Genomic DNA, 71,734 nt, shown 5'->3' with positions numbered 1-71,734 from the left:
CAGAGTGACAAGTGAGTGGCAGGCCAATCTGGCCCCAGATAAATTATAATCAAGGATAGTAGCTGTGCTGGAGTCCCAATGCCATGGAGAAATTACGCATTACGGAAGGGAGAGGGGTGCTGATCTGGTCCAGAGTAAGTTTGCCGCATGTTAAAAATCTTTCTATCCCTTTGGCTTTCTGACTTTGTGGGTGCCCTGAAGAAAAGACCACTGTAAACAGACAGAAAAAAGTGGGGGAGGGAGGCAAACGCTGATTTTGCAATTGCTTGTTCTGTTTGAAATTTGCTCAAAAGGTCTTTAAAACCATAACACTTAGAAGAGGGGGAAAACGTTTTGCAGATCAAATACATGAGACATCAGGAACTCTATTTTGAAAACATCTACCCTGTTTCCCCGAAAATAAGACAGTGTCTTATTTTAAGGTGTGCTCCCAAAGATGCGCTAGGTCTTATTTTCAGGGGACGTCTTATCTTTCCTGCAAGTAGGTCTTATTTTCGGAGGATGTCTTATTTTCGGGAAAATGGGGTAGGAGACACTACTGATTAATTTTTGCTGAAACTTGAAAAGGAAAGAGGGTACTAAATGAGTGTATGGAATTTTCTGATCCTATAAGCACCTTTAAAGTTCAGTTATACCAGGAACAGACAGAAATTAGATTGTGTAACTGTTCCCACAAATTGCTCCAAGGTTACCTCTCGTCCCGCAGTCCCGCAGACAGGGGCGGAGGCTGCATAATCACCAAACCCCAGCTCAGAGAGGGGACAGACAGAATATTAATGTCCTTGAGGACTTCCATCCACGTGGGAAGGGAGCAGAGGCTTGATTGCAGGATGGGTTAAGAGTGTGCAGCACAGAAACATATCATCAGGGTTGTTGATCTGAGATCTGTCTCCACTTATTCCAGAAAATTGCGGGAGAATGATTGCAGGGTGCCCAGGAAGCACCGTCAGCTGTGAGCCTGGTGATTGGCATGGCTGGTTTAAGTGTATTCAACCAAAACCAATTTAGGGTGGCAAGCATGCCCTTTCTTCTCTGGGTGCCAGGGTTGACATATGCTGTTTAGGGCCCTGACCCATGTACCATGCCAATTGAGACTGTTTCTGTTCAAGAGAAAAAGAATCCAGCTCACATTGGCTTGAGGAAAGAGTTTGTATGATCCACGTGCTGGAAGTGCAGGTGTAGGGCTGCACCCAAGCCTTCTGGTGGTTTGCGTCAAATCTGTCCCAAATGTTGGCCCTGCTCCCTTCTGCGGTTTTATTGTCGGTGACTTACAATATGGAGGCTATACCAACAGTCCTGCCTCTGAGTTCTTACAGAATCAAGTCTGACAGACAAACAGGAATTTTTTCCCCAACCGATACTGGCTCACACCCTCTGGAGACCAGTATCTCCAACTTGGTACACTGAAAATGTCAGTATGATCCAGAGACAGTCCCATTGTCTGGGGTGGACTCCCGAGGTAACCCCTCAACCCATCGCTTATGATGGCTGAGATTTGGGGCGCTGGCTGGCCAAGCCAGTGTCACAGGCTTCACCTCTGTGGAGCCACATGTGAGCTCTCAGGTCTAGGGAGTGTGGGGAGAGAAAGGGTTTCACAAAGGAAATTCCAGGTGCTTGGCAGAAGCAGAAAAAAGCAGAATCTGGGGTGGGAGGAAATGACACCCACTAGAACCAGCCAAAGCTAGAGTGTGTAACAGTGAACTTTAATATTATATGAGGGAAGCACTTTCATGAAAATTAAGTGTGGGACCCTTACCAGTTCATATGATTGTAGATTCTGGGGATTGGCAGGAACTTCAGAGGCACAGGCTGTGGACCCTGACCTGTAAGTGCAGTGAAAGGGAGGTGGGGCCGCGTGGAAGAGCCTTAAACATCTGAGGGTGCAAAAATTGTGAGTTGAGGAGTTAAACAAAAAAATTTACAAAGCTTCTTGGGTTTAATTAACAAAGAAGCTCCTCTTCCTCTCCTAAGGCTTTCAAAAAAATATATTAGAACAGGTCAGTTCCAGCTCAAGTAATGGCACAGTGGCCTCTATCTAACCCTCCCAACAATAGCAAGCAGAAAATTGGTAACTATTTCTTTAAAAAAAAAAAAAAAAAACTGTTGGAAGGCATTTGAGATCAACAAAAAGCTGGGATTAACTGGAGGCGAAATGGCCATCACCAGGAAGGAAGCTGACCAGTTGGTGTGAAGAAAGGGACCCTTACGTCCCTGACGGGAGCGCGGCGGCCCTGCTGGGAGACAGCTGCTGGGAAGCAGCAGCCAGAAACCAAACTGTGACCACAGCAAACCCCCGGCCCATCCGCTGGGATGCTCAAGGCCGGTGTGCCTGGGAAACAACAGAACCATAACTGTTACTCTGGACCCAGCTGGCGGCCAATTAAGGGAGTACCTCCTAGAGTTGCTCTGAATGCAAAAATCAGCCCCTCTGCAGAAGAGATGGGGGCCCCCTCTGGGAACCCCTCCTACCTTCAACCTACTGATAAGGGATGATGAATCCTGTGGGATCTGTGAGAGCCGAGCTGGCTCCTGGGCCAACTCCACCTGCTTGTCCTCTCCTTTCTCTGGTAATAAAGCCTTTCTCATCTCTAGACCAGCCTCCTTTCCTCCTTACAGACCTCCTACCCTCCTGCAACTTTCCCCCTGGTGCCCTCAGTTGAGATTCACATTATCTTCTCATCTCAAAGGTCCTTCCCAGTCTGCAGAGCTCAGGGTGCCCAGATGGACAGCAGATGTCTCCCAGGTTGAAGAGTTGGGGGCCAGAGTTTGGAGCTGCCAGAACACAGCTGTAAATTGAGGAAGAATTCCCAGAATGAGGAAGCTACAAATAGCAGATGCCCCGTGTCAGGTGTTTGTGATGTCAGGTGTTTCCGGTGATGCTCCCAGGAGCCAAGGAGAGTGACCACTGTAAGGCCAAGTGCTGAGACAGAGCTCAGCAGCTCCCGGTGTGAGCAGACCGAGTTTGGCCTTCCAATCCCACCAAGTTAGAGTGTGTTGAACACCTTGAGTTATCCACGGAAACCCCACAGGGCTATTGTAGGGCTCAGGACTCTGCCCCAGGAATAAAGAGAAAACTGAACCAGACCCTCCCTACAAAACCTAGAATAAACTTCCAGAAGACAGAGACACTCCCCTGTAATTTAACCACCTACTGCAATAAATGGTCTTCAGGAGAAGAAAACAGAAGCTAGAGTCCCTACAATTTATTGTTCGGCACAATCAAAAATTGCCAGACATACATAGAAGCATGGGAATGTGGCCCGTAATGGAAAGAAAAAGGTAATTAACAGAGGCCTACGTGGGCCCATTTGAAACTAGCAGACAGAGATGTTTCAACAACTACTAAAATACATTAAAATTTATAGGAAAATACAGATATGAGGAGTGAAAAAAATGATACACAGTAGAAGCTCCACAGCTGACCACGGCCCCACACTGACCAGCTCCTTCAGTTGACCTGATTCTCACAGACTGGACGTGCCCCATGTGTGTGTATCAGCACAGCAGGCCCGGGTCCTTGCACTGACCACCTCCACATGCTGACCAGTTTGTTACAGCCCCTTGGGTTGGGTGGTCAGCTTACAGAGGTTCTACTGTATTTCAGAAGAGGTAGAGAAACACTAAAATTTGAAATATTAGAACTTAAAATACATAATACCTAAAATGGAAGACTAGGTTGGATGGTGCTATAGATTGAATGTTTATGCTCCTCCCACAAATTTATGTGTTGAGACCCGGTCCCCCGTGTATGGTATTTGGAGATGGGGACCACGGGAGGTAATTAGCCCAGGAGACCAGAGCCTCATGAATGAGATTGGTGCCCTTATAAAAGGGACTCCAGGGGGCTCACATCCCATATGAGAACACAGCAGGAACAGGGGCGGGCCATCACCAGACACCAAATTTGCCAGCACCTGGATCCTGAGGTTTCCAAACTCCACAACTGAGAAATAAATTCCTGGCTCAAGGTATTTTGTTACAGGAGCCCGAGACAACTAAGGCAGATGGGCCTAAGGGCCAACTGAACAGTGCGAAAGAAAAAACTTCAGTAGACTCAAAGATAAACCAATAGAAATTATCGACACTGAAGCCCAGAAAGGAAAAAAAAAGGATTCTAAGAAAATACCATCTCAGTGAGCTGTGGGACAATTTGTCTCAGACATGTGATTTCAAGTGTGTAACGCTAAGGAGAGAGGAAACGGGGAAAGGATAGGCACGTATTTGCGAGAGTAAAAGCTGAATTCTTAAAAAGTTTTGATGGAAAACCATTTCCAGAACCAATAAATTCAGGAAAATTTAAGAACAATTACAAAGAAAGCCACATTTGGGACATGCTAATCAAGCTACAGGCAGTCCCCCAGTTACAAACATCCGACTCATGTACGACTCGAACTTACGAACAGAAGCCATCACAGTGATAGGTAGAGCTGCCTGCTCCAACCTACACATAAATTCAACTTAAGAACAATCCTAGAGAACCTATCTCATCCAAGGACTGTCTGTATTAAAAATCTTCACACTAGCTGGGTGTGGGGAGCAGAGCCCACCACGGGTGTGAGGAAATCACGGAGGGTAGTGAATAGTGGCTGACTTCTCGGCAGGATGCTGGAGGACCTCCAAATCGATGTGTTTAAAGCAGTGAAAGGGGAACAAAGTGTCAGCATCACATTCTGCACCCAGTGAAAACATCCTTCAAAAATGAAGGTGAAATAAAGACATTTTGCCGCCAAATGGAAGCGGTGGGGACGGGGAGTCCTCAGTAGACAATAAATGCTAGGGAGAGGGGATACAGATGGAGATTCGGACGTACAGGAAGGAATTGAAATCACTAGAAATGACAATGTGGGTAAAAAAATCACATTTTCTTAATTTCTTGGGGAAGAGTCATATGGGCCATAGGATTTGACAAGCAGGACCCTCTTTCACTGAAAGAGATGACTGAGAACAGGGTTTTTCAACCTGCTTTATCGCCCGACACACTTGAACCTATCAACTTCCATGGCACCCTTAAATTATGGTGATCAAAAAAAAAAGAGAGTTTAAAAAAAGAATATGCTTACTGTGCTTTGAACTTTTTTCGAAAATAATTTAATTAACGATCTTTTACAATTTCCATGGCACACCTAAGATCACTGACTTGAAGTCTTAAACAAACACCAAACAAAAGTGTAGAAAGCCAGCTGGAACCCTGCTGGCCACTCCCAGCTGCTGGACGCTAGCCCGCGAGTCACCAGTCTAACATAAAGTCATTAGAACTCATTTCTAATTCTGATGCTTTCCTGTAGACAAATCCACTCAGCCATGGCAGAGACCAGCCACATCGGAGCCTCTCTCTTGCCATTTTCCGTGCCACATCAAGCATCAAGTCTTATCAGCACTGGTGAATTTTAATTAAACAAGAACATTCCTGTTTCCTCTTTTGTATTCAGACTCCCATCTCCGCGGCTGCTCAGCCCCCTCACTTTGGAACGCCGCAGCCTCCTAAGTGACGTTCTCGCTTCTGGTTTATTTCCCATGTGCTCTGTCCTCTCTGCTGCCGCCAAGTCGGCCTTCCAGAAATGTAAAGTGATTTCTGGGTCCTGTCTAAAGCCCTTCAGTGGATCTTACCACGTGACCTCTGAGCTGGTGGTAACCCGGCTTCTGCCTGGTGTCCACGTCCGGCTCCACCCACTGCCCCGAGCACCCAGGCCTGCTCTGGGTCCCTGGTGTTTTTGCACATTGTCACATGCGGTGTGACACTCGGTGGCTTGCCTCCCCAGGTCTACCTGAAGGCCAAGTGCCAGCTTCACCCCTGTCCTACAGTGTCTGCTGCTCCAGGGCTTAAACCATCATGGTTCACACAGGCTGTGCCACAGCCGCACGGCAGAGACAGGCAGACGTCTCCTGGTGAACAAGCATGTTTGTCCTGGGCTTTTGCCACTATTCCCGACGCTCCTCTCATACCCGCCCCCAATTGTGGCAGCCCCAGCATCCCTTCCTGACCATTCCCATTATTTAGAAAAATTTCAAAATTCACACATTCCCTCCCTCTGACTAGGGCTCACCTTGATGCACTCAGCCAGGGCTGGTCAGAATTGCTGCCCACAAGGGAGGCCTTGACAGGAGCCCCTAGTGAGAATCCTTAGCATCAGGGAGAACACAGCCTCCAACTAAGCCTGCTGACAAGCGGTGGTTCCTGAATCCAGATCCTGCTGGAGCACCATGGGGAGAGGTTCTCACATGTTCCTGGGAGCCCCCGGCGAGGTGTGCTGCCACCTCATCAGCTCAAACCCACTCAAATCCAAGATTCTCACTGTGCAAAGCACCAGGTGTGAGATTCCCTGTCTGAGCTTCCACCCTGAGAAGGTGGGATGTTGGTGGAGTCGTGTTGACAGGGGAACTTCAAGAGAAAACAAAGGGTTGTGAGGTTAATAATTGCTCATGAAAGGAGGTCCTTATTCAGGAAAACATTAAATGGAAAGTGAACAGTTTTCTTTACTCTTGAACTTCTTGGAGCCTTTGAAAGAACTCCTGTGAATGATTACTGCCAATCTCAAGCTGGCAGCAGCCCCTGACTCACACAGGCCCTCTCGGTTGGGGGGTAGGGGGGACCATGTCTTCAGATGGAATTTTAGCAAATGCATTTTAATCACAGGATCCCAGTGCACCAATTACAGAGGAGAGCCAGAGGGGTGACAGCTGGCTGTGGGGTGACTGCAGAGTGCAGAGACAGGGTCTCACTGAGGGGAGAATTTCATATGAGCTGAGCCAAGAAAGGAAGAGCACCCAGGCCTGTGTAACTCGCACAGAAGCTCGGAGGTAGAAACACAGTTGCCATGGCGGAGAACTTGGTCCCACTCTGCACAATCGGCGTGGAAAGTGCTCAGGGTGAAGGGAGGCAGATGGAGGGACAGGGGACAGACCAGAAAGGACCTTCTAAACCAGGCGAGGGGGTCCAGCCTAATTGCTGCTTTATTGCATTGGTTTTCTTAATGGCTAACAACATCCACTCATCTATTTTTCCCCCAATCTACTCAACCCACTTTTAGTGAGTATCTGGGAGGTGCCCAACTCCAGAGAAGGGAGGAGTCTGGGGAGAATTCAGGGAGACCAGGCACTGATCTGTGGTTGGAAACTAAGTCCCAAAGACCCGCACACTCCCTCGAAGCCTGGTCTGGTCCACGTGACCAGCACTGGGCCATCCTACTCCTCAGGGCCCTGCAGGGAATGGGAGTGACCAGGCATCTTCAAACACACTTGGGCCTGGGATGGACAGTCCAGGCTGTCGTCTCAGCTGGAGCAAAATTAATGACATGGATCATTATCCCTGATCAGATGACCTTTTGAAATAATTGAAAGGAGACTTGCCTGAGAAAGAAGAACCCTGGGAAGGCAGGAATGGAAACAAAGCGAGAAGACAAATAGGACTGGCAGCTACAGCTGTTAATGACCTCAGTCCAGCAGTGTGGAGAGGACCAGGAGTCACAGCAGAAAAGGCCCATGATTTAAGGAGACGTGGTGGGAGGGGCTGGGCTGATGGTACAGCTGCATGTCCGGCCAGGACAGGTGACCTGTCAGGGCGGACGCTGCCTCTGGAGCATGCGTGTGGGCAGAGCGCGATGGGTGGTGACAAGCTCCTTCCCTGCTGCCCTGGCAGTGTTGACAGGCCCCTGATTGGCTCCTGGTAAGTGTCAGGGGCATAGGGAGAGGACAGGCCCGTCAGGCGAGTCAGCCACATGGAGCCCACCCCTGGAGCACTAGGCAGCAGGCAGCCATTGGATTTACTCTGGCCAACCCCAGAGTGAGGGGTTGTACGTGTGAAAATGAGACCCTGGAACCCCACCTGCGCACAGCCCTCACTGAAGGAAGGATGGGATTATCATCTGAATCTGGTTTCAGGAGAGAGGCAATGGGTTTTGAGTGTTTTCTAACTTTTTGGCCCCATGGCCCACTTGAACCTATAGTTAAACTTCTGCAGCACACTTAATCAAAAAATTGATCAAACTGATCACAAAAAAGTACAAAAAAGAACGTAATGACTGTGCTTTGAACTTCTTTCGAAAATAATTGAATTAGAGATCTTTAAAAATGCCCGCAGCACACCTAAGATCCTCTGATGGCACACGGGTTCAGAATCACTGCCTTGGAGCCCCTTGGGATTGAAAACAATCTACTAGGCAGAAAGAAGTAAAGAGCAGGCAGGTAAGAACAAGGCAACTGGCTGGGCAGGTGGCTCACGCTTGTGATCCCAGCACTCTGGGAGGCTGAGGCGGGTGCATCAATTGAGCTCAGGAGTTTGAGACCAGCCTGAGCCAGAGCGAGACCCCGTCTCTGCTAAAAATAGAAAAATTAACAAGGTGTTGTGGTAGGTGCCTGTAGTCCCAGCTATTCAGGAAGATAAGGCAGGAAGATCCCTCGAGCCCAAGAGATTGAAGTTGCATGAGCTATGATGATGCCACAGCACTCTAGAGCGACAGAATGAGACTCGGTCTCAAAAATAAAGGGAAGGGAAAGAGAGGAGGGGGAGGGGAGGGGAGGGGAAAGGGAAGAAAAGAAAAGAAAAGAAAAGCTCACCGCCTGTGGCTCAGCGGCCAGGGCGCCAGCCACATACACCAGAGCTGGTGGGTTCGAATCCAGCCCAGGCCTGCCAAACAACAATGACAACTACAATGAAAAATAGTTGGATGTTGTAGCAGGTGCCTGTAGTTTGAGCTACTTGGGAGGCTGAGGCAAGAGAATCGCTTGGGCCCAAGAGTTGAAGGTTGCTGTGAGCTGTGATGCCGCAGCCCTCTACCCAGGGCGAGATAGTCAGACTATGTCTCAAAAAAAAAAAAAAAAAAAAGAAAGAAAAGAGAAAAAGAGGCAACTGGTGGTTCCCAGGGTGTGATCCGGAAACACTGGCCTTGAGACTTTGTCATCCAAACAGGTTGCCACGTTTACAGTGAAATAGTGCACACCACATCTCTCCAGGAGAAGAGTTCTTTCTGAGTGGGGGGCCGGGAGGACCAGAGATGGATTCCAGGACCCTGAGGGATGGGGGGGGTACATCAAGAGTGTTCAGACCCAGTAAGGTCCCAGGACGAGAACCTGAAATCTTGAACCTGAACCTCAGAGCTTTCTGCACCCTCCTGCACCCTCCACTCATCTAACTTCCTCCCATCCCTCCCACACCAGCAAATACGTTTTTCCTGTTAGAAGAAAAAAAAATAATTCTGAGGCTGCAGCTCACTGAGCCTTACCAGAAGCTCAGAACAGGAGCCTGCTGTCCTAGACCACTGGCACACTGCAGTCCCGAGGTTTCCTACAACACTAGCTCTGCTCTTGTGATGTCTGGGACTAGGGTCAGCGGAGCTAATTAGCAGAGAGGCTGTCCCAGCCACCTACATTTGACCTCTGATCCTGAACAGACATGAAAGAACAGAGGTCTCATCCTCCACAAAAGCACCTCCATGCTGCCCACCACCAAAGTGGTCTTTGGCCATCACACAGGAAGTCTCTCTGTGGATTTGGGAGCAACCACCTCTAACAGCATTTTCAGAACCTCGATGATCAGTAACTGGGGGTGGGGGAGGCGTCTGTATTTCTCTCACTGTGGCTTTGGAATTAGATCGCTTGGTTGAAAATTATAGTGCGGCTACAACTGGTTGCGTGACCCAGGGCAAGGTAATCCCCAAGCCTCAGTTTTCTGCTCTGCCAGTAGGGCTTGCCAGAGCTTACAGGGGTCAGCAAAGCTCCTATCTCTTCTCTCGCATGTTGCTTCTGCCTCTGATATTGTTGTTCCAGTGACCGACTGACAGCTGGCCATCACGTATAGATTCCAAATAGGACATCTGGAGGACAGTTTCTGGACCTCATCCGGCAAAGCTTTACGTGCTTCCTTTCAGGTCATCCCTTCTCACACACCAGGACTAACAGACCTTGCCCTGGGTGTTTCGTCCACTTTGGGTGATTTTCTTGTCTCCATTGCAAGACAGCTGGGATAGACCAGAGATTTCAACTCTCCTTGCACAGGTTAAAACTAAAACATTTGCTTTCCAAGCAAAGCCTTGACTGCACGGCGACTGCCTCCCGCTCAAAGTTGGCTCTCAGCCTGGCCTCTATGTTCTCACCGCAGGGGCCCTGAAATCCATAGCTATTATTCTCAGGAAATCTCTGGTTGTTCATTCTTCTCTCCACTCGAGTCCTGTGGTTATAAAAAAGGTTTGAGCAGTGGCAGCACAGCCAGTGATACACCAACTCCTGATGGCCACACAAAGTCACCTGCCAGGTTGGGCCAGAAGAACACAGCTTCCCTGTCTCAGCCCCCAAGGGGCTGAACAGCACCCAGACATCCTTCTCCAGCTGTCCCCTAGTTTCTCTCTTGGAAACCTCCTCTCCATAAGCCAGGCCTCAGCCAGTCAGTATGTCCCTATCTGGGGCCATAGAAATTCGTTCATTAATGGACATACGACCCAGCCAGCGCCATCATATTCAGTAAATACGACAAAATTCTAATAAAGGAGCAGCAGCTGCCCCACCCTCATGGGGGGCCTCTTAGGAACACAATCGCTAGGCTGGACCTGGCAGTCAGTAGTTAGGTAAGCCCAGTCTCCAGATTTTGTAAGAGAAGGTCACAGGCCTTCTGCCCCTGGCATTGTTAAGTACATCGCTCCAAACTGACTCAGTCTCCCTGGAGGTACAGCGGGCGCCATTATGAGGAGCAGCCACTTGTCTCTCAAGGGGCTAAGAGCAGGTTTCACTTTCTTTCTGCCTTCCTGTACAAGTACGTGTGTGAAACTCTGCCCAGACTGTGGAGCCCCTGCAGACACCTGCATGCATCTAATACGGAAACTCGAGAATAAGTTGTGTCTTCCCCTCATCTGTATTGGGATGAGGGGACAAAAGTCTTTTTGGAGGGGACAGGATTTTTATTTCCCCAACAGCCCTTCTGCTGGAAATGCTGGCACAAAGACCCTCGGTCTCCTCCAGATTCAAAGCTGCCCCTGGGGACAGAGGCTGCCCGAGAACAGTGCCCACACCCAGGGATTGGGGCCAAGACCCTGGGAAGACAAAACGGGGTCATGATGACGTCACCCAAGTCCCTGGGTCCAGCTACACCCAGTGGGATTTTCCGTTGTATAAGCTAAAATGGTCCCTTGTTGCTTAAGTAAATTTGGTACAGTTTTCTAGCTTTTGCGAGAGAAAGTAGCCTAACTGGTATAAGCCCCAAGCGTGAGCATTTTAAATGCTTTTTAGTTTTTTAACCTTGAAACATGGCTGCGGTATAATACACCTCCGAGTCCTGAATCAGGGGGCTAGCTAGGCTCAGCTGCCCTCATGTCAGGGCCCCCAACGTGACACTCTCCCTGGGCAGTTGTCCGGAAAAGAAGTAGTCACACCCAGCGCAGGAACCTCACTGTCTCCACATGACTCGCCCCATCACGCTGTCCCTGGGTCCCCAGAGGACAAGTGTGCACCTCTCGTCCTCAAGAGCCCTCTAAATCAGAGTCAGCTCTCGTGTCTAAGTCAATGGGCTCTTCTCTGGGATTAATTTCTCGCTATTTGTGCACCTGGCGCACAATCACTGCTCATTTAAACCAAGTCAGTGAGCGGGTGGTGCCTCCTTCAATGAGGTCTAATGAACAGAAACCCAGTTCACCTCATTATGGTGCCGATGGTCTTGGCATCCCGCAAGCGCGGCAGACCCACAGCCCAGGCTCTCGGCAGGCCATGGTCTGGAGCATCAGGTTCAAGGGTGGACTGGAAGACTGGGAAGAGTTGTGTTTTAGTTAGGAGGCAGGAGACCCTGGGTCCATTCCAGCCCGTGGCACAGGGAGGCTCTTGTGGTCCCGTAAGTGAACCAAAGACGTCTCCAAGGACTGTGCAGAAAACTGCAAACTCTGGGGCTCAGCTTCTCTGTGCATCTCCTCAGTAAAAAAGAAGAAACAGTAGTCAAAAAGATTTGAACGAAGAACACAAGACCAGAGTCAGGTGGTCTCTGTTTAAATGTCAGTCCTGCCTCTTTCTGTTTGACCTTGAGCAAGATACCTAAACTCTCTACATCCTGTTCCTCATCAGGAGAAATGACCACCTGCCACAGGTGTGTGGCTGTGTCAGACAAGCATCTGGCACCTCTTTTTGAAGAAATACCAGGAACTGTTATTACAACATTGTCATTACTGTGACTATTTCTGACGTTCCGTGACCTCTGGCCCAGGGATACCTACCTCACAGGGACGAGTTTAATGGCTCACCCATAAAAGAGGAAAATGTGCCGATGGACCCAAGTGACTTGCCTGCCAACACTCTCACGGATGTGTCTTTTTGTTTCTCTGAAGTTGCATTGCTGATCAGATCCTTTTGCAAGGAGTGCTAAAGTCCAGCCGTTCACAGAGCAAAGGCAGGCACCCCAACCCCACCCCACCCTACCCCTGGTGCCTCATTTATTCGTGCTGAAAGTTCTCACTCCAGGGTTCCTCACAGCGGGGTACAACATGCAGGTGCCTAGCGGGATCCCACCAGGAATAGTGGGAACTTGTGAGGGTGCCTGGGAGCTGAGGCTTCAGGGGAGCTCTGGCTCTTCCTGCCCACTTGTCTACAATCCTTGGGCTAATTCCAGACAGTGGAGTAGGGCCAAGAATGCCAGCATACAACCTTCCTAACATGGGCAGTCCCAGCAAGGACAGAAACCCAGAGCTTCATCTAGTCCAGAACAAGAGCTTGCAGACACCAGGCCCCAGGTAGGGCAGTATGACCCCTCACCCAGGGGTGACAACTTCTCTGACCCCTCACCCAGGGTGATAACTTCTCTGACCCCTCACCCAGGGTGACAACTTCTCTGACCCCTCACCCAGGGTGACAACTTCTCTGACCCCTCACCCAGGGGTGACAACTTCTCTGACCCCTCACCCAGGGGTGACAACTTCCCTGGCCCCTCACCCAGGGGTGACATCTTCTCTGGCCCCTACCTGGGTATGACGTCTTCTCTGGGACTGTTTTAAGGGGCAGGGGCAGTGGAAGCAGCACAGAATCCAGGCCCACTGTCAAAGTGACCATGAAAACTTGGACCAGTCACCACGCAGCCTCTCAGCCTCACCTTCCCATCTGTGAATTGAGCAAGCTGGGCCAGACCTGCGACCCGCACTCTGTGGTTCTCTGAGCCAGCGAGAGTGCGTTAGCACAGCTGCAGCACCTGTGTGCATGTGGGGTGGGAATCTCAGCTCAGATGACTCCAGAGGTGACCCCCAGAGAGGCCACCCAGCTTCCAGTTGGGCTGCTGGGTCCTCAGAGCACTCCAGCACCGCAACTCAGAAATGTCCACAAATGGACAAGTAAAAACTAGTTAGTATCTGAGTACGGCGACATTACCTGGTGGGGTCCTCCCCTTTGAAGTAGTCAGAAGTACTGCAGAAGCCTTTGGCAGCGTTATTGATAACACCAACAGCTCTGTTTTTAAAAGTGTTGACCACATGGAGACTTCTGCGACAGAAAGAGATTTTCAACACTCGTTGATAAGACTGTTGGGTGATGTCATAATTAATGTTGCTGGAGTGGTCATTAAAAAAATTATGCTAAGTAGTTTGAAAAAAAGAGTGCAACAGGACACGCTCATGACATGGACTGTGGGTAATTGTGCTGAGATAATTTATGCCGACAACTCCCGGCAAGCCTACATCAGGTTGAATTACAGTCTGCTGAGACTCTTGCCTATAAGCTAATTTGATGGCTGGTTTTAAAAAAAAAAGTGACAGGACAAGAGTATGTCTGAGCTAAATAAGAAGGAGGGAGGCAGAATGTGCAAATGCCAGTCACCCTGTTCTCAGGCTGTGAGGCTTGGCTAAGGACCAGCCGCAGAGCAGGAGTCCACCCTGCCACCCTCGAGAGCACCAGCGTGGGGTTTCCACCATGGACCAGCCGCAGAGCAGGAGTCCACCCTGCCGCCCTCGAGAGCATCAGCGAGGAGTTTCCACAATGGACCAGCTGCAGAGCAGGAATCCACCCTGCCGCCCTCGAGAGCATCAGCGAGGGGTTTCCACCAAACCAGCCGCAGACCAGGAATCCACCCTGCTGCCCTCAAGAGCACCAGCATGGGGTTTCCACCATGGACCAGCCACAGAGCAGGAATCCACCCTGCCGCCCTCGAGAGCACCAGTGTGGGGTTTCCACCATGGTCCAGCCGCAGAGCAGGAGTCCACCCTGCCGCCCTTGAGAGCACCAGCGTGGGGTTTCCACCATGGACCAGCCCTGGAGCAGGAGTCCACACTGCCGCCCTCGAGAGCACCAGCGTGGGGTTTCCACCATGGACCAGCCCTGGAGCAGGAGTCCACCCTGCCGCCCTCGAGAGCACCAGCGTGGGGTTTCCACCATGGACCAGCCACAGAGCAGGAGTCCACCCTGCTGCCCTCGAGAGCACCAGCGTGGGGTTTCCACCATGGACCAGCTGCAGAGCAGGAGTCCACCCTGCCGCCCTTGAGAGCACCAGCGTGGGGTTTCCACCATGGACCAGCCCTGGAGCAGGAGTCCACACTGCCGCCCTCGAGAGCACCAGCATGGGGTTTCCACCATGGACCAGCCCTGGAGCAGGAGTCCACCCTGCCGCCCTCGAGAGCACCAGCGTGGGGTTTCCACCATGGACCAGCCACAGAGCAGGAGTCCACCCTGCTGCCCTCGAGAGCACCAGCGTGGGGTTTCCACCATGGACCAGCTGCAGAGCAGGAGTCCACCCTGCTGCCCTCGAGAGCACCAGCATGGGGTTTCCACCATGGACCAGCCGTAGAGCAGGAGTCCACCCTGCTGCCCTCGAGAGCACCAGCGTGGGGTTTCCACCATGGACCAGCCCTGGAGCAGGAGTCCACCCTGCCGCCCTCGAGAGCACCAGCGTGGGGTTTCCACCATGGACCAGCCCTGGAGCAGGAGTCCACCCTGCCGCCCTCGAGAGCACCAGCGTGGGGTTTCCACCATGGACCAGCCCTGGAGCAGGAGTCCACCCTGCCGCCCTCGAGAGCACCAGCGTGGGGTTTCCACCATGGACCAGCCCTGGAGCAGGAGTCCACCCTGCCGCCCTCGAGAGCACCAGCGTGGGGTTTCCACCATGGACCAGCCCTGGAGCAGGAGTCCACCCTGCCGCCCTCGAGAGCACCAGCGTGGGGTTTCCACCATGGACCAGCCGCAGAGCAGGAGTCCACCCTGCCGCCCTCGAGAGCATCAGCGTGGGGTTTCCACCATGGACCAGCCCTGGAGCAGGAGTCCACCCTGCCGCCCTCGAGAGCACCAGCGTGGGGTTTCCACCATGGACCAGCCGCAGAGCAGGAGTCCACCCTGCCGCCCTCGAGAGCATCAGCGTGGGGTTTCCACCATGGACCAGCCCTGGAGCAGGAGTCCACCCTGCCGCCCTCGAGAGCACCAGCGTGGGGTTTCCACCATGGACCAGCCGCAGAGCAGGAGTCCACCCTGCCGCCCTCGAGAGCATCAGCGTGGGGTTTCCACCATGGACCAGCCCTGGAGCAGGAGTCCACCCTGCCGCCCTCGAGAGCACCAGCGTGGGGTTTCCACCATGGACCAGCCGCAGAGCAGGAGTCCACCCTGCCGCCCTCGAGAGCACCAGCGTGGGGTTTCCACCATGGACCAGCCCTGGAGCAGGAGTCCACCCTGCCGCCCTCGAGAGCACCAGCGTGGGGTTTCCACCATGGACCAGCCGCAGAGCAGGAGTCCACCCTGCCGCCCTCGAGAGCATCAGCGTGGGGTTTCCACCATGGACCAGCCCTGGAGCAGGAGTCCACCCTGCCGCCCTCGAGAGCACCAGCGTGGGGTTTCCACCATGGACCAGCCGCAGAGCAGGAGTCCACCCTGCCGCCCTCGAGAGCACCAGCGTGGGGTTTCCACCATGGACCAGCCGCAGAGCAGGAGTCCACCCTGCTGCCCTCGAGAGCACCAGCGTGGGGTTTCCACCATGGACCAGCCCTGGAGCAGGAGTCCACCCTGCCGCCCTCGAGAGCACCAGCGTGGGGTTTCCACCATGGACCAGCCGCAGAGCAGGAGTCCACCCTGCTGCCCTCGAGAGCACCAGCGTGGGGTTTCCACCATGGACCAGCCCTGGAGCAGGAGTCCACCCTGCCGCCCTCGAGAGCACCAGCGTGGGGTTTCCACCATGGACCAGCCGCAGAGCAGGAGTCCACCCTGCCGCCCTCGAGAGCACCAGCGTGGGGTTTCCACCATGGACCAGCCCTGGAGCAGGAGTCCACCCTGCCGCCCTCGAGAGCACCAGCGTGGGGTTTCCACCATGTCCTTTGGTTCTTTCTTTCCTTCCACATCAAATGCCTCACAGGTGCCCCAAAGGCAGACCGCCTCCTGCCCCGTGGTGAGCCGCGCAGCCCGCTCCATCGCAGATTTTCTCTCTGAATATTCTCACGGTTAACTGCTTTGTACAGGGGATATGATGTTTTAGGTTCATTTGCATGAAAAAAATGCTGCCATAACATACATGTAAATTTTAGTGTTTCTCTTTGGGTATAAGATTTTGGTATGTTTTTCTGTGTACATTTCTGTGCTTTTGAGGTTTCTTCGTTGTTTTTGCATTAGAACAAACATTTAAATGAAATGCCATCTTTAACTTTGTTAGGTTTCATCTCTACTGTAACAGTCTTCACTTATAACTGTGAAGAGCTTAATTATCAACAGAGGAGAAATATTAGATATTAGATCTTAAGTGCTTGTTCAAGTCAATCAAAGATCAATTCCCCGGCCCCTTCCTCTTGGGTTCAATAAGTAACAGGAAACCGCCCAAAGGTAACTAACGTGTGTGTCTATAGCCTTTACCGTCAGGACTTTTCCTTCCTTATTAATTGGGCGGAGCCTGTGGCTTAAGGAGTAGGGTGTCGGCCCCATATACCAGAGGTGGCGGGTTTGAGCCCAGCCCTGGCCAAAAACTGCAAAAAAAAAAGGCACCTCCCTACTTACTAATCCAGCCTCTTCCCGCTTCCCTTCCCTCCCCATTGAAGCCCTAACTCCCCGCACCGCCCAGCACTGTCTCCTGGCACCTCCGCCCAGGGTCCTCACCTCCAGTCTCCTACCACTCACTTAACTCAGCAGTGAACGCCTCTTCCAGGAACGACCATCCTGCCCAAGGGAAGTAGTGAGGACAGATGACAAATACACCCTGTTTCTTATATAACATGATTTCCATGCTGCTTTACACTGAGTGTCACCCATCCTGGGACAGCGGCTTTCTGTCGGCCCTCTGCCTCCTGTTTTCTTACACTATAATCTTTATAATCCGTAATCTCCTGTCCATCAAACAACCTGCAATCCTTTTCTTTCTTAGAATTTCAAAGTGACTTCCGTGCTTCAAAAGGCCAGATCCTAAAGCAAGAGAGAGTCTCCACTGGCCAGATGAGATATATTGGCACTGACTTCAAGCTAAGAGGAGTCTCAGGGCCACTGTTTCATTTCCATGTCATCTTATTCCCAATCATTTGACAGTTTTAGACTGAGCCCAGCATGTAGAAGTAAGACACAGCACTCTAAACTCATTGGGATTCTTTAATTCTTTGCTATAAACACAGGTTTCCTTTAGGCTAGAGAGTCACAAATTTGGCCTCACATAAGAATTAGTTGGGGGCTTCAACAAATCCTTATGCCAAAGTTGTTTCTGTGCCATTTAAATCATTTTAAAAACTATTAATGCCTGGAGGTGGGTCCAGGCATGGTTTTTAAAGCTCAGCAGGTGGTTCTAGCATCTATCAAGTTTGAAATGCTGGCCTGAGGCTGCAGTTTTCAAAATCTTGGCTGCCCATTAGAATCACCTGGGCATCACTTAACACTGACTGGCAGGAATAGTGGAGATCAATTAAGTAGCAATCTCTGGGAGTGGATCGGGTGTCTGTGGTTTCAGAAGCTCCCAGGTGAGTCCAGTGAGAAAACAAGTTTGAGTTTCATCTCTTCAAGAAAAACAGAGAAACCTTTGGGTGGTGCCCCTTAATTCCTGAAAATAGAAAAATTGCTTCCTCCCTTTGGACTGCCTTCCCTACCTTTTTGCAAAGGTCCATTCTTCCCATAAAGTCCCTTCAACTTTTTCTCCAGAATGATTCTTATTTAACAGCATCTGCCAGCGGTTCTCAACCTGTGGGTCGCGACCCACAGGAACTGTATTAAAGGGTCGCAGCATTAGGAAGGTTGAGAACCACGGCGCTATCATCTTCCGCCAGCAGACAAGGATCCCAGGTGTCTCTGCAGCTCTGTGGCTTTGCAACTCCTACAGTCTTCCCAGCAAGTGGATTATTTGGGGGAAATACACAGATGTGCATCCAGCCTGGAGAGAAGGTTACACGCTGATGACACCTGATCCTCGTCCACCACTGAAGGCATACAATGAATACCAGACACCATGGAAAGAAAGACCACCCACCCAACTTGCACATCTTTCCTGGGCAGGGACCAGGGTGTGGAGAATGAGGGAGGGAGAGGAGACTTCCAGTTCACATGTAATAACGTACATTTAAAAATCTTTAGCAAAATTTAACAAGACGTTAGCATTTGTTAAATCTAATCGGCGGTTTCATAAGTGGTTGTGATTCTTGCACTTTTTTGTGTGTTTGAAACATTTCATTAAAAATTTAGGCACCGTCATAAGAAATGTTTTCAAAAGCTGTTTTCACTGCACCCAGAGGATATTATACTACACGCCAGTTACAAGACAAAAGCGGGTTGGCCATTTCAATTACCAACAGGGCTGGGATCTGCTTGTTTTTGGTGAAGTGCATAGTCCTACATCCCCATTGAAGGATACAGCAGCTATCGTCCACACGGGTGGCTGTTTAAAACTAAAAATTAAAATATAGTCCTTCAGACGCTCTAGCCACATTTCAAGTACAAAGCAGCCACCTGTGGCCAGTGGCTACACTGTCAGAACAATTACAAGGCCTTCCCTTGGTCACAGTTCTGTCAGACAGGTCTGGTCTGGATGATAACGTACAATCGTATGATAAGACGCAGACCTCTCTGCAATTACTCCCCATCCCTTTTCCCTCGTATTTACATGAACCAAAGCAATCTGGGATTTAGGAGTTATGAGTAAGGCGAGGAAACAGCTAGAAGGCCTATGGCTGTTAACCTTTCTGGAAAATAAGCCCTGACATCTATTGCTGAGGCTGCATCTCGAGAGCTGGACACTTCCAGTCTTTTTATATCTGGGTGGGTATCTGGCAAGAATTAGTTAGGAGATGTCTAAGATTAATTAACAGGAGAAACCAACTGATACTCAAAAAGTGAGTTCATAGAATGTCTGTGCCCAGATAATAAGGATGATATAACTTAAAGCTTTTCAAATTCATAGGAAAAACGGTGTTACAGCAGATAAAATACTAAACTCTGTGGGGAGAAGCCTGATTGCCGCCCTACATGGCATCCCATCCTAACAGCATGGCCAGGCTTGCCCACACCCTCCTCCTGGCCAGGCAGTGCTGTGCGCGCAGAGGGCATTTGTGTTTGTACTGAAGAGACCCACCTTACACTTTGTCATCTGCAGTGTGTCAGAGCAGACGTCCTTCCTACGGAGAGACACCCATGTACACATGGGGATAGCAACGTACATAACTTTACAAAACAGGCCATCATTCCCGCTGGGCACGGGTGGGCGGCACACAGCGGTGTTGTCCTTCGTTTTTTTGTCAGCTTGTCCCTGTGCACCCCACATCCTTTCCCAGATGCTCTGCTCTCCATGGCCACCGTGAGCCTGAGTGGTCGATGTTGACAAACCTGGTATTCCTCCACGCTTCCACACCAATAAAATCATACACATTCCCATTATCATACAGCGTTGGGAGGTTAGTCTTGTCATTGTAACTTTCTAGTTACAATGAGACCACTGTGAATTCACCAAACATCCTTATGTATTCATTTTTCTATGTGTGTTCTTTAATTTCAAATTAATGAAGGTATAATGTTTAGGTTACATTTTGTTTTCACTTCTAAGGTAAAGTTCAAGTTGTAGTTGAGCACCCCCACCCCCCCGCCCCAGGTAGGGTGGTGCTGAACACCCACGTCATGGACATTAGGTGAGAGCGTGACAATTGTCCTCCCTCCTACCGCCAATCGTCCTCCCTTTGTGTTTTATTTCCATGGGAAATGTGGCAAAAGAGGAACGGCTAGGCCAATGGAAATGTGCATTTTTGCCTTTGGAAAGAGGTCTTGAGAAATATAACTATCTCCTATCTGCATCAGCAGTGTGTGAGATCACCCTTTGCTCACACTTACTCAGTCACTCTCTGACGTTCCGCCCGTCTGACCAGGATGTCTGCAAAGTGGCATCTCGTGGCCCCTGGGCTCACGCTGACACTACCCGATTTCATGGTCTATTCATTAGTCACCCAAATTTACTTTTTCTAAGAGTATTTCTTACAAATTTCTTTTCCATACTTTTTTCCATGAAGTTTTGTCCGTGTTGACTTATGAGATCTTTAGGTGTATTTTTATATGTAGTAACTTATTTCATGCACATTTTTTTTTTTTTTTTTTACAAATCTCTTGTCCTCTGATTTGGTTGGTATTTTCTGCAACACAAGATCGTAATACAAACGGGTCTGTCTTTTCTGCAATGGGTTTTAAGTGTTTGGCAAGAATTAAAGTCTTTTGCACCCTTAAGCTATAGCTCCTGATTTCATTTAAAACAATTTTTTTTTTACATGAACCTTTAATTCCCCTAGAATTTTTTAAAGTATTATGAGAACTAGGATCCAACTTCATTTTCTTAAGGATGGATTTTGACAGTCGTTTATTAAATAAACCATTCTTTCTCCCACTGAATTAGTTTTTCTTGTACTAAATTCTCGTACGCCCTGAAACCCAGTGCTTGGTAGTCTATTTTGTTAGTGTCTGTTCCCATGCTAACATCGTATCACTGTGACTGCAGCAAATCTCCATCCTCTGGTCCCTTACTTTCCTTGGCTTTTTATGGATATTCTTCCTTATAAACTTTATAACCTTAAATAAAGTAAAACAAATTCTGTAGAGATTCTGATTGGAAGTTCATTAAATGTATATGTTAATTTGGGGGAAAGACTTTTTAATGTAACCGAGTTACTCCATTAGGAAGCATACTGTCTTTCCATTTCTTTATATTCTGATTTAAACTCATTAAAAATAAGTTTTGTAACTTATTTAATCCTTTTTAAAATTTATTTTTGGTCAAAATAATTCATTCAACAAATACTTATTTAACACCTGCTATGCCCCACTCACTGTTCTGTCTGGATAATGACTTAAAAACAGTTTCCACCTAAAAGTGCCTCGGATGTTGTAATGGTAACATTTTTCCACATTTTCATTTCTAGAAACTTATTTATAATGCACTGAAAAACTTTGTGGGGTTTTTTTTTTTTTTTTGCCATTTTTGGCTGGGTCGGAGTTTGAACCTGACACCTCTGGTATATGGGGCCAGAGCCCTACTCCTTTGAGCCACAGGCACCATCCCCCAAAACTTCAAATACTGGTCTTGAATCTCAGCACCTTACCAAATCCTTAATTCTAGTGTCGTTTTAATTAGTTACTGGAAATATACATACATAGTATATATAGTTTTATCTTTTTCCAGATTTGTATGGATTAATTTCATTTTCTTGTCCTATTTATTGCATTTTTTGAACCTCTCAAGTAGCTTAAATCTTACTAGTGATGGTGGACACCAGCAGTCCTCTTTGAAATCATCTTCGTGTTTTATAATTTAGAGTATCTGCTAGTGGTCTTGGTAAATAGCTTACTTATATTTAAAGATACTCCTTCCCTATTTTACTTAGACTTACAGTACAAATGGCTTTTCTACATCTGCTGATAGCTGTGAAAGTTCTGTTTCTTCTTTGCTGGTTTAATAAGCAGGTGATAGCAAACCCTCTTGCACTCTTGGACTGAATCCTACTTGGTCAGTTCATCAGCCTTTTGCTACATTGTTAGATTCACTAGGACTTTATTTAGAAGTTTTAATTTCATAAATGAGACTGATGTATTATTTTAGGTCAGGCTTTAATATTAAATTTACAATGAATTCGTAAAATGAATTGTAGAGTGCTACTGTTGGAGTATTTGTCCCCTCCAGAACTCATGTTGAAATTTAATCTCTGACGTGGCAATATTGAGAGGTGATTTCGTCCATTCATGGATGAATAAATTGCTCATCATGGAAGTGGAATTAGTGGCTTTATAAGAGAAAGCAGGGATGTGAAGGAGCACGCCCAGCCCTCTCACTATGTGAGCTGGCCCAGGAACCTGTTGGGAGTCGCTACCTCCTGACCTTGGACTTCTCAGCCTCCATACCTGTTATAAATAAATTCCTTCTCTTTATAAAGTACCTGTTTTGAGTATCCTGTTATAAGTAACAGAAAGCAGATAAGACCCTATTCCAAGCCTCTCCTCTCCCGCTGGTTAGAGAATTTTGCTAACCCAGAGTCTGGTCCCCAGACCAGCAGCGCGGGCATTTCCTGGGACTAGTTGGGAAAACCGAGTCTCAGGCCCGGACCCCAACCACAGAATCAGAACACATGTCATTAGCGAAGTCTCCAGGGTCAAAGGAGTTCTGACCTACAAGTTTCCAGTTCAAACATCACTGGGATTGTCTTTTCTTTAAGGTGTCATGTAGAACTCAGCCAGGAAGCCACCACATCACGGGGACTTTTTACACTTAGTCCGTGCTGATTGGGAGAGTCGAGGTTTTCACTTCTTGAGCCAATTCCATTTTGTATTTTACTAAGAAACCACCTACATCTCCTGGTTTCTGTGACTTTCTACAGCTGGATGCTTTTATTAGCATTTTAATCTCTTCCATCGAGTGATGGTGGCTGGCTCTTGTTCCTTATTTTGTGTATTTTTACTTGCCACATTTTTCTCACTATCAAGTTTACAAAAGCTTCACCTATTTTCTTGGTCTTTCCAAAGAAGCTTCTTTTGGAGCCAATTAGTTTCAATCCTTAAAAGGTAAAAAAGGAGAAGGCGGAAGAACCTTGCCCTGCCAGCCCACCACGGACCAGTTCAGCTTTGCTCTCCACCAACGTCAGAACCACGTCCACATACAAATCTGAACTTCCAGGGAACTCAGGATTAATACCAATTTTTGATTCACAAAATCACAATCTGCAGGGGAACCTAACTTCACCCCAATCCCCTTTCTGCATAACTAATCACGTTCTAAACGCCTTCCACTGTCAGGCTGCTGCATCTCATTAAGTTTAAAGTATTTCCACCTCGCCTTACAGCTCACATGCCATCCCTACCCACTATCTCCTTCAAGACTTATCTCCAAAAGGGTCTACTTAGTAGATAATCCTTTACTAAGGGGGAATCCAGTCTCTAACCTGATTTCCAAGGACTAAGCTCAGCTGGGGGCCTTGGAATGTCCAGACTCCCCACAGGGCCAAGCTGGGGCCACAGGAGAGTGTCCTGAGGAAGCTGAGAAAGCAGCGTCCCTCAGATAAAGGAAGTGGCACAACTTAACATGTTAGCCATGCACAGATGGAGACAGTGGCAGATTTCAGATATTCGCCCAAGACAAGACAAACATGTGAAATAAATTAGCTTTTTCCTCCTCCTATTAGGAAACCAAAGTTTTGTTTGCCCTTTGAGAAATGTCTAAAAAACTCAGACATTTTCATTTCTTACCTTTGCAAATACTCTGATCAGATAAGATTTTCAAAAGTTGACTATTAAGCTTTTGCACTCAAATTGACCCACATTTAGGATAATAGCTACAAAAATACCAAGTGTACCTTATTGAATTCAGGATTTTCAGTTCACTGACCAGCCTTCCGCTGACCGTTATGGATGAGTTTATTACAAAGGTGCTGCTGAAGCCCTGCACAAAATTAGCTCCAGTCTTGTGCTGCAGCCCAGAGACTTCCCGCCTGTACCACCTAGCTCACAAACATCCACAGCTGCAGGCCTTGAAGGGTCTTTTGTGCTGTGTTTAGGGCTCCTTCAACTATCTGGACTGGAAACATCTCAAGCTCATATTCCTGACGGTGCTGTGTACAAGGCATTGTTAACCTCCAGAAAACAGTGCTGAGTATCGAAAAAATAAAATAATCCTCCACCCTCCCTGCCTCAGGAAAGAAGTGATCAATTCGCCTGCTTGATAAAATTTCCCCCCTTACAAAAATGTTCTGCTCCCAAATCTCAAGAGTGGGAAGTGGATGATGGAGAGATGAAGTGGGAGAGGCCGCGAGATGCCACTTAAACATTTTGAAAGTGTTGCTACTGAGGAACAGAGCCCGGGGCGCTGAACCTTACACAGGCAGAAGAACAGTCACTGTGACGTCAACAAATAAATGAAGTAAAATAATCTCAGTTTTTTAAGATCTTGAATTCATCACTATTTTCACTTTTTCCTTCTGGGAACAACACTTAAATATAAATCCCCAAATATCCGGCACTCTCTCCTCTGAACTAAAGCCTAGAAAGCATTATGAAAGAAATATTTCATAATTTAAGAAAAAGAAGTATTTCTTCTTCTTCTTTAAAATGTTAGGGCTGATATTTGCAGAATGCTTCCTGGAAATTTTTCCCTTCAAATAATGCCACTCAGAAACTCACCTTTTCCCACTCGCCATCCAAGTCCACAGCTGAATACCTGCCATGGGCCTCAGCCCCTAGTCTGGTGGGGGAAACTGACCAGAACAGAGCGCTCATGAGAGACAACAATACGACTTCCAAGTGGATGTGTCAGGGTTAGTGGCAAAGACTTCCTGGTGGGTACTGTGCCTGAGCAGACTCCAGAGGGAAGGCAGGGGACAGGGCAGCGAAGGGGGAGGCGGGGGAAGGCAGGGGACAGTGTGACTGAGACAGGGGTGAGGAGGGGGCCAGAGGGGACAGTGTGGCTGAGATAGGGGTGAGGAGGGGACCAGAGGGGACAGTGTGGCTGAGATAGGGGTGAGGAGGGGACCAGGCAGGGACAGTGTGGCTGAGATAGGGGTGAAGAGGGGACCAGGCAGGGACAGTGTGGCTGAGACAGGGATGAGGAGGGGACCAGGCAGGGACAGTGTGGCTGAGATGGGGTGAAGAGGGGACCAGGCAGGGACAGTGTGGCTGAGACAGGGGTGAGGAGGGGACCAGGCAGAGGGGACAGCACGGGAAGGGACTGGATAGACTCTCGCATGGACACCAGGCACCTCATGTGCTGGCAGAGCCAAGGTACACAGTGGAGAGGCGAGTGGGGAAGGCGCCGCAGAGGTGCACAGCAAGGAGTCAGACATCATCCTGACACATTAACACGTTAATTCCTAAAAAACCCTGAGAAGGTATTTTTTCAGTTAAGGGGAAGAAAGGCAGAGATTCAGCAAATTTTCATCAGAAATGGGGGAGCCAGGGTTAGAGCCCAGAACCAAGCCCACACTGGTCATCTCTAATCACCAGGCAGTTACTGGAGGATGAGTTTAAAGGTGCAGGATTAAAGACCTAAGAGGACGCTCCCTGCAGGAGACCAGGCAGAGCTGAGGAGGCGTCAGACTGCTTGGTGTCTAGGGCGTGATCAGGCCCATTGGCTGTGGACTCAAGACCCTGGTTTGTAAGAAAATTCTGGCTCCACCAGCCTACCACCAGGACTGAGAAAACAGGCTCCGTGTGCCTGCCCCCGCTATAAACTCCTCACGGCATTACCTGACGGGGTTTGAGGCCTGACGGAGCCCAGGTACCCACAGCACACTCAGTGATCAGAGGCCGCGGGTACAGAAAGCTGCCGAGGAGACCGAAACATACCCGACCGCTGCACTGAGGCGGGCAACAGGGTCTAGGGACTGCTCTGGGCCGGGCGATGGAAAGGAGGCAGGGTTTTAGCTGCCAAGTAGGTTACCAGGGAGGGGGGAGGCCCCAGATGCAATGAAGTTAGTGTACAGGGGACAGACACAATCCTTTCCTTTCAGACACTTTGGTGAGTTTAAGGTGTTAACAAGACGACGACAAGCTGCCCAGGAAGCAGCTGAACATAAGTCTGAATCCCAGGGAAGTGGTCTGGGAAGAGTCATTAGCAGACACATTCTGGAAAGTACAGAAATTTATTTTCAGCTAATATACATAACGTAATGAAATTCAAATGACATGAAAACATAGAAAATGAGATTTAGTACTGTGAGAACTAAGAATGACTCCTGACATCCAGATGAACAGTACGTCCCCACTGTTTAGAAAAATGAGGGTACTAAAGCACACTGCTGGTCCCAAGCCATAAGTATCAAACGAGGAAAAAAGCCCCTCCATACAGGTCAAACATTTTAAAAGGGTATGTTTAGAAAGACTGAAGTAAATTTAACATTCTCTCTCACCAACAGTGCAAAATTTTCAAAAAGGCCATTTTTCGAACACTTCTTAAAGCATAATGAAAAGGCACGGCTCAAGATTACTCCAACAATTATTCCCAGTAAAGAGCAGTGATGTTAATGATCTGATGTTCCCTAGCACCTAGGGTTTTCGTTCCCCCAGAACAGCCACAAGGGTATCGCAGGGCTGCTCTACCCACTGCTCAGTGCCAAGCTCTCTGACTCGGCCGCCACTTGTGCGATCACAACTTCTGAAAACGAAATGGATTAACTCCAGAGAATGAAACGTGTGCACGGCCCCCACGTAGCCTCACAGAGCAAGTCCAGGACACAGCACCGTGGGTAGCATCTGGGGGGGCCTGTGAGCTCTGGACTGGGTCCTACGCAGACTTGGACGCCACAAATGTGAAGTCACCAGGTATTTCAAGATGTCACTTCAGCGTGGGATGCAACAGCCTGGGCATCAGTATTCATCACAGGAAGTGGTGACACCTGTGTGTACCCGTGTCCCTCTCACAACTGAACGTTTTACCCTCCCGTTCTGCTATCACCACCCTGAGTAGGGCACCCTCCATTATCTGGAGACCCAGAACACAAATTACTCTCTATGTGACCCACCACTTCTCACACCTGCTTATTTTATTTCTAGAGTGCTAAAAAATGAACCAAAGACTAATACTTGTTCATAAGCACAGAAACTTTGACATTTCCTTTCTTCAAACAAATGCTTCCCTGCTAACACTGGAAACTGGCCAGCACCCTTTGGTCAGCCCCACCACTTCTGCTGTTTTAACAAGCACACGCGTAGGGTGGACCCAGGAAAGGACATCACAGACCCATCTCCCAATGGCAAAGACGAGTCAGGCCTATCAAAAAGTAGCAGATTGCCAACAAAGGGCAAAGCGCACTTCCAGTTCCGGGCGTGGAGGCTACCAGGCCTCCTTGCTGCTTCACCTCCACAGTGGGAGGCAGAAGGAAATGAGAGGGTGTCACTCCAGATAAGCTGCGTCCATCCCCACCTCTGCGTAAAGCGCCGGGCGACCACAAATCCAAGGCGAAGAAACTTCGAGATGGAATCAGACAAAGCCGGCAGGACCCTTTCTGCACAGACACTCCCCGCTGCCTCCTGACGGAGAGGATGCAGGAGCTGTGGGGACACGAGCAGCCACTGGCCAAGTGAGGGACACAGCAGAGAGCACTCCCGTCTCTCAGACGCATCACACCATCGCCTCTGAAAACTAAGAACTGTAAATACCAACCTGAAGCCACTGGGAATGAATACAATTTCCTGGCCTGTCACTTAAACAGAAAACCAGCTCACAAGACCTGGAGACACACTTAGGCTGTATTTGCTCCCACTGATTACATTCAGTAGGTCACACGGGTACAGATCATACGGCAGGGGGAAAACATACTAAGTCCAGTGAAAAAAGGACTAGCTGGGTGCTACTGTTTCTGCCAATCCCATAAACACCTTCCAGGACGTGGGAGATAACTGTTTAGTTTTATCTCATTGAATAATGAGCTGTGTACAATCTGTGTCCCTGAAGTGAAGGAGGAAACAAATATTTGGGCAAGAAAATAATGAGAAAGTCAATTATAGATTCCACACATACTTTGTACACCAGGCTGTAATTTTTAATTGGAATTAGCTATCAGACATTGCACCTTTTGAGTGTATGGCTGTGCTTAGCAACGTTTAATAGTGGCTTATTAACCGAATGCTTGAAGTATTCAACATTAAATTCAATTTACTGCATGTTAATGTTTGCAAATACATTATCAGCAATTCTTAAATATTTCACATCAACCAACTTTCTAAGTACAGAAGGCTTGTTCTCAATACGGTGGTGACATGAAGACTGAATGAGGCCTACGAGCTGAGTCCACGTCCCTAACCAACGATCACCAGGTCGTCACTGGTGAACTCATACGTCGGAACTTCAAGGTTGAGAGGGGCAGGCCCCTTCCTAATCCTGCCCGATGCATCGTAGTGTGACCCATGGCAAGGGCAGTAATAACCACCGTAATCTCCCGCATTTGCAATAGGGACACAGCCGAGATGCGTGCAGACACCGATCAGGATGACCCACTCAGGCTTCTTCACTCGCTCTAAATCATGCTGTGGGTCCCTCAGCTGGGATATTTCCACTGCAGCCTCCTGGTCAATCTCCTTCTGGGTTCTATGGCGCACAAACAGGGGTTTGCCTCTCCACTTGAAAGCCATGTTCTTGCCTTCTGGAATATCAGACAGCTTGATCTCGATCTTGGACATGGCCAGCACATCAGCAGATGCGCTCATGCTGGAGACAAACTGGGTGACAGCATTTTTGGCAGCGTAGGCGACGCCCACCGTAGTGGTTGCAGTTACCAGATAGGAGAACCCTTTTCTAGCTTCGCTGCTCTCTTTTGAAGATTTTGTACTATCTAAAACTTCTGGACGACGATAGTCAGAGAAGTCAGGCACTCTAACGTCTGTGTGGGAATAGCGAACAGAAGCGGGGACTGCAAGACAAACAGAAGGTTAAAAACAATTACATGAGTGCCCAGGAAGGGTGCACATCAGGAAACGGGCCTCCATGGGTGCACAAGCACAAAGCCAAATCCTGAAAGTGTGAAATGTGGCACTAAGTCTAAGAAATAGTCAAAGTGGCAGTAATAGCATATAAAACACTAAAAATGAAATGACGTCAACCACTACTGATTGTGCTGGTATGAAATTACAAGGTAACATTTGTAAACTGAGCTCCTCCCTGGTTGAATGAATACTGCAGATTCAGAATTTGTAACATCTCAGTGCACTGAGTTTAAAAAGTTAAATAGCACAGTAAATAGCAATATCTCAAAGTTCCTGAAAATCCAACTGCCAAGGTATACTATAAACTCAAGTTAAATCTCTCCCGTATTCTCTGGACTAGAAGTGGCCCTAACCCTCATCTAGTCTATTAAGAGTTCACCTGAGATCATCTTATTAAGGCAAATGTCATAGTCTTATGTATGTGCTCTCTGAAAGAAATGTTCAAAGTCTATAAAATACTAATTATAAGATAATAAACATTCTATGACCGGTAGGTGTAAGTTTAGTTGCAGAAAACTTAAAAAGATTTCTACATGATACCCTACAGTATAAATTAGTATTACTTTAACTTCAAATATGGGCAGAAAGGACATCCCTATCAGAACTGGCAACTCTCAAAATAAAACGAAATCTGTGGAAGAACTAATTATTTCAACACAGCAAGGGGAAAAAAGAGCAAAATGTTCATGTATCCCCCTTTTCAGTGAAGGGGAATAAAAAGCTCCTTTAAAAGTAGGGAAATTATCTTTTTCTCTGCATGGTGCTCTCAACTGGGATACTTCAACTGCAGGCCATAAAATAGGCCGAACATTTGTGTCAAATGAATATTAAATAAACAATTATCATCTATGTAGCACTTTGGGAGCAAGTGGGTTTTTTTGGTCATTATTTTTTTTTTAAGTCCTTCTCTCCCATAACATTTTTAAATGTCTGGCCAGAAAAAATTAATTTACTAATACCCCTTTAAATATGTTTCAGGAAACAAATCTCTTTGCAAATTATGTATTTGTCTTAGGAAATTTGCCACAAGGTCTCCTTTTAAGAAAAGGAGATGCTAAAATGTCCATGACTTTTATGTCCTGACTAAAATGTTCTGTTTCCAAAGTAAAGGTACAAGTATAAAATATTTTTCACTGTACTGAATTGCAATTCTGCCTTGGCCTACTAGGCTTTCTCACCCTAACATACACGGCACTTCTTTAATTAGCCCAACATCATAACACATAATTCTCCATCTGCTTTTCCCATGGTTCTCAAGGTCAGCAACTTCATGCAAGACGGAAGTTTCCATAAGGGATGCCGAGACCTACCAAAATCACCGTGAGCTTTCTGACTAACCCAGCCGTTTCTTGGAGGGGACCAGGCCACAGCAGCAACCTGAGATTCACATTTACAGCTTTGTGGTATCAAAGTGACATTACATCATACATCACTCTACCTAATGCTAACTTGTCAGTGTAGATGCCATTTGGAATCAAGCATGAATTACTTCCCCCAGCACTGTCTGAGATTATACAAAAAAATTGTTTCAGACCTAAAAAAATGAAGGCATCAAAAGTTCATACATCTCACATGACAAACAGTATCCACACCCCTAGCAGTGCACAAGAAGCCGCACAAGGACACTGGAGACAGCGGTTTTGCTGTTCTCATCACGGACTGGGTGTCAATGGTCTACTGCTTGAGTTCACACTACAGTTACCGATTTACATCGGTCAACACCATCACCAATAGGAGCGTTCAGGAGATTAAACTGCCATGTCGCAAAAATCATCCTCTAAATATTTACATGAGTTGTATGAGGTCTGACTTTTAGCAGCAAAGATAATGGATTTAGTTATAACCTAAAGCAAAAGTGGATACATCTAAAACTACAGAAAAATTAAGGCATCTTAACAAGCTTTTTTTTTTCTTTAAATTAAGGCGAGCTTAGATGTGCACTGGAAATCTGCACAAAGTAGCAGTATAATCCTCCTCCCTCACTCCAGGACCTTTTCCTGGTCCACTCCCTCTGATCCTATCCTCCACTACTCATTTTTCCATAACCCACCTAGACAGGGAATTGCGGCCTGAACTCAAGCAACAAGATGAAGGCCTGATTACAGAAAGAGGCTTTTACTGTAAGGTTCTACATTATTTGCCTGTTTGTGTAAAAATATTTCGATATAACAGATAAGCTTCCAATGTTCAGAAGAAACCGTTTAGTCATCTGACAAATTCCGAAGACACTTTTCACCTTTGCAATTACAACATTCTCCTCCTTTCTTGGTTCTCACATCAAGACCCCGAGAATAGGCCTGGGATGGGCTGGAGTTTGCCACTGTTGCCAGGTACTGGTTCCCCCAAACCCACTGGTGCTCCTTAACATTCATCCACAAATACTTCGCACCAAACTGTACACAAAATGCAGGGTAATGGGAGATAGAAAAATAAAGGAGTCATTCTCTGTGCCCTCAAGGTCAAAGGAATTGCCAATGAACACAACACATAGTGCAAAGTGTTATGGGCTGTACAGACATAAATAAATCAGCAAATATAAAACTATATTCACTTAATCCTTGAAAGGATGGGTAAGGAAAACACGGACGTGTGGAAAACAGAGTGAAAGGACCATTAAAAGTGCAGAGAACAGGGTGAACGAAGGCAAAGTAAGAAGAGACTGGAGGCAACTTGGTTCGTAAGTGTTTGGGGAAGGGTCACAAATGCACCTGTCAGACGGGCCAGGCAGGTAATAGAATGAATGCAGCAGGCACTGTGGGGACACCTAATACCCAGCACACTAGGCCTTTCCTATGTAGAAATCACAAATCAGCGTTGCCCACTTCCAACATTTCAAGGGATGCCAGAGGTCTCCCTCATTTTTTTAAACTACCCGGTCTGTCCACAGGCATACTGCCCGCAGGTTGCCATCTCTCCGTCTCCAATACACAACATGTAGAGAAAAAAAGGGTAGACAAGGCCCGGAAGACAAAAGGGTGGGGACGGCCCTGGGAAGAGCCCACGGTTAACAAAGTCCTGTCAAACACAGGATGTCACGGCCACGCGTGTGTCCCTGGGCAAGTCTTCCACCTCCTGGGCATCCACGACCTCTGCCTGCTGTTGTGGAGGATTACACTCATCACATCACGCTGTGCTGTAAATGACTTTGTGGCTGTGTTTGGGGGGAATTTGGGGGGATCACTGGGGGATGAAGGGGAAGGACGCCGCGGGAATTGGTTAACGGTTAATTACAGCTTCAATTTTTTAAGCCTTTATTAAGTGCACAAACTGTGTTAATGACTTTATGCATAGTTTTCCCACCTAGGCCTCACGATGCCCCTAGAAAGTGGCATAACCACTCCCCAGAAAAGAAGTTTTAGGAACGTGTCCAAGGTCGAATGACCTGTAAGTAGCAAAACTTGTCCCGACTTCGCAGGAAGCAGGACTCCAGGGCTCCCGAGCTTAACCAGTGAGGTGCAAAGTTAGCAGCGGTGGCAGCCCGGAGGCGGCCACAGGGGCCCGGGACGGCCCCGAGAGCGCCCGGCCGCCGCGTCCCCACCCCGAGGTCGCCCCGGCCCAACGCCGCCTCCTCCCGAAGAGGGGTCCGCCTCCTGCCCCGCTCGGCTGCCCCTAGTCCAGGGCCGGAGGGAGCGAGAGAGACAAGACCCTTCAGCCCGGCCGCCGCCCTCAGCCCGGCTCACCGTTGAGGCCCACGGAGGCGACCAGAGGCCGGGCCGCGGCCTGGCCGCTCAGCGACTCCAGGCATAGCAAGGGCCGCTTCGGGTCCAGCACGGGCGGCTCCGGGGTGGCGGGCACCATGGCCTGCACCAGAGGCCGCAGCGCACCCGCCACCCCGCGGGACGTAGCCGACAGGACCGGAGCGAACGGCCCGGAGCGGGCGGCGACCGACAACATGGCGACAGATACTCCAAACGCCAGGCCGGTCTCAGGAACGACCTTGCGCCCGCGGCGCAGACGTGAGGACGCGCGGGAGGCGCAGGGCCATGACGTCAGCGCGCTGGCAGAGGCGGCTTTCCGCGGGGAGGGCGGGGCGCACCTGGAGAGGCGCTGCGTCGGGGGCGGGGCTACGAGCCCGCGCTGAGGGGGGCGGGGCAGGGACCGGGGCGTGCCGCCGCACCTGCCAGTCTGGGCGTGTCCTGGTCTGCGTGGCTGATCCGCCCAGAAGAATGGCGCAGAGACCTCCCCCACCCAGGAACGTAAAGTGGGCCTGTTTTATGGTTCTTTAGAGTAAAAACTTCATGTAGGGGGACCTACGGATAAGAATAAATTATTAGTGGAACGTGGGAGGCTGAGCCAGGGGGATCCCTGGAGCCCAGGAGTTGGGGACTGCTATGAGCTTTCCACCATTGCACTCCACCACTGCACTCCAACCTGGGCAACAGAGCGATACCCCGTCTCTCTCTCTACCTATGTGTGTATGTGTGTAACAGTTCAAATGGGGATAATAGTTTCTACCATATATATAAATATAATCTCTCCCAGAGCACAGTCCAGCACACAGTAACCGCTAAGTGTTTGCTTGCAAGTAGTGAAGAGCCTGTCTTCCTGAGTCTGTGCTCCTCACCACCACTGTTTCTCCATACAAGGTTTTAAGGAGTGCATAGATAGGTCCCTAAATCACTTTCCATCACACGGTGAGAAAATTATTACCTTTTACTTCTCTTTCAATTATCCTGATTGCACCAATGAGAAACTCTCAGTTTTGGAACTAATGTAGCTTTAATTCTTCTCTACACTTGCTAACCTCCCCTTTTGAAAGAATAGATCTTGAGTTAGAAGCCCTTAGCAGACAATAAAGGCTAGAGAAAATTAATACTATTGTTTAATTTCATGGTGTTTGTTTTCTGTCTGTACCCTCCCCCCCTTTTCTATACCATAGTATAGTGAGATGAAGTTTGTCTGTTTTTCATTCATTTAGGTCAAAAATGAGTAATTTAAATATTAAGTAAATATAAGCAGATTGCAGAAATGGCAGAAGTGTGGTGATGGTGAATATATGATCCACTGAAATTTCTCAGCACTGGTCTGGCTGTGCCTTAGCTCTGTGAGCTCGGCACGTTTTCTAACCTCTCTTTGACCCAGTTCCTCATCTGTAAAATGGGAGCAATTAAATGTGTGCTTACATGTAGATCACCAGGCCAGTGAGCATTTTCTGGTTTTGTTTATATCTGGAGCATCCCTCCTCTGAGAAGCCTTCCTTTGATCCCTGCTGATTTGTTCCAGTTTTCCACTCTAGGTCTGCAGAGTGACAGCTTTCCCCTGTGACTTGCCTTTGACCCGCCTCAGGGTCTAGGCTTGTCCATCCTTAATAGCTCAAGGGATGGCGCTGTCCTCTCAAGGCTGGAAGCTGCCTCCTTGGGGGCCAGCTAGACTGGGTTCACCACACAGGTGAGATGGTGGCTGTCCCAGCATCAATCCTAGGACAAAAACAGACACTTGAGAGCAGTCCTCACACATCATGCACAGGTGAGCACTTCACCTGGAATAACTCAGTATCACAACAGCCCTCGAGGTGGGTTAGAGTAAACCAATAATGAGTAAATGAATGAGGGAATGAATGAATGATGGGAGGAGCCTTCACAACCTCCCAGTAGGAATCGGTGGGTTCAGTCTCGGGTTCATAACCACTCTGTGTGTGTGTTTCTTCCTTATCTACCCCAGTGGTTATTTTAAGGAACAAATGGATTAATATAAATGAAGTCCATAGAACGGTACCAGGCACACAGCATGTAAATGTTCATAACGACAATAATAGCTCTTTCCATTTTCTAGATGAAGAAGCTAAGAGTACATAGATAACCTACCCAGAGTGGTCATTGATAAGACCATTTGATGTGGTTCTGGTCTAGTTTGTAGTAAAGAGAGGGGTAACTATGTGGCTGATCATTCGTTCTCTCCTGGAAGGGGGAGACGAGGGTCCAGGAGCGGCAGATGTGCTGGAACCTGGACATGTGTGGGACTCCCTGTGTTCAACTTGCCGTGATTTCTAGTGGAAGACACCATCAGCTTTCATGTCTGGGCTTACTCTCCCATGTCGAGCTGTATCTGGAAGGACTCTGGAGGCGGCAACCCAACTTTTGTAACACTCTCTCCCATACGACCTGCATGATTTAGGGCAGCACTAACCTTCAGATTTTTCCTCCTGAGCCAGGAGGATCCCTGGAGCCCAGGAGTTGGAGACTGCTATGAGCTTTCCACCACTGCACTCCAACCTGGGCAACAGAGTGATACCCTGTCTCTCTCTCTCTACATATGTGTGTATGTGTGTAATCGATGATGGATGAAACAAGGATGAAAACGAGATTGCTGTGCATATTAAAAGAAATAACACACGTGGAATACTTAGCATGGTGTTCAGTATAGAATGAGAGCTTAGTAAATGTTTGTTTCTTTGTTTTGAGACAGAGTCTCACTACGTTGCCCTCGGTAGAGTGCGGTGGCGTCATAGCTCACAGTAACCTCAAACTCTTGGGCTTAAGTGATTCTATTGCCTCAGCCTCCCAAGTAGCTGGGACTACAGGTGCCTGCCACAACGCCTGGCTATTTTTTTGTTGTTGTTGTCATTGTTGCTTAGCAGACCCAGGTTGGGTTTGAACCCACCAGCCTTGGTGCATGTGGCCAGTGCCCTAACCACTGAGCTATGGATGCTGAGCCTGTTATTTTCATAAACCGAGGGGAAAAAAATAGCCACGGGCCAGGGAAAATAAATCCTTGGCAAGCTTCTCAGGGACTAAGGAGTCTGAAAAGCAAAATGTATGTCTGAACAAGGCAGAAGGAGGCGTGACACAAGGCTTTTCTTTTAACAGACAATGGTTTGTTTAAATCAGAGGTCAGAGGTCATATACTGGAGACCCCCTGTTTCCCCTACTCGATTCTGCCCAGAGACCTGTGCTGTATGCCTTAGAATTATTTGCTAGAATGAAAGTTGTCAGAATAAAAATGGAGTTACTAATATTAAGAAAATCCTGACAAATACAGCTGAGAAAGGCCATCAGGAGAGTTCTCATGCTTGTATGCCTAATAACAAAAATTACCACGAAAGGTTGCAAAAACCACACTGCCTATACGAAGGGCACTGAAGGCTTACACAAAAAAACATATTTCTGCCAGCACGTTGGCTCACGCCTGTAATCCCAGCACTCTGGGAGGCTGAGGTGGGAGGATCACTCCAGGCCAGGAGTTAGAAACCAGCCTGAACAAAAGCAAGACCCTGTTTCTACCAAAAAATAGAAAAAAATTGCCAGGTGTGGTGGCATGCACCTACAGTCAGTTACGCAGGAGGCAAAAGGATCATTTGAGCCCAAGAGTTGTAGGTTTCAGTGAACCATGATTATGCTACTGCACTCTAGCCAGGGCAGCAGAGCTTGACTGTGTCTCAGAATTAAAAAAAAAAACTTTTGCAAGGACATTTGCCCCACAATTGCCTATTCAGCCTGAGACTGGTGTTACACTTATTAATCTTGTAGCCAAGGATAATTATTCTAAAACAATGATATAATCCATCTCTTACTTCCTTTTAAAATCATTTGTCTTCCCTTATTTCCCTAAATATGCATAGTTTACACTGATACATATATTCCCATTGCAATGCTTTATTCCCAAACAATTATCTCTTCTTTTAGAGAATGGTTCACTGTTATTTAGGACAACACCAGCATTTATAAATCACGAATGTTCCCACATAAGCACTGTGATAGACAGAAAACGCCTCCTCCCTGAAGAGTTCCACATCCTAATCCCTGGATCCTGGGAATGTGTTACTTTACACAGCAGATGTGAATACAGATCTTGAGATAGGGAGACTGTGCTGGTCTGTCCTGATGGGCCCACTGTAAGTACGAGGTCTTTCTAAGAGGGAAGCGGGCGGTGAGAAGACAGAAATGCCTCTCTGGGCTGGTTTTGCAGAGTGGAGGAGGATGGGAGCTTGCAGCCAGGCGGGCGGGGGCCTCTGGAAGCTGGGGAGGCAGACAGATTCTCCCCTAGAGTCTCTAAAAGAAACGCAGGCCTGCAGACCCATGTTAGGCTCCAGACCCCCAGAAGAGTAAAATAATAAAATTGTGTCGTTTTAAGCCACTTACTTTGTGATACTCTGTCACAGGAGCAGCAGCAGCAGCCAATGCTCACACACAAGTTTGTCTTTTCTTTAAGAACCGGGAGATCTAACCATCCGAGGCCTGTGTCCTCACGTGGAGACCCGGGGGGTCCTCTGACCCCACAGACACCTGCTTCCCGCTGTGTCACCTCATCCAGGATTGTCACCTGCTCATCTGCTGAGGCTCTGAGTGTGGGACTTCAGGTTTATACAAGTGTGTGAACGGTTGTTTTTTTAAATTTCAGGTTAATATGAGGGTACGAACGATTAGGTTACATAGTTTGCATTTGTTAGGTAAAGTCCCTGGTGTAGCCGGGCCCCTCGCCCTGGACGTGTGCCATGCACCCTTCCATTGTGCCCTTTAGGTGGGAGCTCACCAACCCCCTCTCTCCTCTCCCCTCACCCTACTTGAATGGAACTGAGTTTTTCTCTCACATGGGGGTGTATTTGTCTAGGGCAGTATTTTTCAACCTTCTTTATCTCCCAGCACACTTGAACCTATAGTTAAACTTCTGTAGTACACTTAAATTATGTTGATCAAAAAAAAAAAAAAAGAGTAAAAACAATATACTTACTGTACTTTGAGCTTCTTTTGAAAATAATTAATGATCTTTAAAATTATGTTGTCGTAGGGTCAGAGCCCGTTACTCAGTGAGTAGGGCACCAGCCACATACACCAGGGCTGGTGGGTTTGAACCCAGCCCAGGCCTGCTAAACAACAATGACAACTACAACAAAAAAATAGCCAGGTGTTGTGGTGGGCGCCTGTAGTCCCAGCTACTTGGGAGGCTGAGGCGAGAGAATCACTTAAGCCCAAGAGTTTGAGGTTGCTGTGAGCTGTGATGCCACAGCACTCTACCCAGGGCAACATAGAAACACTCTGTCTCAAAAAAAAATTTTTTTGTGGCACGCCTAAGATCTTCTCATAGCACACAAACTACTGGTCTACTGGTTTCATATTAGTATTGAGTACCTTGGATACTTGCTTTTCCAGCCTTTTTTTTTTTTAATTGTTGGGGATTCATTGAGGGTATAGGAAACCAGGTTATGGGCGGCGCCTGTGGCTCAAGGAGTAGGGCGCTGGTCCCATATGCTGGAGGTGGCGGGTTCAAACCCAGCCCCGGCCAAAAAAATCACAAAAAATACAAAAAAGAAACCAGGTTACACTGATTGCATTTGTTAGGTAAAGCCCTTCTTACAATCATGTCTTGCCCCCTGCTTTTCCATTCTTACGAGACTTTACTAAGGAGAATTTTCTCCAAGTCCATCCAGGTTAATACAAAAGATGTAAAGTCCCCATCTTTTTATGGCTGAATGGTGTACATATACATACCACAGTTTGTTAATCCTTTCGAGCTGGGTTGATTCCACATCTTGGCGATTGTGAACTGAGCTGTAATAAACATTCTAGTGCAGATGTCCTTATGGTAAAATGATTCTTTTTCCTCCTAGTGAACGAATGTGATCTGTTGCTGGTAGAACAGCAGCCAGCCGTGGGCCTTCCCCCTCCATGTGTGAGATGTTTTCCCTTCCCTGCAGTGATGCTTCTGTGGGGACAGTGGGTGTGGGGGGGTACAGAAGGGGCATGTGTTCTGAGTCTCCTGTGCTAGGACTCTGCAGCAATTGTCCTCAAAATAAATTTATAACAGGGCACTTCTGCCTACGATCCTGGATCATGTGCAAAGCCAGTGAAGAGTCTTTCATCCCCCTCCATGGGGAACAAGCCCCCCAGCCACTTCCATCTCACCTTGTGCCTCTGCAGAAAGGCAGCAGCCTCCACGGAGGGCGAGGCCTGTCTCCCGTTTCCACATGATTACCCTGGGCGATGCCTGGCTTCTCATTTCTAGATCCAGTCCTTGTGACAGTTTCAGCCTCTTCTCCCAGCCCACATCCCTTGCTTGAGCAGCGAGATGTGAAGACTGACAGCCACTGGAGTGCAGCACAGGCAGTGCCCAATTTAAGCCTTTTAAAATACATTTCTGTTCCATAAAATCCGTTTTAGTAATTCTGTGCCCCTGCTTCTTTGAAAGACGGTAACCCTAGGGAGGAGAAGAAATTAGCCAGGGAGGAGAAGTTCAGACGTGCTAATATTTTAATCGCTCATTCTTTTAACACATTAGTCACATTCATTAAGTATGATTAATTTCAGGCTGTGTGGAAAAGCGTATCAGTTTCCCCATCAGCCGCATACATCCATCTCTCCCGGAGCAAGCTGCTGCAGTAGCACCAAAAATCCCCCATTTCTTTCTTTTTTTTTTTTTTTTTTGTAGAGACAGAGTCTCACTGTACCGCCCTCGGGTAGAGTGCCGTGGCGTCACACGGCTCACAGCAACCTCCAACTCCTGGGCTTACGCGATTCTCTTGCCTCAGCCTCCCGAGCAGCTGGGACTACAGGCGCCCGCCACAACGCCCAGCTATTTTTTTTTTTTTTGTTGCAGTTTGGCCGGGGCTGGGTCCGAACCCGCCACCCTCGGCATATGGGGCCGGCGCCCTACTCACTGAGCCACAGGCGCCGCCCAAATCCCCCATTTCTTAAATCTGGATTCTATTACATGCCCCCTAAAATTTTGTTCAGTGCATGGAGCTCATTTGTATACTATACTTGGTAGGTAGGCTGGGCACAGGAGCTCACCCCTATAATTGTAGCACTGTGGGAGGCAGAGGCAGGTGGATTGCTTGAGCTCAGGAGTTTGAGATCAGCCTGAGCAAGACCAAGACCCCGTCTCTACTAAAAATAGAAAAACTAGCTGGGTGTCATGGCAGCTGTAGTCCCAGCTACTCAGGAAGCTGAGGCAAGAGAATCGCTTGAGCCCAAGAGTTTGAGGTTGCTGTGAGCTATGACACCACGGCACTCTACCCAGGGTGACAGAGTGAGACTGTCTCAAAAGAAAAAAAAAGAAAGAAAGAAGGGAAGGGATAGAATACTAGCTAGGAGCCCAGCTCCAGGGTCCAGTGGTTTAGGTCTGCCTCCAGCTGCTCCCCTTACTGCCTGAGCCATTTGAGCAAGTCACTAAAGCCATCTATCTGAGGACAGAGAGAACACACCTGTCCCAGAGGTTTGTCGTCAAGATAAAATAAAGCTTTGCTCCCTCATTCCCCTACCCTCCACCTTAGATTAGAGGGAACCGGGAGAGGGAAGGAAGGAGAGGGATGGGGGTCAGGGTGTATGGCACACCTCTTGGGGCGGGACACAATTATAAGAGAGACTTTAACAAATGCAATTAGTGTAGGGCAGCGCCTATGGCTCAGTGGGTAGGGTGCCGGCCCCATATACCGAGGGTGGCAGGTTCAAACCCAGCCCAGGTCAAACTGCAACAAAAATAGCTGGTGGCGCCTGTGGCTCAAAGGAGTAGGGTGCTGGCCCATGTGCCGGAGGTGGTGGGTTCAAATAGCTGGGTGTTGTGGCAGGCGCCTGTAGTCCCAGCTACTTGGGAGGCTGAGGCAAGGGAATTGCCTAAGCCCAGGAGTTGGAGGTTGCTGTGAGCTGTGACGGCACGGCACTCTACCAAGGGCAATAAAGTGAGATTCTGTCTCGAAAAAAAAGAAAAAAAAACCACAATCAGTGCAAACTAATTTTTGTACCCTCAATGAATCCCAAACAATTAACAAACGTTCAAAAAATAAATAAAATGAAGTAAAGCTCTGGAATTGGTCAGTAATGTGGTTATCATGGCAATACAGAGCCCTTGAAATACTGTCCATCCATTCAGAAGATTTGTGCGCAGCAACAAGCAGATGCCCTGTGGTTCCTCCACCGCTGGTGAGGAAGCAGTGAAGGCACACTCACAGGCATCTGGCCTTGAGGACCTGACATCCCAGGGTCAAGACGGACAACAGGAAAACACGTACAGTGTGCCAGACAGCAACATGTCCTGGGGCGAAAGAAAAGAAGCACTGGACTGCTGGGAGAGGAAGTTGTTACTGGAGGGAACTCAGATCCCCTAGTGCAGGGCCTGACCGGGAGGGGCCCGAGGTTTGCACACTGCACTAACTAACTAGGAAGCCTGGATCCCCTTTCTCAGGGAATGAGGACCCTGCCGGTAGGGGTAGGGGGGCAGCATGGGTGTGGCTCTGGACTCCAGCTGCAGATGAGCCGCAGGGTGAAGGTGAGCAAGCCTGTCACCCCCAGGGGCACTCTCTCGGCCCATGGTCCATTCTATTTTCTCAATGGCAGTCACTTCTTTGTAATATGAGGGCTTCCCTTCCCTCTCTCTAGAGCAGGGAGTACCCTGAAAGAGACAGGTCCAGGGTAGGTTGTTTTCATGGAGCATTGGACATTTTCTGGAGGAAGAAAGTCATTGGGAGGGGAGGGGACGGAGAAGTAAATTGAAAAGATATGCCTCGGAAAAACCTTGGGCAACTGCTGGAGGACAGAAGTGTCTCCCTCCTCCCAACTGCGCCTCTCTAGCCCAGGTGCACATCTCGGTGGTGGCTCAGCTCCACACCTGCAGTCATCTTGTTCCCAATCACGAGGCTCTGAACCCACTCAGCTTAGACTCAACTCCAGACTTCTGTGGAAGCTTTTTGCCCATTACTCAGGAGGCACCAAGATCCAAAGACTCTGATGTTTTCTGGAATATGATCTTTGCAGAGGGAAAACCACAGAGCCCCCTTCTCTCTAGGGAGGACCAGATTCCCTGAGTCCCAAAGACATCCCCGGGCATTCCCAAGGACCTTGAATGTGAGTGAGAGAGGCAGGAAGCAGGCCCAGGCCTGCCCAGGTCCCCTGCAGGACCTGCACACACAATTACAGGTCACTTTCCCTCTCATAATGACACCCCAAAATATTAAGGGATATTGTGCAGCACGGCTGCCGGGATAACAAATTCACAGGTTAAATAAGAAATTTCATTTGAACTTATTTCAGAGTTGATGGATGCAAGGAAGCAGGTTGTGATGTACATGGCACTTAATTTGTGCTTCAAGGTACTGATGGAGATAGCTCCCCTTTGTATGCCCCAAGGCCCTTTTAATCCCTGAATCTTGACAGCAGTCTTCCAGGCATACTGGGAATAAATTAAGTTGCAAAACCTCCATGAAAATGATTAAAGTTAAAACAATTTTAAGGAACCACTCTAGTTCATCCATTAACCTGCTTCACAAGTCTTCCTGCCTATCTTTCTTATAATTCTTTTTTCCCAAAAGAAGGAACTTTATATGGCCCGTAGAACCACACAACACAACCTCCAGCATCTTTACCAAGCTGAATTAAACTTGCCCTTCTGAGTCGGGGTGATGGTAATTAAACCAGATAGTCCATAACGAGGTGTGCTGATTAATAAATTATTTGATTACCAGGTACGGTAAGTATACCTGCAATCGATACCGTTGCCTAAAAGCTCAGAATTAGGAATTGTGCAATAAAATATAACTGACATTTCGTAGTTTTAATTACATGGAATGATTAATCGATCACTCAGATAGTATTGACCTACAACTTATTTAATTCTTTGCCATTTAACATGTCAGATTTGAATCCAAATAACTGATGATTTGACCTGTGAATGCCAGAGCTCTATGGGATGGAGATGGTGGAGATGCAGGCCTGGAGCCTCTGTTGACATGACCCTACACACCCCCATCCTCTCCTCATTTTTCTCTGCATCTGGGTTCAACTCGAGCTCCATGTCCTTCAGGAAGCCCTAGGGGACTCAGGCAGATGGGGAAGGGTCCAGCCTCTGCCTGTCACTTCATGTCTCCTTGGGTCGGTTTTCCCATGTGCTTGATGGGGGTTCTTAAGGTATGTGTGTGTTATGGGGAAGGAGACGGAGCGTCGCCTGGCAATCTCTGGCCGTGTCCCCCTGTGAGGATTAGTATTTTACGGCCATTTTTATTATTACCAGCCCTCTGACCTCCTATGGAATGTTTGGTGGACACCCTCACCGAAGTTCCCATACCCCCTCCATTTTCCTCCGTGTCTCCCCTCAGTAAGCTGCTCAGGGTGGATAAAGTCTTTTTTAATTTTTTTTTCATCTCTATGTCGCCCTCCTTAGAGTGCTGTGGCATCACAGCTCACAGCAACCTCCAACTCTTGGTCTTAAGCGATTCTCTTGCCTCAGCCTCTCAAGTAGCTGGGACCACAGGCAGCTGCCACAACACCCAGCTATTTGTTGGTTGTCGTTGTCACTGTTGGTCCGGGCTGGATTCAAACCTGCCAACTCTGGTGTATATGGCTGGTGCTCTAGCTGCTGAGCTGCAGGCACCAAGCCCAGGATAAAGTCTTGAATTTAGTTATTTCCTCCAAAGAGAAGCATTGCCCTCTTCACCGATGTGTGGAGATGACTGAGTTCCTTCCACTCAATCTGTGACGGGAAGCCCAGGAAAATCGAGCTGGCTGAAGGGAATCAGCAAGTGCCTATGAGGCCTCTTATGCTCCAGAGACAGAGGGAAAAGAACCTGAAGCCTGGGCACAAGGGGCCCCGAGGTGCCCCAGGGTAGGGAGAGATGGGAGGGAGAGGAGAGAGCCATGTGAACAAAAGTGAAATCTTAAACGCTCCCCCTTACCCCCATGACTGACTGACTGGCCCCCCTCTTCACTGAGGGGGATCCCTGAAACTGAGTTGCCACCATGAGAAGGGAGATCAGACCTGCCCCCTCGGTGCCCCTTCTGCCTTAGAGACGTCCTCTGTGACTCACTAACAGGCCTGAGGCTGTGCAGGACACACCTGTAAGTCCTCAGGGTACACACAGACCACTAGGTCTGAGGACATGTCTTGGAGTCTGTCTCTGATGAACAGACCCTCATCTCAACTCAGCATCCTTTTCTTTGACTCCTGGTCCATTAGACAGAGACTAACTCTGTCAGCCAATGGTCAGCCAAAGAAGCTTGAAGCACGCCTGTGACCTGTGGGTCCCTGCTTTGACACGTCCTGCCTTTGTGAACCAAACCCAAATACACGTCCCACATATTGATTTATGACTTTCTCTGCAATTCCTGTCTCCCTGAAATGTGCAAAACCAAACTGTCACCCCACCACCACGAGTCTACTTGCTCAAGGACTCCTGAGTGTAGCTCTGGGTCATGGTCCTCAAATTTGGCTCAGAATAAACCTCTTTTTTTTTTTTTTTTTTGCAGTTTTGGCCAGGCCAGGCGTGAACCCACCACCTCCAGTACATGGGGCCTGCACCCTACTCCTTGAGGCACAGGAGCTGCCCTCAGAATAAACCTCTTTAAATTATAGAGTATGGCTTATTTTCCATCAGCAGTCAGTGGAGAAGGAGCACTCGGTCTGGGCAGAGTAAACATTCCTGGTGCTAAGCACTGGCAGGTGCATCTGTGTAGTGAGACTCTGTTGCCTCCTTGGCTCCTGAAGGAAGAGACATGGTTGGGCCTGCCCTGGAAGAGGTGGGGACTCTAGGTAGACCCCTTCAGTCTAGGGAGTGGTCTGACTATCCCAAGTTTCCAGAAGTCACATCTCAGGTTCCCTTCAGTACAGATTGCAGGTGGCACTCTCTACCACAGCCCCATTTTCCTGTGGCTATGTCACATGGTGAAGCCAAGTATTCAGCCAGACACCAACAACCTCTTCCCAGCACTCCTGTGGAAAGACAGCCCAGACCCTGAGAGACCGTTGCCTGCCTGGCCACTGACACTGGAAGGCAGAGACTCCCGGGCCCTGGGCTTCAGTCAAGGCAGAGGGAGAGTGGAGACGGCACTTTTGGCCCTGGAGTCCTGCCCACTGGGGCAAGGACACTTCTCTAGCTCTTCTGGGAGGACTGTCCTCAGACTCTCAGGCCCTCCATGAAGGGGACCCACAGGTTTGCACTCACAACCCAAAGCTTTGACCCTGCACCCAGTAATAGGTACATGCCCCAGATGTGTGGAGACGAACAAGCAGAGATGTTCACTGTGGCATTGTTTATAATCCTCCTGAGACTTACTGTCCACCATGCGTGTGGGACTGGTCTGACCAGGACATATTCACACAATGACTTCGCCCTCATGTAAAGTCACAGCGTAGACCTGTGTCTGATGACGTGATAAATGGTGCTCACTCAATGTGTGAAGTGGAAGGCACAGCTTATCAATCAGGATGTGTGTGAGCAGGTTTGTATAAAATGTATTTGTGGGTGCGTGTCTTTAACTGTGTTTGCAAACACAAACGTCTGGCAGGTTGCGTTGTCACACGTTAACAGTTATTATCTTTGGATAGGGAAATTATTAACATAGGCTTTTTACTTTGACCTTTATATTCTTCTATATTATGTGACCTTTTTATGCTGTGTTTATGTTGTTATTTTTACAATTAAAATGTCAAGCAACCAATCTGTCTCCATTTGGGAAGTACTGTGGTGAAAAGCAAACCTGGCTGGTTTCTATTTCATCTGAGGAAGACCCGACAGCGTACTCTGCGGACAAGGTCTGGGATTCAGGGGGGGGGGGGGGCAGCGGGGGAAGCAACGAGGAATTCCAGCTGGTTCCTCCACCTACCTCACTTGCTCCAGGTGCCCCCAGCATGGCTCACTCACCCCCGGCTCCAGACCTTTGCTGCAGCTGTCCCTCCCCGGGGCCTTCACACAGCTGGGTGCTTTCTGCCTCCTGACTCTCAGCCAGTGGTTCTCAACCTGTGGGTCACAACCCACAGGAACTGTATTACAGGGCCACGGCATTAAGAAGGTTGAGAACCTGTGGGTTAGAGGTCACATCCTTTGTGTACTATTCAGTTTTAAATGGTCTTCTTGCCCAGGACACCTGTAGTCACTCTCAATCAGCTTCCTTCCTTCCTTCCTTCCTTCCTTCCTTCCTTCCTTCCTTCCTTCCTTCCTTCCTTCCTTCCTTCCCTCCTTCCCTCCTTCCCTCCTTCCCTCCCTCCCTCCCTCCCTCCCTCCTTCCCTCCTTCCCTCCTTCCTTCCTTCCTTCCTCCCTCCCTCCCTCCCTCCCTCCCTCCTTCCTTCCTCCCTCCCTCCCTCTCTTTCTCTCTCTTTCTTTCTTTCATTTTCTTTTCTTTTTTCTTTCTTTTCTTTTCTTTTTTTCCTTCCTTCCTTCCTTCTTTCTCTCTCTTTCTTTCTTTCTCCTCTCTCCCCCTCTCTCTCCTCTCTCCCCTCTCCCTTTCTCCTCTCCCCCACTCTCTCTCGTTCCCCCTCGCTTCCCCTGTATCCTTCTTCTCTCTCTTCTCCTTCTTTCTTTCTTTCTATCTCTCTCTCTTTCTTTTCTCATTCTGTAGCCCTGGGGTAAATAAAGTCCCCTGGTATCACAGCTCACACCAACCTCAGACTCTTGGGCTCTAGGAATCCTCCTGCCTCAGCCTCCCAAATAGCTGGGACTACAGGCACCTGCCACCATGCCTGGCTAGTTTTTCTTTTCTTTTTTATTAAAATCATATGTGTATACATTTATGGGGTACGATGTGATGATTTGATACATAATCTGGAATGCTTAAATCAAACTGATTAAAATATCCATCATCTCACTTATTTATCTTTTGTCGTAGGCATTTAACATTTACTTAGTTATTTTGAAATATATCCTTGCATTGTGCACATTAGGTGAGATCCCACCAAACGCCCTCCCTCCTCCCTCCACTTGCCCTCATCCTCCCCTCCCTTGTGCCAGACTATATTTGTGTTTCATCATTCATATGAGTGTGTGTTTATATATTGGTTTCATAATAGTATTGAGCACATTGGATACTTTTTTTTCCATTCTTGAGATAATTTACCAAGAAGAATGTGTTGCAACTCCATCCAAGTAAACATAAAAGATGTAAAGTCTCCACCATTTTTATGGCTGAATAGTATTCCATGGTGTACATCTACCACAATTTATTAATCCATTCATGGGCTGATGGGCATTTGGACTGCTTCCATGATTTGGTGATTATGAATTGGGCTGCAATAAACATTCTGGTGCAAAAGTCTTTGTGGCAAAATAATTTTTGTTCTACTGGGTAGATACCTAGTAATGAGATTATGGGATCAAATGGAAGGTCGACTTTTAGTTCTTTAAGAATTCTCGGCTCCACGCCAGCCACAGGCACCTGAGATGGCGGTTCGAATCCAGCCTGGGCCCACCAGACAACAATGACGGCTGCAACCAAAAAATAGCCAGGCGTTGTGGCGGGTGCCTGTAGTCCCAGCTACTTAGGAGGCGGAGGCAGGAGAATCGCTTGAGCCCAGGAGTTGGAGGTTGCTGTGAGCTGTGATGCCACAGCACTCTACCCAGGACGACAGCTTGAGGCTCTGTCTCCAAAAAAAAAAGAATTATCCAATCAGCTTGGTGCTCGTAGCCCTGTGGTTACAGCGCTGGTCACATACACTGGTGAGTTCAAATCAAGCCCAAGTCAGTTAAAACAACTATGACAACTGCAACAAAAAATAGCCGGGCATTGTGGTGGGTACCTGTAGTCCCAGCTACTTGGGAGGCTGAGGCAAGAGAATTGCTTAAGCCCAAGAGTTTGGGGTTGCTGTGAGCTGTGACAGCACATCACTCCACTCAGGGTGATAGCTTGAGATTTTGTCTCAAAAAAAAGAATTCTCCAATCTTCTTCCCATAAAGGCTGTATTAGTTTGCAATCCCAACAGCAATGGAAAAGTGTTCCCTTCTCTCTACATTCGTGCCAGCATCTGCAGTTTTGGAACTGTGGCGATGTGGGCCAATCTCACTGGAGTTAGATGGTTTTGATTTGCATTTCTCTGATGATTAGGGACAATGAGCATTTTTTCATGTGTTTGTTGGACATTTGTCTGTCATCTTCAGAGACAGGGTCTCACTCTTGCCCAGGCTGGTCTCGAACTCCTGAGCTCAAATCTACCTGCCTCGGCCTCCAGAGTACTGGGATGACAGGGGTGAGGCCTGGGCCTCCAGAGTGCTGGGATGACAGGTGCGAGCCCCTGCTGGGCCTCCAGAGTGCTGGGATGACAGGTGTGAGCCCTGGGCCTCCAGAGTGCTGGGATGACAGGTGCGAGTCCCTGCTGGGCCTCCAGAGTGCTGGGATGACAGGTGCAAGCCCCCGCTGGGCCTCCAGAGTGCTGGGATGACAGGTGTGAGCCCCTGCTGGGCCTTCAGAGTGCTGGGATGACAGGGGTGAGCTCTGGGCCTCCAGAGTGCTAGAATGACAGGTGTGAGTCCCTGCTGGGCCTCCAGAGTGCTGGGATGACAGGTGTGAGGCCCTTCTGGGCCTCCAGAGTGCTGGGATGACAGGTGTGAGCCCCTGCTGGGCCTCCAGAGTGCTGGGATGACAGGTGCGAGCCCCTGCTGGGCCTCCAGAGTGCTGGGATGACAGGTGCGAGCCCCCGCTGGGCCTCCAGAGTGCTGGGATGACAGGGGTGAGCCCCTGCTGGGCCTCCAGAGTGCTGGGATGACAGGGGTGAGCCCTGGGCCTCCAGAGTGCTGGGATGACAGATATGAGCCCCTGCTGGGCCTCCAGAGTGCTGGGATGACAGGGGTGAGCCCCTGCTGGGCCTCCAGAGTGCTGGGATGACAGGGGTGAGCCCCTGCTGGGCCTCCAGAGGTGTCTGGCCAGACAAATTAGCACCTTTGAAGGATCTCCAGTGTACCCTTCCCAGCACCCCACTGTGATATCATCTGGATGTAAGGGACTCCGGTGGAGTTGCCAGTTTTCCCACATCTCTTCTCAGCACCTTGCCCCACAACATCTTGTCACACTGTGCTCAGCGAATAGTATTGAATGAATGAGTGAGTAAATAAATGAAGGGCTCCTGATCCTTGGGGAAGGAAAGGGAAGGCAGAAGAAGGCTAGTTCAGAGAGGAAAGGGTCTCAGGCCACTGGGCAGGTACAAACACCAGCAGGTGAGTGGCCGGTGGGAGAAACTCCCAGCCTACAGTAGGGGTCTCACCTCCAGGGAGATGCCTGGGAGAGCCTGGTCAGAGGGTTTCTGTCCTTGGTGATGGCCTGGCCAGGCAGTGAGAGTCACTTTCTAAACCAGGGACATTGTGACCTGTGAACCTGACAAGTAAAGCTATTTCTATTCTATTCTATTCTATGAGACAGTCTTACCCCGTCCCTCTGGGTAAAGTGCCGTGGCATCATCATAGCTCACAGCAACCTCAAACCGGTGAGCTCAAGCAATCCACCTGCCTCAGTCTCCCATAATGCTGTGATTGCAGGCATGATCTGGTGGCCGGCCAGATACGTTAAACACAGTGAGGGTGGGGCAGTGGTGGAAAACCCTTTCCCAGGTGAAATCGGAACACCAGTTTAAAGCACAGTGGAATTTCATTGTTTATGACCAAGCTATAAATTGTTGAAAACGAGAGTTTCTAATGGAAATGTTGACATAATCATCTTATCTATGGCAGCATAGAATAACCAGCCATAAACTACTGTTCTGTCTTCTGTGAACATTTGCTTTCTTGAATGTTCAACTGCCTGGACGTCCTGTTTGTCTTTCAATGTGAGTTAAGAGGTCATGTGCGTGAGCACAAATGAGGCAGCATCAGTTCAGCGGCATTGTGAATTAATTAGCTACGACCCACCCTAATGAACTGGGATGGCGCGACTTCCCTCTCTTTTATTCATAGCCCCTTCTTGCTACGCTGCACCTGTTCAGATATTAAGAGCCAGGCAGGCTTGCTTCTTAAAAAAGTTCCTTATCCCGGACAGGGTGATGGCACCTTATCTAAAGCCTCATATTCTACATCTTTGGCATCTTGGATCTAAGTCTTTACAAAAAGTGGAAAGTTAATCCATCAGACTTCTTTCCCTTCTGCTCCCTGGTGGGCCCCCTTCCCCTCTTGTGTCCCGCTGTTGCTGGGTGAACCCATTAGCTGAGCTCAGATTCTGCATCTGGCAAACACCATCTACAGGTTGGAAAAGGCGACATTCATTGCCTTAAATGTGTGTGCTCTGAGAAGGACCAGGTGAGCAAGGCAGACTGACTCTTGTTACTGGAGGAAGAGGACCCGGCCACTGGCCACTGTCAGCCAATATGAGGACCCGGCCACTGGCCACTGTCAGCCAATATGCAGGACAGGGGCAGGTCCACCAAACTTTATTCATCAGAAGGCTGGGATTCTGGAGAACAGTGAGAGTAGCCTCTCCAAGATGGCTCTTTTCTTCCATTTCCAAAATCTCAGTTTTATACATAAAGGTTCAAAGCACATACCACATTAACCCTTATTTTAAATCATCAGCATCACTCAGTGACCTATGACAACTTTTCCAATTCAAAAATTAATTTCCCAATCAATCTTCCCCAACTACTCCAGATGGGCATCTTTGGGTGGGAGCTAAATTTACAAAAGAATCAGAATAGGTGACAGGGGCTGAAGGTCACTAGGACCTAAACCAACCAGACCAGCTCTGCCATGTGGGCCCAGCCTGCCTGACACCTGACTCCACCTTATTCTAACAGGTGTGCTCTCAAATCCAGCAGGATCCTGCACCATCTGGAGCAGGCTCACCTGTGGGAGGCCAAAGGCAATCTGTTCCATAACCGTGTTTTAGTTGGCCTATAAAGTGTTGAAAATGGAATTGTCAGCCAGTATTTAAAGATTTGAAGACTTCATACACGCACACATACACACAGATGCCTCATGCAGATTTCTAGTTTACCTTGATAAAATCAGATTGGATCAGATGTGTTCCCAAGTGGCAACAAGGCTCTGTGTGGAAGGCTGTCTTCAGACAGGGCCTCTGCTTTGCAGCTCATCCACGGTTCCTCCCAGTCCCCGTGGTCTTCCAGGACCTGAAGTTGGGGGCTGATTCAGGGGGGTTGGCCATTGCCATTTATCACCTGAAATTGGGGCCATCTGAAAAATGCCACCTTCCTGTGTGGCTTTCCTGGCCCTGTAATTGGAGATGACGTTGCGGGGTGGGTTGAGGGGCAGGACTGCACCTGCAGCTCCCAGAGGCTAGGGAGTGGATCCCGGCACTGTGGAGTCCCGGGAACACAGGCCTCCAGCACTGAGCCCAGTCACCCGCCGATGAAGGAGCTAAGAAAATTTTATCCCCAAACATGACTACTTGGCATAAGGAATACTTTGAATTAAGGGCCACTCACTATCAGAAAGCTCTGGAAGGGGCTTTCCCTCTGTCCGCATAAAACCAGACTGATCTGATCAAGGGATCAAAGGGGGCAAATGACTCCTTCCCTCTCCCTGAATGCAGCTGACCTGCCCAAATCATTCATATACAACACCTGTCTCTCAGGTTGATTACAAGTCAATCTGTTTCTTTTTCTTTTCTTTTCTTTCTTTTTATTTTTTTTTAGACAGAGTCTCATTCTATCACCCTGGGTAGAGTGCTATGGTGGCGTCATAGCTCACAGCAACCTCTAACTCTTGAGCACAAGTGATCCTCTTGCCTCAGTTTTTCTATTTTTAGTAGAGACGGGGGTCTCGAGTTTTTGCTCAGGTTGGTCTCAAACTCATGAGCTCAAGCAATCCACCTGCCTCAGCCTCCAGAGTCCTGGGATTATAGGCGTGAGCTACTGTTCGTGGGTCAGCCCTTTGCCATCTATTCACCCTCCCCAGCAACCACCAGCTGCAACCACACTCACACTCTCCCCTCCCTCTGAAAGGCATCTGTAAAGCTGTCTGCACATGACTGAGATATTGGGTGATCACTCTGTGGTTCCCCCCATGCACATGGTATTTGGAGACAAACGTTTCTCTTATTAATCTGCCTTAACTGTAAGTTGATCTTTCAGCAAACTTTTGAAGACAAAGGACAAGTTTGCCAGGATCCCCACACAGACAATGCACAGGGTAAATGACAGGGAAGAAGGACATTTCCCAGGAGGCCAGGTGCTACAGGAGTTAGGGAAGTGAGGGACAGAGAGCCCGGCGTCAGGAGTGAGGGCTGCTCTGTGACGAGGGCTCCTGAGCAGAGACCAGCAAGATAGCACAGGAAGAGCTGGGGCAGCTGGCCAGCGGCCTTGGGGTGGGAATAAAGTTGGCATGGTCTAGGCCAGTGTTTTTCAACCTTGTTTATCTCTCGGCACACTTGAACCTTCAGTTAAATTTCTATGGCACACTTAAATTATGCTGATTTAAAAACGAAGAGTTTAAAAAAGAATATACTTACTGTGCTTTGAACTTCTTTTGAAAATAATTTACTTAGTGATCTTTAAAAAATGTCATGCCACAGGCGGTGCCTGTGGCTCAAAGCGGTAACACGCCGGCCCCATATGCTGGAGGTGGCGGGTTCAAACCTAGCCCCGGCCAAAAACTGCAAACAAAAAATAATAATAATAAATAAATAAATAAATAAAAGTGTTATGCCACCACACCAGCTGAAAATCACTGGTCTAGGGACTGAGTGAAGCATAAACAATGAATGAAGGAAGAGCCTCCCTCGGGCCCCTTCCCTTCCCTCCAAGGGGAAGCCACAGCTCCCCGCACACTGTCCCTGACAGAACTGACCGTGTGTCTGTCACATACCCTCAGAATGTGAAGCCCTCATGCTGGAACATCTTATTCGTCTCTGATTCCAAAGTCTCAACTCTGGGCCTGGTCCAAAGTTGGAAAACGAATGAATAATCAGTGGGCAGAAGCATCAGGCGTGGAGACTCTGGCTTACTGTGACTCGTGGTTTTAAGGGCCATCCCTGAGCCCTGTTTATTCAATTCATAATCTGGATTCCTGGGCCTGCTGGCATGGGCTGTCCCTGTTCTCAGCCTTACTGGCTGAGAAGCTCACACTCCAGCAGGGGAGGGCCTGGTCCTGTGACCTCAATTCCCTGCTCCCACTTCATGTGCCTTCTTATAGAAAGGCCACCAGCTCCCCTCAGTCTCACTGCCTGGACCGAGCAAGGTCCCCAGGGTCCACCCTGGCCCCTGTCTCCCTAGCTCCTCCTCCGCTGACCTCACTCCTGCTGATACCTTCCTGGAGGCCTGTGCACAGCTCTGCTGTGTGTCGAATACTCTGGGTTCAGCTCCTCACCTGGACTGGACGCTGAGTGGTCACCACGGGCACCCTACTCAGGACACGACAGGTGCTGTCTGCTGAGGAACAATGGTCCTGGACAGTCACAGGGCTCGGGTGGGGCAGCTGCGGTCAAGGCTGGAGATGACAGAGACAGAGGCAGAAATGAGAGACCAGGCAGAGGAGGGGCAAGAACGAGTGGATGCACAGAACACCAGGGTGGTGTTTTTAAAACTATGAGTGAGGACCCCCACAGGTCAGAAAATCAATCCATTGGTTCTCAATCGCCATTTAAAAAATAAACATAGCTGGGCTTGGTGACTCACACCTTAACCCCAGCACCCTGGGAGGCCAAAGCAGGTAGATCACTTAAGCTTAGGAGTTTAAGACCAGCCTGAGCAAAAGTGACACTATTTCTACTAAAAATAGAAAAACTAGCCAGATACCGTGGCAGGTCCCTGCAGTCCCAGCTACTCAGGAGGCTGAGGCAGGAGGATGGCTTCATCCCAGGAGTTTGAGGTTTCCGCGAGGTATGATGACACCGCGGCACTCTACCCAGAGTGACAGAATGAGACTCAGTTTCAAAAAAAAAAAAAAACTTAAATAACTAACTAAATACAACAGGATAGATCAGTAAAGAAATGCAAAAGCGTCACCAGTAGCAAAGGGAACTGTTCTGTGGCCCTGCACTCTGATGTTATGATGGACCACACACGTATTGTAGATCTCAATGCAGACAGTATTCTGAGGTGAAGAACTTTCGGAAAAGCCTGTCCAAGTGGCTCACGTGTCGGTCTGCAGATTCATTTACCTTGCTGAGGCCCCCAGCTGCTCACCTGCAAAAAATTATATAAATGAAGCTGATGCAATGTGATCCCTTAAAAGTCCTGCAGAGCAGTCAGGAGGCCCTGGTCTGAACATCGCCAGCAGCAAGGTCACAGCTGCCACAATAGAAAAGACAGCTGTGCTCAGCCATAGAAAAGGCAGCCAGTCAGGTGTCAACAGAACCTGCCCCGTGCAATGGGAGAAAGGCCCTGTGTGCGAAGCCCCTGCCGGGTGCCAGGCACCAGGCGTCTCAAACTTTCAGCTCTGAGTCTATGCAGCTGCTGTGGGTGCCTTGGAACCCAGCATGTAGGGGATGGTGAATCCACAGGGGTTGAGTGTTTCTGGTCCCCACAACAACCTTACAAGATGCATGTATTGGGGGAAAATGCCACCTGAGACTTCAGTGATCAGCTGAAGGGACAGAGCCAGGAATCGAACCCAGGTGAGTCTGACACCAGGGCGTGGCCTCCTCTGCCAAGACCCACTTCTCACAACACTGGGGCTTTGGGAAGGTGCTGTCTACAAGAAACAAAAATTATGAACAGCATGAGTGAAGAGGGTACTGCAGACACAGCTCTGGGGTGGTTGAGAGAGCGGCAGATCAGAAGGCTTCTCCAACCAAACGCCAATGGATGAGGATAGGCACTGTGTCCAGTCAGCCACCAAGTCCCTGTATTTTATACAGAACCTGGAACATGGTAGCTCAGTAAGCATCCAAAAAATGGGTCCATGGGATGGATGGGTGAGTGGATGCATGCTGGGCAGTCACATGCATGGACAGGAGTGTGGGTTGTAGTCCTGGACCTTCCAGTGGGTCACCATGAAGGACTTGTCACTCCTGGCCTCAGTTCTGCACCCACAGCCTGAGGGCACAAACTGACTCCTCTCTGGAAGGTCCGGCAGGCTTGCCAGGTGCCGTCAGCAGTCTGTGCCCTCCCCTATCTCTGGAAAGTACGAAGTGCCCAGGCCACCCTGTTGTGCCTCCTGGGCAAGCCAACCAGGAGTCTCTAAGAATTCATGTGAATTATGAGTGTCACAGACCCTACCCTGGGCAGTGACTGCAACTTTAGTCTAACACGTAAGAAATACATTTTAAAACCATGCACAAATTCTGAAATGAGCTCAGCAAATCTATTCTGCATCCTTCCAATTCAGCGAGAGAGCAGAGTGGCCCAGCTTATAGGCCCTGCAGCCAGCTTCCCGGGTTTACCCCCTCCTAGTCGTGAGACGAGGGCCTCCGTTCTCTGAGCTTCCACCTGCCTCCCAGGTTACATGAGAGTCAGACACTGCTCGTGCAGGACTGTTGTCCTTCCAGACTTGCCTGGGAGTGGCGTCTTTCAATGTCCTAACTGGTAAAGACTCGCCTTGCCACTGCGGGAGAGGTCAGTGAGAGCCATTCTGGTCTCAGGGGTTCTAAACTACAAATTCAGCACCAGCCCACCAGGGATGGGCCCTCCCGGGCCTGCTGTGATGCTGTCCCTGTTCTCAGCCTTACCAGCTGAGAAGCCCACATCCAGCAGGAGAGGGCCTGGTCCTGTGACCTCAATTCCCAGCTCCCACTTCACATGCCTTCTTATAGAAAGGCCCCAGCTCCCCTCAGTCTCACAACCCAAGCTGAGCAGGTCCCCAAGGTCCACCTGGCCCCTGTCTCCGTAGCTCCTTCTCCTCTGACCTCACTTCTGCTGCCACCCTCCCGGAGGCCTGTGCCCAGCTCTGCTGTGTGTCCAGCTCCTCACCTGGACATTGAGTGGTCATCACTGTACCCCACCCAGTACACGACAGGGGCTGCCTGCCCGTGAGTGATGCCCCCAGGCAGTCACAGAGCTCAGGTGGATCAGCTGTGATCAAGGCTGGAGATTGGCAGAGACAGAGAGAAATGAGGGACTGGGGAGAGGAGGCAGGACCGATGGGAGCCTTACAGTGTCCTGGAGGCTTGTGAAGGGGGGAGCACGCACGGGAGGTTTTGATGTGCGGCCAGAGTCCCGAGGAGACAAGTGTGAGGGTCAGTGCTGCTGGGTGGCCACAGAGCAGGGTGCAGGACAGGGACAGTAGAAAGTACTCACCTCTGTGCAAAGCTGACTTCCAAACCAGAGAAAAAGAAGGTGAAAGCCGTGTGGTCCCAGAGCACAGGGCTGGGAAGTTCTGGAGCTGGGTGGTCTGTTCAGGAATTGGCCACCTTGAACGCTCACATGCGGTTTCTCCCAGAACTCTTGCCGCGTCAGAGCCTCTGGCTTTTCCTGGCAGGTGCTCTCCTTACAGAGTTTTCCCGGGAGCCTGCTCCTCACTCCACCTGCCCCCCTTCCACTATCCAGCACCCCTTCTGTCTTATAATTTTTCTTTCTTTCTCCCTGAACTGTCCTCAGTTCAGCCATTTCTTCTACCAAGTTGCCTCGAACACTGTTCCCCTCTGTTCCTTTCATGAGAACCCTGCCTCATTATGCCTGGAGCCTGAACCATTAGCAAGGGGAAAAACAGGACCTGGAAGGCGAGGGTGGCTCATTTACTATATCCTGCCTGAAGGTGGGAGGACATTTACATTACAGTCGTGTCGTCCAACAGAGGAAGGGACACTCATGCAGCATTCTAGTTGCCAGGCACTGTTCTAAGACCCGCACATTCACTAGCTCATTTTACTTGCATAACAGTTCTTTAAAGTAGGCAGGCATTGTGGTGGGTGCCTGTCATCCCAGTTACTCAGGAGGCTGAGGAAAGAGGATCACTTGAACCTGAGAATTAGAGATTGCTGTGAGCTATGACATGACAGCACTCTACAGAGGGCAACAGAGTGAGACTGTGCTCAAAATTTTTAAAAAGTTGATATTATAATTACTCTCCAGGCACAGAGAAGATGGTGACCTTCCCAAGCCACAATCAGTGTCAAGGCTAGGAGGCAAACCCAGCTGACTCTAGAATCCCCTCCTCTGCGTCCTCTAAGCTTCTGCCTTTCAAACCAAACCAAACATGCTTCCTACAGTGGGCGACTGTGACCCGTCATTGTCTCGCCCTCGCCCCCAGAGTCTGGCTAGATTCTATCCAGAACAAACACTGGAGGATGTTGGCTGAGAGAAGGGAAGAAGGAGAGGCCATCTAGCCTCCTGAGGATCGTAAGTTTGCATCTGGAGGTCGCTCTCAACCATGGTTGCAGAGATGACAGTGGAAAATCGAAACCTGCCAGACAGAGGTGCTAGATATCAGAGTTCCAGCTTGAAGTGGAGAAATCTTGAAAGCAAGCTCTAGCTGACAGCTACATCACATAGATATGGAGAGACCCGGAGATCCTGGCAAACTACTCGGCAAAATCCAGGAGGACTATGCTCATGGATAAAAGAGCTACCCAGAAAAAGAAATCTATGAGTTTGATGTTTCTTTAACCAAATGCACGCCCCAGCCATGGAAGCTCAGGTAGGAAGCTGAGGAAAAAGGAAGCAGTATAGGATTTGAAGTATCGGAGGTCCGAGCCCATGGCTGGCAAAATCTTGGCAATTAGAATAAGGAGAGGAACTTCCCAGAAGGAAGGAAAGCATAGCCAGGATCTATCCTCCCCTCGGTTAAAATCACTGGCTGACCACAAAATTACAGAGACCACAAGGAGACCCCAGGGGCCTATCTAAATGCCAGCATTAAGAAAAAAGTGAACTAAGTGGATATATCAGGAGCTGCATTCCACAGCAGAGTCAAAATCTGAAGCTGAGTTCAGGCCCATTAGTACCTCTACATCTCTAAAGCAAAATTCTCAAAATGATGGAATCCACAGTCACCAAAATGGATTATCTGCAATCGGTTTTCAACCCAAAGTTACTAGACATAGGAAAAAAACAGTCAATGTGAACTGACTCCAGGTGGACCCAGATACTTGATTTGACAAAGACTTTAAAAGTTATCATACATATATATGCAATCTATTAAAGAAAAATATGTTCCAAATTATGGTACAAATGAATGTGTAGATAATTCATCTTAACATAGAAATAATTTAAAAAGGAAATTCCAGAGCTATAAAGTATAATAACTAAAATTAAAACCTCACTAGATAGGCCCTAGTATAGTGTGTTTCAACCTTCTTTATCTCACATCGCACTTGAACCTACAGTTGAACTTCTGTGGCACACGTAAATTATGTTGATCCCCAAAACAAAAAGAATTTTTAAAAGTATACGCTTACTGTGCTTTGAACTTCCTTTGAAAATAATTTAATTTATGATCTTTAAAATTTTTCGTGGCACACTTAAGATCCTCTCACAGAACACCAGTTGAAAAATCACTGCTCTATAGCATAATTTAAATAAAAGAAAATATCAGTAAATTTGAAGATAGATCAATAGAATTACAGAGTCTTAGGTGTATATGATAAAGACTTAAGAACTTGAAAAGACCTTCAGAGATGTACAAGAAAGCAGGGTGTGGTCCAACATGCATGTCTTTAGAATCCCAGAATGAGGGAGCAAAAGAACAAGAAAGATAAAATATTAAGAGATCAATAACCCCTGAAGTGCTAATTATGATTGAAAACATTAATTTTCAGATCCGGAAAGTTGGTGAGCCCCAAGTATAATAAACCTAAAGGAAATGATCTGTTTTTCGAAATTATCTTTTACTTTTACTAATAAATATTCGTTGTCTATTTTTTGATACTTAAAAAAAAAAAAGAAGTTAACTGATGACTCCATACTGAATCTCAGAGTCAAAGCATTCTATAATAGACATACGCCTATTTGACAATGTGAATGTTTCTTTCTTTGCATTATTATTGTTATTATTGCTTAATATTTTGATGTAGCCACTGTCTTGATTCCTTTTCTGAATGTATTTATGTTTGTTTGTTCTTTACAAGGTTTTTGTTTCTAGTCCTTATCTTAAACATTGTTAATTGTTATTAAATTTTAAGCCTTTTTAATTTTGTGAAGGCAAAAAAAGGAAACCTAATAAACACATACATATGTAAAAAAAAAAGTCCCAAAAGAAAATCCCATGAGACATACCATTATTGAATTTCTGGAAGACAAAGAAAGAGAAAATCTTGAAAACAATCATTAAAATAACAACATCTAGGGAAAAACCATTAAGAATAATGACTTATAAATCTTCTCATAAGTTATGGATGACAAAAAACAAACAAACAAAAAATGGAACAATATGAGTAAAGTGGAGCAGAAAAGAACTGTCAACCAAGAATATTATATTCATAGAAAATATCCTTTAAACACAAAGATAAATAGAAACTTTTTTTTTTTTTTTTTTGAGACAGAGTCTCACTATGTCGCCCTGGGTAGAGTGCCGTGGCATCGCAGCTCACAGCAACCTCAAACTCTTGGGCTTAAGCAGATCTCTTGCCTCAGCCTCCCAAGTAGTTGGGACTACAGGTGCCCGCCACAATGCCCAGTTTTTTCATCATTGTTGTTTCAACAGGCCCAGGCCAGGTTCAAACCTTCCAGCCTTGGTATATGTGGCTAGCTCCCTACCCACTGAGCTATGGGCACTGCCAATAGAAACATTTTTTGAAAGCAAAAATTAGGATACTTTGCCAATACCAACCAACCTGCATTACAAAAAACAGTAAAGGAAGGTCTTTAAGTTGGGGAAATAAAGAGCTCTGGAAATAGTAGATATGTAAATAAATATAAAATACCATATTTTTATTTTATTTTTTAAAAGATGTGTGATAGGGGCAGCTCCTGTGGCTCAAGGAGTAGGGCGCTGACCCCATATACTGGAAGTGGTGGGTTCAAACCTGACCCCAGCCAAAAACGGCAAAAAAAAAAAAAAAAACTGGCAAAATTAAAAAGATAAATAGACAGTACCACAATCATGATAAGAGACTTTACCATCCCTTTGCCGGGACCACCAGAACTACTGGACAAGAAATTAGTAGATATCTGAAGAACATTTTCAACTACCTTAATGTCTACAGAACAAAACAACAGCAGAATACACATTCTTTCCAAATGCAAATAGATGTTCAGCCGGTAGATCACACACTGTGCCTTATGATGAATTTCAGTAGGCTTCTGAAGAATGAAATCTTACAAAGTATGTTCTCTGACCGCAAAGAAGGTAAATTAGGAGCCAAGCAGAATTCAACCTGTGGCAGAAAACTTATGCTGTCCAGCATCCTTGGAAACTGTTGAAGAAAATCCTCCACCTCTGCAGCTTCCCAGCAAGCACCAAACTGAGGAACTTAAACAATAAAATTTTCTGTTAAAAATGACTACCCCTTGCTCTGCTAAGCATATGTTCCTTCCTTGCCCACTCCCCCCACTTTGAGCTGACGGCAGGAAGTACAACTCCAGCTTTCATGGGCCACAAAGGACTGTATTGGCTTCTGCAGCAGGAAACCCAGTTGGAGGATGTATCTCACCCTCAGCCCCTGCTTGGCTTTCCTTTGGGCAGGCGGTGTAGGAAAACACCCTCCTGGGGGTAGGATGGCCGCCTTCAGCTTCATGCCTGGCGGAATAGAGCTTCTATGTCCCAAGAGGCACAAAAAGTGTTTTTGATGTCATTGGCTCTGCTTGGCTAAGTCCAGATCACCTGGCTACTCTGACTCTGGAAGGGGGCGCAACGGCACCACTCACAGGTCGATACTGAGTTGTGGCTCCCCAAAGGCACATGGAAGCTGAGAAGAGGCAGTGAACGTGGCCGGCAATGATACCAGGTGTGCACCCACTGGGTTTAGGTAGGGAGATGAGCTGAAACCCCAGCAGGTCAGGACTTACGCTGCAGCCCAGCTCCAGCCCTCTTGTCCTTCAAGGTAACAGTCACCTCCACATAGGGGGATTATCTGGAGGTGACCATTTCACCTCACTAAAATATAGAGAATTTGAGATACCACATGCAAATAGGCTTTCCATACAGTTCACATCTAGACCCACGCACGCACACACACACCTTATTTTCATATTCTTTTCCACAATGAATATGGATTACTTCTGCATAAATTATTTTAAAAGCACAAATATTTTAGATGAAAACATTATTTGGGAGTTGAACTCCCCCCCCTTTTTGGGGGAGGACATGGATTAGCATAGTAGAAAGTTGCTTCTCTTTAAGATCAGAAATGTATGCTACACAGGTGTTGCCGCCATCTGGGAAACATTTAGAAAGCCTCTTCTTTTAGCCTTAACATAGGAATAACCTCTGATTTTATGACCTCCTAAGTCGTAGGGAAATACCTCACTAAAATAAGGAGAATTTGAGATAGTGCATGCAAATATGCCTTGTATACTGTGGAGTGCTTTATACGTGGGAGAAAATGTTACTTGTATTTCAATTCTGGAAGCCGCAGGAAAGCTACCTGTGATTTGCACCTTCCACTCAGGAGAGAGGATTTCTCACTCTTGGGAGTCACAGCCCTCCATCACCAAAGGCAGAAGGCTTCACCTGTTATATCTCCAGGCTTCCACCACTAGAAAGACTCAGAAATAAAAAGTATGGTGTGGAACCAAACCAAGGGACAGAGGCAATTAAAAATAAATCAGGCATCTTGGAGAAAGTCATTTGCAGAAACAGTTGTGTCCACAGCATGAAATATGGAGGAAGTACTTTAAAGCACAAGTTAATTTAATAAACACTCACTCTCATTCTTTTTAAAGGGGAGAATGCTATAAAATATTTCATTAGGCTAAATCTCAGCAGGGAAACATGGACTTTTTTCAAAAGAAGACTTTGTAAGTTAGAGAGATGAAGGGGAAAAAAAGAGAGAGACAAAGGGAGCGGGAACGTGGCCGTGGAGTGAGCGTGCAGCTTTAAGACTAGGGCAGGACAGCTCACATACAGAAGAGGAAGGGAAAGGTGCTTAGGTCCCCCTCGGTCAGCCGTCCATCCTTAGCCGGGTGGGTCCACCATGCTAGAACCGCACAAAGAAGTTAGACAAAGGCGTTGCCTGTCCAGAGAACCCACACACCAGACCCAAATCTGATTCAAAACCCGGATAAGGTTTACATGGTGCCATCTCCCACCCTAGAACTCTTGACATTTGCTCTGGGCAGGTACGCAGAAATTACCACCGGAGAAGGTGGTCATCTAGTTCTCTCCACTTAATCAAGGGTCTTGCATGGTGCTGGGATCAGCCAAACACCTGCTGACTGATGGGGTGGGCACGTGAGGGGGTGCCAGCCTAGAATCCTTTTTCCATCTGCTTCCTTCCTCACAATACCCAGATTTTGCTTCAAGAATACATGTCAGCTCCTGACCCTGCCCATAATTCCAGATTGGGCCCTTCAGTAGTTTAATAAATCCAGGCATCCCACTCCCAGTCCTGGTCACTAGTGCAGAGGGGACATGAAAACAAGGCCTGTCCACTGAAGACAAACCTTAAGATGTCTCTACAATGTCGAGGCAGAGACACTCAACGTTGGGACTGTGTCACGTGAAGGTAGAAAACTTAGAATTGTGGGGACCACTGTGGCTGCAAGAAGGGAAGTCAGCCCAGGCACAAAGTCACGCAGAGAAGGACCTGGGGGGAGCGGGGGGGGGGGGGGACTGACATCGGTAGAGAGCCTTGATCGTGCCACTCCTGAAGCTGTGCTTCTCCTGATTTTCTATAGTTTACTTCAGTAGGAACAAACTATGTGTTTTCTGGGCTGGTTTTGCAGTTGTTTGATCTTGCACCGAGACAGGTCAGGGAATGGAAAACAGTAAGAGGGGAAAGAGAAAATAAGTGAGGGGGAGAAGCTGTTTTTATCACTAAAGTAGCTCCTGTTCATTACAGAAAATGTGAGATGTGTATAAAATCAGAAAAGAAAAAAAAAAGCCATCGTTTCACCATGCAGATACGGCTGCTATTAACATTTTACCAATTTTCCTGTCAGTTTTTTTTTCTGTATTTAAAGATCATTTTTACAGAGTTTTAAGTCCTTTGTTTACATAATTGTATTCCCTGGTTTTTTTCTCCTGTCTCATAAGCATTCCTTGTGTTATTATATATTCTTCAGAGATACAAGTTTTGACTTTATAATGTTCAGTCAAGGAGAGACACTCTAATTTATTTTATCATTTTCCTACGACTGGACATACTGTTTTCTCCTCATTTCCTCACATTTATTTTCGAAACACTCCAAGAAAAATGTCCTTGCATAAAACTTTCTGTATGTAAGACTGTTTACTCAGAATAGGTTCACAGAAGTGAAATCATTGGGTTAAAAGACAGGAATTAGGGTCACCAAATTTAGCAGCTAAAAAGGCAGGATATCCATTTAAATTTTCGTTTCAAATTATTGATTGTTATCTGAAATTCACGTTTAGCTGAGAGTTACGTATTTTATCTGGCAACCCCAGCAGGAATACTTTAAAGGTGGGGAGTAGAATAACTAATATTTCTATTTTTTCATTTTTAATTTTATTTATTTTATCTAATTTTTATTAAATCATAACTGTATACACTTATGGGGCGCAATGTGATGATTTGATATATAATGTGGAATGCTCAAATCAAACTGTAAGTGAGGTGATGGTTATGTTAATAGCTAATATTTCTTTTTTTTTGAGACAGAGTCTCAAGCTGTCACCGTGGGTAGAGTGCTATGGTGTCACAGCTCACAGCAACCTCAACCTCTTGGGCTCAAGAGATTCTCTTGCCTCAGCCTCCCAAGTAGCTGGGACTACAGGCACCTGCCACAATGCCCAGCTACTCTCTTTTAGTAGAGATGGGGATCTCAAGCTTGCTCAGGCTGGTCTCGCACTCCTGAACTCAAGCAATCCTTCCACTTCAGACTCCCAAAGTGCTGGGATCACAGGTATGAGCCACCGCACCTGGCCTGTAGCATTAATTTTAAAACTGGTCAATTCTTTGCCAAGTTCCCCTCCAGCTACCAGCCTGCGCCTCCCTCTGCATCAACCTTCTCTCCCATCCAAGTCTGCTCAGGAAACTCCCTCCAGCGCTGCCACCTCCTGTCCCTGTCCACCTCCTGTCCCTCTTTCTTATAAGGGAAAATTCATCTTCATTTACATCCCCCTGCGCATCTCTTCACCCATCCAACACCCTCTTTCCCCGCTAGACTCACTCTCCCTGGAAGGGACAGATTACACTCAGTAACTATTTGCATGTCTAAATATTTCTATTTTTAAAATATCTTCCCTCTCTCCCCTGAGCTTCCTTCCTTTCCTCCCTTCTTTCATTCCCCATGTGACACTCGTCAGGCGCCAGGCAGGTTCTCTTCAGCCTGGCAGGCAGTGAAGACGCCCACCCGGCCAGCAGCCCCAGACAAGCAGCGGAGAGTGACCAGGCTGGAAAGGGTGGAAGGCCAAGGCTGCAAGGGCCCTGGGGAGAAGCGGCACACCCACCTCGGTATCCGGGAAGGTGTCACGGCGGAGGTGTGACCTAGCACTGAATTCTTGCCTGCATAGAGATGGGTTGTAACTGGGGTCCCTTTCCAGTGAGGGCATTTTGAGGACCCAGTCTAGGGAAACAGAGTGCTGGGCTTGGGACCAGAGCATAAGTTCTCTATAGCCTCCTGCATGTTCTTATCAGAACCACCTCTTGGTGGATACAAAAAGGGCCTGGTGGAGCCAACACTGACTTTTGAACTCTTGGTTTGGGGCACATCCCCCCCCGTGGCCGGTAAAGCCCAACCACTGCTGGACTGTCCATAGTTGGTAAGCTTTGAGTTCACTCTGCTCTTCTTTTAAACAATTCACAAAATGCAGCCAGGATTTTAAACTGCTCATAAAAATGGATCCATCAGCACAAGGCTGGAATAATTAGTTTCTTTTGCTAGGAAAAAAAATGGTGCTTCTTAATTATCGTACTGATTGCATGAGTTTTTTTTAAATACAACAAAGAGGCCTCTGAAGGCTCTGTCCTTCCACCTGCCTATAGGGCAGAGGATCTAATTAAAACAAAGAGAATGTATTCATAGTTGATGGTGTGATTTCCCCCAAGTATTTCTTACTTCTCAACTTAACTCAGCGACAGCTCCAAAAATTCCCCCCCAAAAAAGAACCCGCAAAATCCCCTGGGTGCAGGGCTGTCAGAGCACGGTTCTAATAAACAGTCTGTGCTTTGGAGCTGACACCAAGCTCTTCCTCAGAGCAGCCATGCCCTGTTTCCACTGCCTTCCGAGGAGTTCTGGCCTCCTGGCTCAAGCACCACTGGCTTTGGGAGCTGCATGTCCCAGAGGTAGGTTCTGACTCTGTTCTCTTGCTCTGGGGAACTCTGGGGACATGGGCACAGCCCCATCATGTTACAGACAGCCTCTATCCTCAGATAAACGATGCCCTAGCATTACAAAGTGATGGCTGGAGCTCTTGCCTTCCACCTAAGCTCATTCAGAGTCAGTTTCCTTCCCAGGGCTGCCAGAAAATGTCTCATTCGATCTCACCCACACTCAGGTAGAGTGAGGTGCACACTTCTGAACCAGTCGCTCTGTCCAGAGAAAGGTGAAGAAAGATTGGCAGAGCCACCTCTGGATTCACAGGAAGAAGGGTTATTCAGTAGAGCAGTAAGGGTTTTCTTTGCTTTGTTTTGTTTTGCAAGAACAAAATTCCACTAACAAACCTATGCTTGTGTCCTAGAGAGATGAGAAACGGGATTTCAGGCAGGGGCCCCATGTGGAAGCTGACAGGTCCAGTTCAGCCTGGTGAGGGACTGTGTCTGGCCCATATTGCGTCTTTACATTTGATGTCATCGTCAACATTAAGAACCGTCAGAGTCCTGTAGACCAGTGATTTTCATTGTGTGTGCTGAGAAAATTCTTAAAGATCATTAATTAAATTATTTTCAGAACAAATTCAAAGCGCAGTATTATATTCTTTTTTTTTTTTTTTTTTTACTCTTTATTTGATCAACATAATTTGTGTCCCGGAAGTTTAACGATAGGTCCAAGTGTGACCTGAGATAAAGAAAGTTGAAAAGCCCTGGCTCTGCCCTGGCCCGTCTGCTCAGCTGGCCCAGACCCCGACCATCCACTTGGCTCAGTGACAGGTGTGCAGCCGCTGACTTTGCCACCCTGGTGGGAGTCAGCATAGGGTTCACGGGAATCCCCCTTGATTTAAAGCACCTAAATGGTGGGTGAGCTCCTCCTTGGAGCTGAGCTGTCACACCAGGAAGGCTGTTTCTTCCTTCTCTAATGAAGGGCATACAGGACTCTTTACAAGAAGGAGGCTGAAGTTCCGGGAAGATGAGGGAGAAACAAACATTACCCAGGCGGTGGAGGTTGGAAGGGGTGGGCTTTTCTCAGGCCCTGTCCTTAGGCCTGAAACTGAGAAGCTCAGATATACCAGGCTCCAGGAAGCACAAAGGGCGTGCATAATTTTGTTCTCTCTGCACCCAGCTGATCTCTGGGGAGTGGATTTAAGAAGGTTTAAGCTGCAGACAAAGCACCCACCTGCTGGGTGGTTTTACCATTACTCCCTCCACCCCACCCAGTGGGCTCCCCTGAAAATCAAGCTCTCAGAGTGGGCGTCTGCCCTGCCTCTTGCCCAGACCTGTCTGTCTGTGTATGTCGTAGGAGTGTCATCCCGAGAAGCAGGGCCAGATACAGAAAAGCAGCAGACTTCCTCCAAAACGGAATCCACTCTCTCTTGTGTTGGTGTCACACATCAAACCTGTCCGTTTCCCTCTTCCTCTGTCCTTAATCTGGCCCCAGCCCTGCGACTCTCACCTGGTCAGCTGCCCTTGTGTCTCTACTGGGCCCCCAGTCATCACTCTTGCCCTGCCACACCCTGATTAAAATCTGCAAATGCTGCATAATATTCCATGGTGTACCTATACCACAGTGTATTAATCCATTCGTGGATCGATGGGCACTTGGGCTTTTTCCATGACTTAGCAGTTGTGAATTGGGCTGCAATAAACATTCTGGTGCAAATATCTTTGTTATAATGTGATTTTGTATGGTGCCCCATGATCGCATTAATGTACACAGCAATGATTTAATATTAATAAAAAAAAAAACTGGTCAATAAAGGGGAAAAATCAAAAATAAAATAAAATAAAATCTGCAAATGGCTTGCAACTTAATCGGGTTAAAATCAAACTCTTTGCAGAGGCCCGGATGGCATTTAGTGAAGCATCTTCTTCCTCCCCTGCACACTCCATCTCAGCGGCTCTCTGGCCCTGTGGCCGAGCCTCTGGGTGTCTCCCTCCGGCCACCTAAGCTTTCCCTGCTCCACACGCCACCCCACAGCCTGGAACTGTGCCTGCCAAACAGCCGTGCTACATGAATGAGCGAGTGAAAACAGTGCTAGCCGTCTGAATGTGTGTGTTTACCAGTAGTTAAGGACAACTATTTGTTGATCCCTATGGGCGTCATTTAAAAATTTAACTGGAAGACAAGAATGGCCCAGGAGAAACAGGGGAAGTTGGCATTATTTTACAGTTTATTTAATTCACTCCTACCGCTGGACTAATTTAATTCATCTCTACGGCTAACGGAAGGACCAGACTGAAGTATTAACCTCAAAGGCAGCGCTGGAACAGATAATGGAGCTGGGCCACCAGCGCAGAGCAGAAGATAAAAGAAAAAGGACCACTGCTTCCAGGGAAAATTAAAGGGGGCGGGGGAGGCGGCGGTGAGGGAGAGAAGCCTTTTTTTTCTAATGGTTCATTTTCTTTCTCTTCAGTACAAAGTGATAAAGGCAAATAAATTTGTGTTTAGAATCACAGACCTAATACAAGTCCATTATATAAAGATACTTTCCTGGCAAAACTTTGTCAGAAGCTCTTAATGTCAAAAGCATGCAAAGTGGATTAAAATATCACAGGCGCGTGGTGGAGATTGTCAAAGTGACAGTGTTATTAAACCTATTTATTTACCCCTTCATTTTCATCTCCACACAGGACCCCAGTGTGGCGCTGTTTCCACCGTTGTTGGCTGGGCGGCCAGCTGAATGGTGGGGAGGGATCCTGCTTGAGCAAGGCCCCAACTGCATCCCCAGCACCCCGGCCTGTGGCTTGAACAGCATCCAATCTAAGTGACTAGATAAACAGAGAAAGGTTGGCCCTTTTGCCTGGATGACATTTAGCTGGTGTGACTTCCTTCGTGGGGGAACTCGTAGGTGGCAATGGCAGGATGATCTGCAGAGAGATGGGCCAGCGACAGGGCCACATGGGAGATTTGCATGAGGGCAGCTGCTCCTGTCCACAGGCGACAAGGTTGGAAGATCCCTCCAGCTCCTTCCTCTGTCTCCCCCGGTTAGTGCTGGCAGGTGCCAAGGGTTGGGTATGTTGTCTGGCCTGGCTGTGCACCTGGGCTCCACACACCTTCTCTTGTGTAATCCTTACCACAGCCACTGAGGAGGCAGGTATCATCCTGCAGATTTATAGGCATCAGAGGCCACGCAGCATGCCTGAGTCCTGCAGCTGGTGCGTGATGGTGCCAGGTCAGAGCCCAGTTCTGCCTCACCCCAGAGCAAAACCTCCCTCTCCTGTGCCTCTGCCCAAGCAGCTCCTGGATGTGGTGGGGAGGTTGGGGCCCAGGTGGGCACACGGGCACTGAACACCCTCAGGCAAGATGTTCAGGGGAACAAGCAGGTCTGGAGCAGAGTCTCCAGGCAAGGAGGAGGCTTGTACACGTCTGAGTTTGCACGGAAGAGCTCCAGAAAGTGCGTGAGGGCTGGAGAGGGCAAGTGGGGACAGCAGCTGGGAACTGGGGGGTGGAGACAGGGAAGAGAAGGAAATTGGCATTTCATGGTTGACATCTTTGTGCTTTTTGAATGTATCAAAATGTATGCATGCTTTTAATACATAAGTGTTAAAACAATGTGAAAAATAGCTTCACTGGAAGGACAAACGCCCAGAATGTCACCTCCTCTGACTACTCCCTGGCACACCTTGCTTCCATCTGGGTCTGGTGACCCCCCCGACCCACACCTCATTCCTAAGCCCCATCCCTCTCTTTCCCCGTCCACTTGAATGCCTGCTCCTGCCCACTTTTTTTTTCTCCAGGCAGCCACCTCTGGCTACCCCAAGACCTCTGTCCCTTTCAAGAAGGTCCCCATTGGGCTGGGCACGGTGGCTCATACCTGAGATCTCAGCACTCTGGGAGGCTGAGGCTTGAGTTCAGGAGTTCAAGACCAGCCTGAGCAAGAGCAAGACCTTGTCTCTACTAAAAGTAGAAAAACTAGCTGGGTGTTGCGACAGGCACCTGTAGTCCCAGCTACTAGGGAAGCTGAGGCAATAGGATCCCTTGAGCCCAAGAGTTTAAGGTTGCTGTGAGCTATGATGATGCCACAGCACTCTACCCAGGGGGACAGAGGGAGACTCTGTCTCAAAAAAAAAAAAGAAGAAGAAGAAGAAAGGCCCAAGCAAAGAGAGCTGTCATAGTCTCAACCGACAGCCTTGCAGCCTCAGGTCAGGACATGTGCCAAACTCCTTTCCTGTCCCCCTCATTACATGCAGGAGTTCGGGAGACACAGCTGTATTATGGCTAACTGGGCACCTGCTGCCCACAAACCATATGCGTGCAGCTCAAGGTGAAGCAGAGCTGGGGCGGGGTAGGCAGAGCTGGCCAGTAGGGTTGTCGAGGCCTGAAATGGGGGCTGTCCTGAGGCTGGCTCTCCAGGGGCTGGGGCCAAGCAGGGTGGGCACAGAGAGACCCAGGCTTGCAGAATATGGACCTTACACAATTAGAGGATCCACTTTAAGAAAAAGACTACACAGTTACATGTGCACAGTTTTGTGTGACAACGAATGTCTACTTAGAGCAAGAACACAGATCACCACCAATACGAAGGGCTTGGACATTCAGGTGTCTTTCAGATTTCTGTAGGCAACTTGCCAGGAACAGGCACGGTTCCTGCTGGCACCCTGGCCCCTCCCCAGGGTACCCCGGAGCCCAGGCCAGGGAGGGGCACAACGCTTCACTGACCTCCACGATTGATTCATCTCTTTGTGAAGACCCAGAACGCCCAACTGCCTTTGTGGAGGATGAAAACGATAACCCAACAAAAAAACAAGCACCAACCAGGGAACACAGCCCCTGTGATCCAGGCCAGTCCCCTCCCAGCTCATGGCAAAGTCTCTCCCACCACCAGAAGCTGGCTTAGGCTCCTGGACACCCAGGCCAGGGCGTGGCTCACTCAGAGACACTCGGCCAGGGGCACACAGTGGGGGTCACGGGGAAGAAGACAAGCTGTGGAGAGGAACTCGAGGGCTTCATGGTGGAGGTGGCGTGGGACCCCCAGTGTCTCCGCCCATTCATTCTACCAAACATTTAAAGAAGAAACATGTCAGCGCTGCACCCGACCCTCTCTCTTCTAGAAGGGAGAAGAGTAGAGGTCACCACCTGACCCAGCTTTATTAACCAATAGCATCGGATGCCAATGCCAGACAAAGACATTTCAGGGACACACCAATATTACTCATTAAATAACCACTTTATACCACGAGAATGGCTGAGATTTAAAGATACTGTTGGCAAGAAAGTCGATCAAATATAGCTCTTCCACACTGCTGGTAGGAGGGTAAAACAGTACAACCACTTTGGAAAACAGTTTGAGAGTTTCTTAAAGAGTTAAACACGTATGTACCAATAATTCTCCTTTTGCATATTTATCCAATAGAAATAAAAACATACTTGTGTGTATTTGTAAATAAAAAATACCGTAGAATCTCCATGGTTAACTATCTCCTTACAGTGGTCACCTCCTTAAGTGGACCTAATTCTCATAGACATGAGCCTTACTCATGTACCCATCAGGACAGGAGCCCTCTTTCCTATGTTGACCAGCTCCGTATGTTGGCCTATTTGCTACCATCCCTTGGGTGAAGAATTTGCAGAGGTTCTACTACTGTGCATGTGAGTGTTCCCAGCAGTTTGTTTTTTGAGTCTCACTCTTTCACCCTGGGTAGACTGCTGTGATGTCATCGCTCATAGCAACCTCAAACTCTTGGGCTCAAGAGATCCTCCTGCCTCAGCCTCCCAAGTAGCTGGGACTACAGTTGTCTGCCACAATGCCCTGCTTATTTTTCTGTTTTTAGTAGAGATGGAGTCTCACTCTTGCTCAGGCTGGTCTAGAACTCCTGAGATCAGGTGATTTACCCCCCTCAGCCTCCCAGAATGGGAGGGTTACAGGTGTGAGCCACCAGAACCAGCACAGCTTTATTCCTGTGAGTACCAAATTGGAAATAACACAAGTGCCAATCAATACACAAATGGATAAACAAATTGGGGATACCCATACAATGGGACGTTATCTAGTAGTGAAGAGGGGAACATTGGCAATGATATGGAAAAGTCTCAAAATCACCATGGGAGAGAAGAAAAACAGACACGGGTTAAGACTAACTGACTCCATTTACTTGAAATTCTAGAACAGGCAGAATGGTGCTAGAGTGACTAGACGCTTATCAGTGTCTGCTGAGGCCAGGCTGGAGGTGAGCTCAACTGCACAAGATAGAAGAGAACTTTGGGGGGTGAAACAATCTCCGCCGGGGGGGAGGGGCTCACAATTTGTTGAAACTTATCAACATGCACAATAAAGTTGATTTTAAACTTGACAGACATACAATGAATAAAACATAGAGTTTTGGGCTCTACCCCCAAACATTTAGATTTAATACTTAAAGTCTGCCTGAAGCTCAGATATTGGTATTTTTCATAACACTCCCCTTTGGTGCTTCCAGAGTAAGACCCACCTTGGCAAAGTGACGGACTCGACTTTGATAAAAGTTAAGGGAGTCATGTCGCTCCCTGCTCAGGTCTGTCCAGGGTCCCAGCCTCATCTCAGAACACTCTGCGCCTCTCTGGCTGTGTCTCTGCCACAGTGCCCTTGCACCTGCTCCCTTGTCATTCCCAGCAGCCCAGCTGGTGCAGGCTGTGTGCTGTACCCTTTCCCTCCTGCATGGAGCCGGCTGACTTCTGCCTCTCAGGGCATGTTCTTTACCAAGGCCTCTGCGGACATCGGCAGCTGTGGTCACTCCAGGCTCGCTCTCCGTCCATTTGCTTCATTTCTTTCACAGTTTTTATACCACTTTGTGAAATAATCCCAACCATTTCATGCTTGTTGATTCTCCCTAAGACAGGGGCTCTGTCTGTCCTGTTCCCGGCAGTGTAGTGCCCCCTAAAATGCTGCCTGACGCATTGTGACTGCTCACTCCCATCTGGCCTAACGGACAACCTTTCTGTCAGGTTGGCAAAACTAGAAAATTACTATCAACCACCGAAGAAAAATTGCAGAAAAGGTTCACTGAGTCTGAAATGATACTACAGGCATGGAAGGAAATTAGATGCTTC

General features: G+C 48.1%; 1 protein-coding gene across 1 annotated transcript; it reads right to left on the bottom strand.

The window, feature by feature from the left end:
* Positions 1 to 27,979: 27,979 nt before the first annotated feature.
* Positions 27,980 to 32,795, bottom strand: LOC128597166 (cytochrome b-c1 complex subunit Rieske, mitochondrial). The gene is made up of 2 exons (XM_053607316.1): positions 32,505 to 32,795; positions 27,980 to 28,751 (listed from the first exon to the last, which is right to left on the bottom strand). Exons 1-2 carry the CDS (start codon positions 32,716 to 32,718, stop codon positions 28,141 to 28,143), a joined length of 825 nt encoding a protein of 274 aa, XP_053463291.1. The 5' UTR covers positions 32,719 to 32,795; the 3' UTR covers positions 27,980 to 28,140.
* Between the last annotated feature and the right edge of the window lie 38,939 nt (positions 32,796 to 71,734).

This window comes from Nycticebus coucang, chromosome 10 (genome assembly GCF_027406575.1).
Source record: "Nycticebus coucang isolate mNycCou1 chromosome 10, mNycCou1.pri, whole genome shotgun sequence".
Lineage (NCBI taxonomy): Eukaryota > Metazoa > Chordata > Mammalia > Primates > Lorisidae > Nycticebus > Nycticebus coucang.
Note: the sequence above shows the minus strand (reverse complement) of the source record. Positions and strands in the feature narration are given on the sequence as shown.

Coding starts and splice junctions, on each gene's coding strand:
- LOC128597166 (XM_053607316.1), bottom strand. CDS start 32,718: ATGTTGTCGGTCGCCGCCCGCTCCGGGCCGTTCGCTCCGGTCCTGTCG. Junction 28,752..32,504: donor CGCCTCCGTGGGCCTCAACG/GTGAGCCGGGCT, acceptor TTTGTCTTGCAG/TCCCCGCTTCTGTTCGCTAT.